Source organism: Chanodichthys erythropterus, chromosome 11 (genome assembly GCF_024489055.1).
Source record: "Chanodichthys erythropterus isolate Z2021 chromosome 11, ASM2448905v1, whole genome shotgun sequence".
In the NCBI taxonomy this organism is placed as follows: Eukaryota; Metazoa; Chordata; class Actinopteri; order Cypriniformes; family Xenocyprididae; genus Chanodichthys; species Chanodichthys erythropterus.
This window is the reverse complement of record NC_090231.1, coordinates 3,609,738-3,681,826: the sequence shown is the minus strand read 5'-3', so window position 1 is coordinate 3,681,826 and position 72,089 is coordinate 3,609,738. Positions and strand designations below refer to the sequence as shown.

The window sequence follows — 72,089 nt, the reverse complement described above, 5'->3', positions numbered from 1 at the left end:
CCTTGGATCACCTGGAACCATGAAACCCTTTAATCCAGTTCTTAATTAGCATAACAGGGGCTCAATTGCTAGGCTGTAAAGTTGCCCTGAGAGAGGGCACCCCTGTCGAATACCTCTTTTCACTGGCAAAGGATAAGTCAAACCATTCCCCATTTTAAGCATAATTGAAGCCCCTTTGTACAACAATTGGATCCATGAAATAAAACAATTCCCGAACCCAAATGATTCCAAGACTCTAAAAATATACTCATGGCCCACCCGGTCAAAAGCTTTCTCCTGATCAATAGACAAAAATCCAACGTCACAATTTTCATTACAAGACACATCAATAACATCGTCTCGGTTACAAAGGTAACCCTCGTTCCCTGAAGGAGGGAACGGAGACGTACGTCGGACAGACCGACGAATAGGAATCTCGCTAGAGAGGCCAATCTACTTCGAGTGTAACTAAAACGAGCCAATGCACATTGGCATGCAATCATATGCATCAGCTGCTCGCCTCGCAGCGCGGGTATATAATGAGCAGCAGGTGCGTTGCATCTTCAGGTTTTCGCTGAGGAGCCGAACCAGATAGGCGGCAGCATCAGCGGGGTACAGCGACTGTGGCGACGGGATGTACGTCTCCGTTCCCTCCCTCAGGGAACGAGGGTTACCTTTGTAACCGAGACGTTCCCATTCAGTCGGTCACGTTCGACGTACGTCGGACAGACCGACGAATAGGAATCCCTACCAAAGCGCCACAGGAGCTGCCCCCTTCCAGCGCTCTGTTGTAAGCCACCTGAACCCCCTTGCCTGAGGATGGTGGGACAGGGCTAACACAGAGAGAGTCGATCACTGCTGTTCCCCAAAACCCATTCAGTGAGACTATTGGATAACGCTGGGAAAGCGTACCCTTCGCTGGGAAAGGATCGCTGCGGAAGCCACATCCTTCCCCGAAGGAGTTATGTAGAGAAGTACATATGGACTAACCCTGTAGGGCTGTGCTACATATGGAAGAGCTGGGGTGACTCCAACCCGATGAAGGGTAGGTTCTCCCAGAGGGAAAGACACGGGCTTCGTTTAGGAGCAACCGTGGAACCAACCATATGGGATCCCCGTAGGGTCACACATATGGAACCCAGCCTAAACCCGGTTCTCAAGGATAGTATAGGCCTGGCGCCAGACGCTCCGCCACGTCGGCTGCCGAAGGGATATCGGAGGACTCGACTCGCCTCTCCGTGCCATGACCTGTGGCGAGAACATGGGAGGAGACCGGCTCGACACGAAGGCTATAGTATCTAGCGAACGTGTTAGGTGTCGCCCAGCCCGCAGCTCTACAAATGTCTGTCAGCGAGGCGCCACGAGCCAGCGCCCAGGAGGATGCGACACCTCTCGTGGAGTGAGCATGCAACCTGAGCGGGCAGGGCACGCCCTGAGCTTTGTAAGCCAGGGCGATGGCATCCACTATCCAGTGGGCCATCCTCTGCTCGGAGACAGCCTTTCCCTTCTGCTGGCCTCCATAACAGACAAGAGCTGGTCTGAGGTCCTGAGGCTTTAGGTTCTGTCTATGTACAGTCACAAAGCGCGGACTGGACAGAGTAAAGCCAGGGCTGGGTCTGCCTCCTCCGAGGGCAGCGCTTGCAGGCTCACCACCTGGTCCCTGAAGGGAGTGGTAGGAACCTTGGGCACATAGCCAGGCCGGGGTCTTAGTACCACATGGCTATCACCCGGCCCGAACTCCAGGCACGATTCGTCAACCGAAAATGACTGCAGGTCCCCTACCCTCTTGATGGAGGCCAATGCCCCCAGCAGCAAAGTCTTCATAGACAGAATCTTTAAGTCTGCTGACAGCAAAGGCTCAAAGGGAGCAATCTGAAGTGCTCTCAGCACCAGAGTGAGGTCTCAAGAGGGTATGGAGAGGGGACGAGAAGGATTTAACCGTCTCGCCCCCCTAAGGAACCTGATGACCAGGTCGTGCTGACCAACAGATTTGCCATCTAAGTGGTCGTGGTAAGCGGATATAGCAGCAGTATGGACTTTGAGGGTGGAGGGGGGACAGCCTACGCTCCAACCCTACTGCAAGAAGGAAAGCACGACTCTGATCGAGCATCTTCGGGTGTCTTCCCGGCGAGAAGAGCACCACTCGACGAACAGGTTCCACTTTGAGGCGTAAGCACGTCTCGTAGACAGTGCACGTGCCGAAGTGATGCTGTTAAGTACCTCAGGGGGTAAGTCACCTAGAACCTCCGCATCCCGTCCAAGGGACCAGACATGGAGTTTCCAGAGGTCTGGACGCGGGTGCCAAAGAGTGCCCCGTCTCTGAGAAAGAAGGTCTTTCCTCAGAGGGATGGGCCAGGGAGGGGCTGTCGCGAGGAGTGAGAGTTCTGGGAACCAGGTCCGGTTGGGCCAGTAAGGCGCAACTAACAAGACCTGCTCCTCGTCCTCCCTGACTTTGCACAGGGTCTGTGCAAGTAGGCTCACTGGGGGAAACGCATATTTGCGCAGGCCCTGGGGCCAGCTGTGAGCCAGTGCATCTGTCCCGAATGTCCCCTCGGTCAGAGAGTAAAACAACTGGCAGAGGGAGGTTTCTGGTGAGGCAAACAGGTCTACCTGAGCCTCTCCGAATTCTCTCCAGATCAGCTGAACCACCTGGGGGTGGAGTCGCCACTCTCCTGGCAGCGCAGCTCGTGATAGCTCGTCGGCCACACGGTTGAGCACACCGGGGACATGAATGGCGCGAAGCGACCTCAGAAGCTTCCGACTCCACAGGAGTTGCGACATGCGACGGGAGCGTAGACCACCTTGACGGTTGATGTACGCAACGGTCGCAGTGTTCGTACGGACCAGTACATGCTTGCCCCGTAGCAGGCCTCTGAGGCGGCTCAGAGCAAGGCGTACTGCCAGCAACTCGAGGCAGTTGATGTGCCAATGCAGATGGGGTCCTGTCCAAACCCCTGACACTGCATGCCCGTTGTACGTGGCACCCCAGCCGGTGGCAGAAGCATCTGTGAACACCACAGCATGCCGGGACACCTGTTCTAGGGGCACTCCTGCCCGAAGAAACAAGGGGTCCGACCACGGACTGAAGGTTCGGCGGCACTCCTGAGTGATTGGCACCCGGAATGTGCCGCGCTGCCACGCCCATCTCGGGACTCGGCCGTGAAGCCAGTGCTGAAGCGGTCTCATATGAAGCAGACCGAGCGGTGTTACAGCCGCAGCAGCCGCCATATGCCCCAGGAGCCTCTGAAAGAACTTCAGTGGGGCCGCTGTCCTGCCATTGAATGTATTCAGGCAGTTCAACACCGACCGAGCACGTTCCTCTGTGAGGCGTGCTATCTGCTCGACCGAATCCAACTCCATACCGAGAAAAGAGTTGGGGCGAGTTTGCTCTTTTCCCAGTTGACCTGAAGCCCCAACTGGCTGAGGTGTCTGAGCACCAAATCCCTGTGTTTGCACAACTGATCCCGGGACTGTGCTAGAATGAGCCAGTCGTCGAGATAGTTGAGAATGCGAACACCCTGTTCTCTCATGGGAACAAGGGCTCCCTCCACGACCTTCGTGAAGACGCGGGGAGACAGGGCCAGCCCGAAGGGTAGGACTCTGTACTGATATGCTCGACCTTCGAACGCGAATTTCAGGAATGGCCTGTGTCGCGGAAGAATTGAAACATGGAAGTACGCGTCCTTCAGGTCAATCGCTGCAAACCAATCTCGGGGACGGATGCACTCGAAAATGCGTTTCTGCGTGAGCATTTTGAATGGTAGCTTGTGGAGGCTCCGATTCAAAACTCGCAGGTCCAAGATCGGTCGTAACCCGCCGCTTTTCTTGGGTACAATGAAGTAGGGGCTGTAGAGGCTGGAGGGACCGGCTCTATCGCGTCCTTTGCCAGTAGGACTGCGATCTCCGCACGCAGGACAGGGGCATCGGCATCTTTCACTGTAGTGAAGAGGACGTCCCTGAACTTGGGGGGGGGGGAAGCCGGGCGAACTGAATCGCAAAGCCGCCCCTGATGGTCCGAAGGAGCCAGCGAGACGGACAGGGGAGCGCTAACCCAGCTCGCAGAGACCGTACAAGCAGGACCAAAGGGACCACCGGTGTACCCGCAGCAGGGCAGCGAGGTGGAACACAGGGACGCGGCGCGGGGGGCTCTCTTTGTGAGGCGGCCCGAAGCGGCGTCACAGTGTGCTAGGCAACACTTACCTGGCTCCACGGATGGACAGAGGGAGCAGTCGAGGCTTTGGCTGCCCGCTGCTCGCTGCTGTCCGCTGGCGACAGAAGGGGGGATGAGAGTGGTGAGGTTTTTCTCCTCCCACTGCTCTCCAAACCCTCTTCAGACCTGGAAATGGAGGAACTGCTCTTTTAAATTTGGGTACCTCTGCCTCTTGGGTCAGTGGCGGAACAGAAACAAACCCAATAAAGGATTTACCACCTGGCCCTCCTCCAGGGGTGGAAGAGCAGCCCCACCCATCTCTGGGTCGCCCGTCTCAGGGGTGATTCTCACCAACCAGTTAAACAGCTGCAGAGACGGGAGGCGTCATCTCCCCGCAATGGATACAGTAGAGCCTGCTGGGCCGGAGTTTCTTGCAGGGGATGACACCCTTGGCGACGAGCAGACTGAGGGGCGGCCCAAGAGGAACTCAATGGTTTGTCATGGGAAGCTCCCCGATCCGCTACTAACTGAGGAGAACCGCTGGGCTCAATCCTCGACAGTGTCACCGAAAGGCCACGTCGTAAGATGGGAGCATTGAGAAAGCATTTAGCTTGACAACCTCTCACACCTCACAAGGTAAGCCAGGGGGCACTTCTGGACCACGGAGGTGGACATCGTCTGGCTGAGGGCCTGCGCTGTGACTTTGATCACGGTTAGTCAACAAGCGCAGCTCAACCCCAGCACAGAACTACCCTCATGCAAAAAGAGTGCCTTGGCCTCACATGCAGGGTGGGTGTGGTCTGAGTACAGCCACCCCATCCAAGAGGGTAGTGAGAGAGGAAAAACTTATGCAGATTGGCACCTTTGGCATTCCATATTTATGGCACCAATATACCCCCATACTGCCAAGTTTTCCATGCACATCTGGAAGACCCAGGAAAGCATGGCTGTAAACTCTGAATCTGAGTCAGCATAAGCACACACCATTACAGTGGGCAGAGTCACCCTCATTTCCAGAGCATAACAGCACTCTCTCCGATGCTGCAATCGACGTCTGTCCCTCAGCTGGAGCTCTGAATGAAATGCTAGGTTCCCCTATGAAAAGGACCAGCAATCCAATCCAGAAACTGCACAGCTTGCAATGCGCTAGAGAGGGAGGGGCCCTAGGGGGTTGGTTCCCTGAAGGAACCCCTCAACCTCATGTCACCCAAGCCATATCAGCAAAGTAGACCTCTTCTGGTGTACCAGAGAGGGCGCTACAATGGGGATTACGCAAGGGAACCGCGCATCTAGAGCGCCGAGCGAGCGCTGGGTTGCCGTGACAACCCGCGCTGCAGCCCGGCAGCTCGACGGCACACGACACGCAGAGGAGCGAGAGGTTTGCTCTCGTTGATCTCCACGGTCTCCCAGAGTGTCGGGCAGACCTGCGGCTGTGCTTTTACACACAAGCGGCAGCTGGCCAACAACAGAGGGGACTCAAGCTTCCCGGAGAAAGAAGAGTCACGACCGGCGTGTCGACGTGATCATGTTCTCATATGAAAACATGAACACCCACGAACATCATTTCAGCACGCGCCCAGACATGCGAAACGGTGATCGTGGCCGTCAGTGAGGACAGGAACGATCGCATCCAGAAACACAAGTAGGATGTCGTCTTTAAAAAGACGCGAATCTACTTGTGTAAGCTCTTTCAGGGACTTTACTCTTTTAGAAGTGCTGAAGCACGCAGGGGAATGGCCACCGCAACACAGACAGGGATTGTGTGCAGCCTGTCATGTGCTTTCTCTCTCTTTGAAGGCGCTCACTCTTACCAGCCGTAAAAACGGCTTTTCAGCACTCAAAAGCGCACCGTACCGGCCGTGAGAACAGCCTTCTGACGCTGTCAAACAGCTATTTGCTCAAAAACGGCAAACGAAACAAAAACAGAAAAAGAGAGGACTTCGACCCTGCTGCTGTGCTGTTCGCCCGCACTCGGAAAAAAAGAGAAGTTCAACCAAAAAGCTTGACTCGTCTTCTAGCAGACACTCGCTTGCAGAGAACAGGAACAAACACCGTTCGGCTCCGAAGCGAAAAGCTGAAGATGCAACGCACCTGCTGCTCATTATATACCCGCGCTGCGAGGCGAGCAGCTGATGCATATGATTGCATGCCAATGTGCATTGGCTCGTTTTAGTTACACTCGAAGTAGATTGGCCTCTCTAGCGAGATTCCTATTCGTCGGTCTGTCCGACGTACGTCGAACATGACCGACTGAATGGGAACTCTTATTAAAAACAGATTGTCCATAATTGAGCGACACGGAATACAATATGTTTGCTCTCCTTTGACCACAATATGTAAATATTTTTTTAACCTATTGGCTAAAACTTTAGCCAATATTTTATAGTCCGAGCACATCAAAGAAATAGGGCGCCATTTTTTTAAAAAATCCTAAGTCTCCATTTTTGGGTAAAAGGGAGATCACCGCCCTCTGACAGCTAGTTGGCAACATTCCCTTTTCAAAACATTCGCAACACACTTCATAAAAATCTTCACCTAAAACAGCCCAAAAAGTCTTATAAAATTCAGCAGGTAAACCATCTATTCCTGGCGCACGCCCTGTGGAGAGTTGCTGAACTGCTTCTGAAAGTTCATTAAAGTTGATCATGGTGTCAAGCTTTATCTTATCCCCAGGTTGCAACTTTGGAAGTCCTTGTAATAATTTTGCCATATTCTCAGAGTTACAGTCAGTATTACCATACAAATCAGCATAAAAGTCCATTGCTATTTTCCTCATTTTTGTTGGGTTCGAAGTTACTGTTCCATTTTCCTTACGCAGATGAAGAATATGCTTTTGTTGTGCAGCTTTCCGCTCCAGGTTAAAAAAGTAAGAAGTGGGAGAGTCCATGTCTTTAATAGAAGAAATTCTTGCTCTAATCAAAGCGCCCTTTGCTCTTTCCTCTAAAATAGATCTTAATTCAAATTTCTTATTCCTTAAATCATTGGATACAAAACATTTACATCCATCACATTTTCCATACCAATAATTTCTTTCTCCAACTGCTCAATTTTCTTTTTAACACACACAGTAGTATTGTAGGAAAAATTTTGACAAAAGACCTTTATCTGTGTTTTCCCCACCTCCCACCATTGTGTCATTTTTTCAAAATTACCTTTATTCAACTTCCACAATTTCCAAAAATCACCAAATTTTTCACAAAAAGACCTATCCTGCAGCAATTTTGTATTAAAATGCCAATAAAACCTGGGGCGGTCTAAAGCAGTAATGTTAAAATCTATGGTTGCAGTATGATGATCCGAAAAACCATTAGGGAAAATATTAGCATTAGAAACTCTATTCATACTTGTTTTACTTATATATATTCTATCTAATCTTGCTCCAGTTACATTAGAGTCTAGTATTTTAACCCATGTATACTGTCTAATTCTCTTATTCATATTCCTCCACACATCCATTAACTCAAACTCTTTAATAATATTCTGAAGAGCATTACTAGACAGTAGATGTGGCTCTTCTCTGTTCCTGTCTAAAAGAAAATTTGTGGTGCAATTCCAATCCCCACCCATAATTATGCAAGAATTATTATCACATTTTCTTAATGCACTCTGCAACTTCCTAAACAATTCCACACGATCTGATCCATTGTTCGGAGCATAAACATTTATGAAACAACATTTTAAATCATTTATTTCTCCAGTAACCATTAAAACTCTACCCTTTTCTATTTCTTCAGTTAACAAAATTTTAAAGTTCAAATTCTTTGAAAAAAGAATGGCTACTCCAGCACTCAAATTTGACCCGTGACTGAAGACGCTCTCCCCCTCCCACCATCTACACCACTCTACTTCATTTTTACAATCTGTATGTGTTTCTTGCAAAAAAGAAACATTTACATTCTTAATATTTATTAATTCAGCTACCAAAGCTCTCTTGCTCTTGTCTCTCCCTCCGTTAATATTTAAAGTGACTACCCTTATCATCTCCATAGAAAATATAAAGAGATAGAAAAGAGAAACAGAAAGAAATAAAGAGTGTAGTAAAGTCATCCAGTGTGATGTATAAACCATTGATTCAATTATTTAAATTTACGTTTTATAGGTGTTTTATCCCTTCGCAGTTTTGCAAGAAACTTTTTTAAACGAAATCTCTTTCTCTGACTGAGTTCGTCTTCTCCAACCTTCCTCTGCCAATGACGAACAGAAGTCTCAAACCTCTTCAGATCAGAAAAGTAATTCCGCACATCAACAGATTTTCCAAAGGTTTCATCCAAGAATTTATTTATTTCATCTAGTGAGTAAACCTGCTCACAACTTTTTTGCGAAACATCTGACACGTCTGAAAAATCAGACAACCCACCACCATTATCATCATCATCGTCATCATCATCATCCACTTCCTCATCAACCATTACTGATTACACCTTCTTAATCAAAGATACTATCCTTCCTCTTTCCAAAACTTCACCTTTCAAACCGATTGGGTCATCATCCGTCTGGCCTGTATTCACTGAGTCTGAACTCTCCACAGTATCACTCTGCTCAGACCCCTGTACCACACTACTTCTCTCAACAGTCGCATCAGTTACAACATTAACTTTCTTCATTTTTCCCCGTTTTGTCTTACTACCAGAAGCTTCCTCTGTATCTTTTCCATTATTAGGGAACAAATCTTTTATTATCATTCCTTCCTTCAAATTTGAATCCACATTCTGATCATCATTATTCACTGCTACTACTTCATTTGGTACATTACTCTTTTGCACTTCATTTTCCTTCGTTTTGTCTAAAGTATGACTAGGGCCTGCTTCGTTCTCAGATTCAACTCTATGAGGACAAGACAGCCGTACATGTCCAATACGCAATCATAACACCTCATCTCTCCCGTGCTTGTGTACATCATGTACGAGTTGCCCTCGAAAACACATCGAAAGGAAATATTCAGCGTTGGTTCATTTAAAAACATGTACACCTGTCGCCTAAACGACAACACATGTTTTAAAGCGGCATTTTTACAACCAAGTGAAATCGTTCTAATTCAACTGGCAAGTTTTCCAAATCGAGAAAGCTCTCGCTCAATGTCGGCGTCCGGAATAAAAGTCGGAACGTTAGAAACAGTCACCTTCGTCGTGACTGAAACTAAAGGTTGAACAGGAACAAATGAGCCACTTACCGAAATCCCACTCTCGATCAAACCATGGACCAGATTTTCTTCTTTCAAAAATATCACTACTGCCTTGTTCATCCTAGATGCCGAGACGATATTCTCATGGCCCACACGTTCTGCCACGTCCAGTAAAACATCTTCTACAGGCACACCTGCCTGAGTCACACACCTAATCCCATGCCGGAGCGACAGGCCTGACGCCTGCACACTCATGTGAGTGTGAGACGCCATCCCTACCTCCGACACGCCACAACTCTCACGGAAAACAAACTCAGTTTTTTTTTTTTTTTTTTTTCGTTTAAATAATTGAATAAATTAAAACAAAAAGCAAGAAACGGTGAAAGTTTAAGAAAAATTCCTCTCACCTAGATCACCCTCCCATGCATTCCCTTCCCAATTCCCAGCATGCACCAGAGAGAGAGAGAGAGAGAGAGAGAGAGAGAGAGAGAGAGATTTTGATTTTTAAAACATCTTTATTACAATAAAAAAACCCAATCAAAAAAAAAAAAAAAAACTAATTAAATCAAGCATCAATCACAAAAAAAATCCTTTTAAATAAGAAAAAAAACAATTCATCATTAACAACATCACACAAAATACCTTTACAGCACCAAATTAATTCAAACTTTACAAGGTCATCCATAGCTTTATAATAATTGAAATCTATCAAGATTCTTGATTTCACAGAGTTACTAAAAACTGCTACTAGACTATTACACACACCTTTATCCACTTTCTCCTTTCTTGTAATATAAATTGCCATTTTTGCATGACCTATTATAAAATTAAACACCTGACATTGATACTTGCGGTTCTGGGAATATTTAAAACCACAAATGAACTTCTTCATTGAAAAATGCTCATTAAAACATTTAAAAATATTATTTAAAACAATAAATAAAGTTTTCAACCTTGAACAATGCATAAATGCATGAAAAATAGTTTCCCTTTTTAAACAAAAAGGACAATTCTGATCAATGTCAGGATTAATAACAGAAACAAAAGCATTCACAGCAATAGCCCCATATAACAATCTCCATTGCAAGTCCCCAATTCTCTTAGACAATGGTGACTTATACAATACTCTCCACTCTGGTTTTTCATTATCTTCTAATTGAAGTACCTTACGCCATGGTGTGTCAATTCTTTTATCCAAAGCTTTCTTATTAAAAACTTTGACACAAATTTTATAACACTCTTTTCCAGATGCACACACTATACCTACACTCAAAAAAATGATCCTTTAAACCTACTTAATTTTATTATGGACAGTGGTTCCACACAAGCAAATTGTTTTTTATTAACATTAGTAGAATTTTTTTAATCTATGTAAAATTCTTGTGTTGTGACAACACAACTGAATGAGGACAAATCTATTTAAAATAGTAATGTCAAATCAAATCAATGCAATTGCTTCCCTGTAACTTAAACTTGTTAAGTTTAGTGGACATGCTTTAGTTTATTTAAAACCAGCCAAATATGTTTCATTCAACCAACAAAAGGAGATTTGTTTCAAATAACTCAATTAAATTATGGACAGTGGTTCCATCCAATTAGGTTTTGTTACTTTAACTCAGTGATTTCTATTTAAAGTAACTCCCTTCAAAGCAGCATTTATTTGTGTGTGATTACCTTGTAGAGACAAAAAAAAGACAAGATATGTAACAAGTTATCAAACTGTATTTGTCAGTTGCAATAAACTGTTTTAAACAGCCTATTCAGTCATTACATTCAAGAATCTTTAAACTTGTGCAAATGCTTTTAACAGTCTGATGTAAAAGTAATTTTAGATAATGTTAGAATCAAAAGACTTCTGCAAACTCAGAAAGTGAAAATTAACCTAGAAAAAAAAAAACAAAAAACAAAGGATAAATACAATTAAATTTTTTGTATACAAATTTACAAAAAAAAGTGTCCAGATGGTACTGTGCCCTTCAATGCACTTTATTGGATAACTTGTTGCCATCAACTTTTGCAGTGCTTTGAAAGTATACCTGAATCCAGGAGGGTAGCTCAAATTCAGTCCATATTTTACTCTCATCAACATGGCTGTATATGGCATATGGGACACTGCTAAGGTCTGAAGAACCTTTTGCCCCTCTAACACCACTCCAACATCTGCTAGGCTCTCTTCTATATCTGCACCTTCCAGTCTTATGAAATAAATCCCCATCAAAGTCTTCTGAATCACCTCCTGTCCTGTCCTAGTGTGGATATTAAAAAAAAAAAAAAAACAGTACTCTTAAATTCCTGTGTATTAACTTTAACAAAGCATTTAGCATCCTTGAAAATAAACAACATTTTAAAAAGCACATATACTCACCATATACAGATCAGACTGCTAGGGCCTTCTTTCATGTAGACACAGAGAGATTTGATTGTGCACTCTCTCTTCAGTTCAATGTCACCATTCTAAAGATGCAAACAACAACAACAACAACATTACCCAAATATAGCCTTTACCCTTTAAAATGAAAATAATTCACCTTTCCATAGGATTACCCTGCCATTGCTCCCATCATACTCAACCACTTTCAGTTATCCATCCTCCTCATGCTTTACATCAGGGGTGTGAAAGCTTGCTCTTAGAGGGACTGTTCTGCGGAGTTTAGCTCGACCCAAATTAAATGCACCTGAACCATCAATGTTTTTTTGAATTTTCAAATAAGAACAAAGTGTTAAACTTTCAGCTTGCGCTGGGGTAAGTTAGAGCTAAACTCTGCAGAACATTGTCCATTAACAATAGTGTTATACATGTAACATCTGTCAGTTACTTTGCATTTATTGTATTTATCATGGTAATAAACAATCTTATATCTGTTTTTTTATGCATGCTCATGACCATAACCCCAGTGAGAGAATATTGTTTTAAAGGGTTAGTTCACCCTAAAATTACATTTCTGTCATTTGTTACTCACCCTCATGTCGTACCACACCAGTAAGATCTTCGTTCATCTTCTGAACACAAATTAAGATATTTTTGCTGATATCCCAGGGTATCTGATCTACTCAAAGGCAGCAACGTCATTGCACCTTTTGACGTCCAAAAAGGTAGTTAAAAATATGGTTAAAGTAGTCCATGTGACTGCAGTGGTTCAACTTTAATGTTATGAAGCGATAAGAATACTTTTTGTGGTCAAAAACAAAACAAACATTATGACTTTATTCAACAATTGGAACTGTCATCCTTGTTTACATCCGAATGCCAACTTAGTATAGGCTGAAGCTGAACACGTGCATTTGATGCTGACACAGGAGTCAGCCAATAACGAGCTGTTATTCGGACGTAAACAAGTCAGTCAGCAGTGAGTTCACTACGTATGACAACAGTTTAAATTGTTGAATAAAGTCATTATTTTTGTTTTTGTGCAAAATAGTATTCCCGTCACTTCATACCATTAAGGTTAAACCACTGCAGTCACGTTGACTATTTTAACCATGTTTTTAACTATATTTCTGAACGTCAAAAGGTGTAATGACGTTGCTGCCTATGAGTAGATCAGATACCCTCAGATTTCATCAAAAATATCCTAATTTGTGTTCTGAAGATGAATGAAGGTCTTACCGGTGTGGAACGACATGAGGGAGAGTAATGACAGAAATTAAATTTTGGGGTAAACTAACGCTTTAATTTAAGGTTTTGTTGAGTGTAGTTTTTCATACCAGTGTAGTGGGCACCAAGAGATGTTTAATTTTTTGTCCAAGGACGACTCCTCAATTTGCAAACATCCGTTTTCCAGAGTATCCATCCAGCTTGACAACGAATGTTGACACCAATGGGATAAATTTAAAACAAAGACGTTATGAAGAGCAGGTTTAGCAGTTTTATTGTGCCAAGCCATGGGTTCTAACTAACTACTTTTATTAAAACCTAAAAAGACAAATACAGTGCTTCACTTACCTTAGCCAAAACGCCATTTTCTCCTTCAATAAATCTCCTTCCTTTATTTCACCAAAGACAGTGACGAACTCCAAAAACCATGATGAAAAACTGTCATAAAAAAGTAATATCAGATAAAATGTCAAAATGTATGCATCTGCAAGGTGAACGTGGCATTATTTGTACAATTTTACTGGGACTTACATAGCTTAGAAACTACACTGGGAGGTTTTAGGAGCTAAAACGCTTTACCCCATTTTCACAGACTAAAATGCATATTTTAGCTGTTTTAACTGAAAGCAAATTGTACTGATACATCTTAAAATATGTGGATGTCATTGTTTTATCTAAAGATGCACACCAGTAATGTTTTTTCTAGTTTACGTTTATAAAAGCTACAATGCCCTAATTGAAATAATGCCTAATCCTGGTTTAGCCTAAGCCCTGTCTGTGAAACCAGGCCTTAATATACCAAGACTGTGATAATCAAAGACCAAACTCTGAAACACAATTCCAATAAAAGCAGATGAGCCCAAAATATCAACGCAATGCGTTTAGTTACACGATAAGCGTTTTCCTCCCATGTTTTACATGCTTAACATAGCTATTAATACCGAAACAGCAATCTAAAAATATCAAATTCTGATGATAGCCTAAACCACATGTTATTCGTGCAGTTTAACCTAAAATATGAACGACGTTTAACGTTACGTTAACTAAACGCGTTGCATTCATATGCTGGATTCATCTGCATTTAGTTTATTAATAAGGTGCGTACTGAGTTTTAACTTTTAATATCACTGTCTTAGTGCATGAAGCCACGTAAAACTTTTTCAAGTTAAGCGTTTTACACTACAGATTAGTGTAACAAGTACAAGTACTTATGTTACAAATAAACACGCATCTTTCAATCGCATGGAATCATCCATTAATGGCACAATAAACGTTAAACAATAAAGTTTAACACAATATTCAATATCAATATATTAAAAACATCCCAGCGCAGACTTTGCGAAACACTAACAGAAATTAAAGCCTTTAGATTAACTTTTTATTTTCTTACCTCACTGACTGACGTCTGACGCCATTCACCTTGCCACCTCCTTCGCGCCGTCTTCATCAAATACGTTGGAAGTCGTCACATCCGGTTTTTTGAATCGCGAACTTAAACACTTTACATTAGTTTAACGACTGATAATTAAGTATAGTGGAGATTGGCACAGTTTCAGTTAATGAAACGCAATACAATAGTGTTTTGGTGGGAAAAGAAATGTATGTGTGTTATTTTAACAAAACAGATTAGGGTAAAACCAACAGTGCTGCAAAACCATTTTTTTGAGTGTATAACAATCAATTCTTTGACTTCTAAAAAAGTGCCTTCACAATCACCCATACAGGGAGTTAGATACAAGTTGGGAAAAGGATCACTACAATCTGGGTTAATGGACCCCAAAGAATAATCCGTTAACAATTTCAATTAATTTTCAGAAAGGGTTGACCTCCATTTATCAAGTACTCTGGCAACCAAACGGGTAGATCTCACCCCCAGCTGTTCAGTCATTGATTGCACATCATTAAAATCACTTCCTGCTATATGTTGTACATGTCCAATAGTTGTAATTCCAGAGTTGAGAAGATTCTCTTCAATCACAGAGTATCCCAGTTCTTTGGACAGATCCAAACGTGAGCCAAAAATTAATGGCTCTTGCAGCAACCAAAACAAAGAATTAGCAGTCCTTTTCTTTTGTACTTCAAACAAAGCCCAGACTTTGAACAGATTTCGATAAAAAACAGGAAACATGGAGATTTTTAGCTTTTGAGGATCCATCCAGAACAAAACTTTATCCAGACCTAATCCTTCAAACTCTCTCAATAAAGAGAAAGCTACAATCTTCCAGTTTGCATCCTCCAAGCCTTTTAAAAGTCTTTGTATGAACTGAATTCGGAAAGCTGCTATTCGACTCTGCAAATATACCAGTCCATGTCCTCCTTCATCTTTAGAAAGGTACAGTACATGTTTTGGCACCCAATGCAGCTTATCCCAGAAAAAAATCTATTAAAATTGACTGAATCTTAACCACAAAATCTGCTGGGGGGTCTACACAAATCACACGATGCCAGGGAGTGGAGGCCACTAAATTATTAATAATCAAAATTCGCCCCTTATAGGAAGTATTTTTGGAAGTAGAAACTTCCACTTATCTAGGCGCCCTTTTACCTTCTCAATAACATCTTCAAAATTTTTCTTAACAACATTCTCATTACCCAAAAAAACTCCCAAGTATGTAAAACCATCCCTGGTCCATTTTAGATCAGCTGGAAGAATGGGTTCACCACCCAACCAACTTCCAACAATTATGGCTTCACTCTTTTGCCAATTTACCTTTGCTGAGGAAACACGTTTAAAATCTTCCAATAATTGCAACAACATGTTCGCATCATTTTGACCTTTAATTAAAACCACCACGTCATCAGCGTGAGCCGATAATTTAACAATATTGGTGGAATTTGGAATGTTCACACCTGACATCTCAGCTCTTAACTTATTTAAAAGAGGTTCTATAGCTAAAGTATAAAGCATGCCAGACAAAGCACAGCCTTGCCTAACCCCTCTTAAAACCTTAAAAGGAGAGCATAAGTCACCATTTATTTTCAACATACTCTCAACGTCACAATACAAAGCTTTAATCATTGATATAAAATTAGAACTAAAACCAAAAGCTTCAAAAACATTCCACAAATAACTGTGCTCGACTCTATCGAAAGCTTTTTCTTGATCGACTGAAATTAAACCAAAATCTGAAAAAATCTTGCCATTATCCAAAATATCTCTAATAAAAGAAATATTCTCAAAGATTTTCCTGCCAGGTACACAATATGTCTGATCTGAATGAATAATTTTATCTAACACATCTCCTAATCTATTAGCCAAGGCTTTTGAAAGTATTTTATAGTCGTTACATAAACTCACAGGCCTCCAATTCATAATCTCATTTAAATCTCCCTTTTCGGGAGTAAGGTAATGACAGCTCTACGACAGCTTTTTGGCAACTGTCCATCAATTAAACTCTGATTACAAACTTCTAGTAGGTCTGGACCTACCTCTGCCTAGAAGACTTTATAAAAGTCTATAGAAATACCATCAATTCCAGGTGTCTTTCCGTTTTCCATACTTTTAAGAGTTATCTCCAACTCCTCCATCGTCAATGCTTTGTCAATTTTAATATTAGCCTCTTCAGATACCTGCGGCAAATTTTCAAGAAAAACATTATTCAAGTCTTGAGTACCCCGCAACTCACTCTTATAATTCCTCATAAAACTTTACCGCTCTCTTCCGAATCTCTAAAGGATTGAGTAAAAGGACTCCCGTTTCTGAGCGCAGAGCATGAATAAATCTATTTTGCCCATTCTTTTTCTCCAGATTAAAAAAGAATGTTGAAGGTGCGTCCATAGATTCAATACTCTGAAATCTTGATCTAATAATAGCACCCTGTGTAGTTAAATCTAGCAATTCAGTCAAAGAAGCTTTCTTTTTTTAAAAGACTCTAAATGAGTCCCATTTTTCGTCAACTCAAAAAGATCTTGGAGCTTAACTAGATCTTTTTCTAGCTTTCTTATTGACCACAATTTATCTCGTGTGACGTTGAGAGTATACTGTTGACACAGCTATTTAATTTGAACTTTCACAAACTCCCACCACCGCTGTAAAGTTTGAAAAGAAGACTTCATAGATCGTGCATTGGCCCAAAAAAACTTAAAAACATCATAAAAATGCTTATCACATAACAATGTATTATTAAAATACCAATAGGCGCTTTTCGGTTTTATACAATCAACAAACATCTCACATTTTACCAAACTATGATCAGAAAAACCGACTGGACATATTAAACAATCTTTAAAAAAATTTAATTGATGCTTGAAACCATAAAATCTGTCTAATCTTGCCAACGATAGTTGATTTTCATATGCATGTGTCCATGTACATTGTCGTTGTGTATCATGAAAATTTCTCAATATATCGATAATATCATGGGATTTCATTAACTGAACTAACCTTTTTCGTGACTGCATATGTGGCTCAACATGATTTCTGTCTAAAACATTTTCAGTACAATTAAAATCTCCCCCAATAACAAAGAACTCTCTGGATCACAGTCACTTAACACTTTGCACAGAGTGATTAAAAAAAGCATTCTTTCAATTACAGCATTGGGAACATAAACACAAATTAAAACAAAAGAAAAATTGTTTTCATAAGTTGCTTTAACTTTTAAAAGCCTACCTTTAATTATTTCCTCAACTACATAAGATGCAGGTATAAAACTTTTTGTAAACAAAATAGCAACCCCACCGCTCATCGAGGTAGAATGACTTAAAACTGATAAACCATTAAACTCGATCGCCCAATCTGAAACATTTGTTAAATCACTATGGGTTTCTTGTATGAATAAAACATCAATCTTCTTTTGTGCCATTATCTCAAACAATTGTGCCCTTTTCCTACTTTCTCTTGCTCCATTAATATTTAAGGAAGCAAAATTTACTACACCCATTAGTATGAAAAGAAACATCCCACCATAACAAAGAAAATAAACATGGTGTAGAAAAACAACCCTTAACTATTTTGACTGTTTTCATTAAGTTCTGATTGAGCATTTAGTCTGGTAAGAATCTTTTTTAAACGATAAACTTCTTGATCAGTGAAATGGTTCTCACTCCTGAAAGTTTTTGACTTCTCAATGAATTGCAATATATCAGGAAAAAAACTCTTCAATTTTGACTCTCCTTGCATTTTTTGTTACTTTCAAAAAATGTTTGATGTCTTCTACACTATATACTCGACTACAAAAACCGCTCTGAGGTAAACTACCTGTAAGGCTACATTCAGAGACTTCACTGTCATTTTCTGTTTCAGTATGGCTAACTTCTTGAACATCAGTTCGTTTAATCTGTTTACTTATATGTCATTTCTTTGATTTTCTTTTTTGGGGTGCTTTAAACGAATAATCCTCCAATTCAAACACAGAACCCTCAACATCCACATTCATATTCATCGCGTTTAGTTTACCAGATTCAGCATTGTTGTCTTCTTCCGATTCAATAATTCGAGATATTGTTTGTTGACCATTCTCTACTAGATTTTCCACACATCCGCACATGCGCACACACACACACAGAGAGAGAGAGAGAGAGAGAGGGCCAGAGAGTGCCCAAGAAAAGAAGAGCATAAAAAAGAGACCAGAGTACCAGAGATCCCTTCCTTGACCATGTGACTTAAACCCAAATGTGAGACATTCAAACTGACCAATCAGAAGATTAAAACTTCCCCCACTGTACTAAAGGTGTGACCATTTGTAGACCCCCGATGTTCACACATCTTGGCCTACAGGCCTTGATCACTATCAGCACCTTTGTGCCTTCCAAATGGCCCTTGTAGCAAGAGAGAGGGGGTTGAAACAGTAAAGCAAATGTCTTTGTTCATTTTAAAATATCTTTAGATATTTTCAATTCTTACACTAATACAGGATTTTATTAATCCCTTCAATATTGAAATAGCATCAGTTGATCCCTCATCATTCAATTTACTTTTTCTTGACAACCATAAAGCCATCTTTGCTTGCCCAAATAAGAAGTTTAATAAAACATGACTCCTCATTTTACTTCTGCTGTACTTTGGCCCAAAAATTAACCTTGCAGGTATAAATATTTCCCTCAAGGTTTGACACCATTCTTCCATTTTATAAAATAATGGCTGTAATTTTACACAATAAAAAAAAAATAAATGGAAGCCAGTTTCTTGTACTCCACAAAAAGGATAGCCCTCCTCAACCTGTGGATCGGAACTAGTAAGACATATGCAAAATCAATTTAAGACAAACTCAGTAAGGTTAAGATTAACAATTAGCAACAGCCTTTAGCATGAGGTGTCCCACTAATCACAGCATGATCACATCTTCATTCTACTATAAACTTATATGTTCCTTTATATCTTATGAATTGAGTAACTGTAAGTAAAAATAAAAGTAGATCTGAATAACTACATTTAGTACATGACCAATTAAACTAAAAGCCCCTCAAAAAGTTGAAGTAACTCAAATCATTCGAAGAAAGCAATTTAACAAATGGCATAAAAGTGATCCACTAAAAGTGCATACATGTGTAACTAAGAGACTATCATTGCACTATTGCTTTTCAAATTAAGCATGCAGCTTATAGTCTTGACCCATCCCTGACTTAACCACTGGCTCTGCTTTCACCAAAACTATAACTACAGAAAACCCCATAAATCAAAACAATAACAGATCCCTCCTATAATATTTGTGTGTGATAAATACACAAAAATACACAAAATAATTGTCCTTTACTCTCCTTGTACAATCTGTAGCAAAGAATGCTAGGAAAAAGATTTCTGTTTGTACGATTAATTGTGTCCTGCTTGTGTTGAAATGTCGAAAAGTTGTTGTTAAAAATGAAGAATATTGAGTATATTCTGAGTATATGTCACAGATCCCTTGTCTCCAGAACTCCAATTCCCATGATCCTCCTGTTCTCCACACCTGCACTCACTTCCCTCGTCATCTCCCCATCATCACTCATCATCATCACCTGGACTTCCTCGTTTGCACTCCCTTTATATATGGACTCACTCCCTTCACTCCTTGTCTGTTCTTATATGTTATTCAATGTGTTAATGTTGTTTCTCTTCGCTGTATCATTAAATACCCATTTTGCTGTGGAAGGCCGTGAATGTTTCATCTTTACAACACCAACCGTAACAGAAGAACAGACCCAACCGCTGGACTTCCACAATTCAAGAGATGGGTATCTACCTGATCCCCGAGTGTCAAGGGTCTCTCCAGGCGGACGAAAGACTTTGCCATTTGCGGCAGGGTGGCAGGCCGTTGGAGAGGTATGTGGAGGAGTGTTTGGAGGTTTCCAATTTGGTGAGCTGGACTGATGCCTGTATTAACGTTTCTGATGGGACTGGACCGGGACGTAATTCATTATAACGAACCAGCCTCTAATTTTTCCTTAGTCGATTCTCTAAATTTAATTCTCTCCTTAAATGGTTCTAACTTTGAAGTCAGTAAAATTCAAAGGAACCAGAGTCCCAGTCCAGTGCCATCACCAACATATCAGGCATAGCCAGCTCACCTCACCCCAGAATCCTGCACATACCGCTTCAATGGTCCTGGCCGCCAGTTGCCACCGCCGAGCCTTCTGCTCCAGCCACCGCCCCCGAGCAATCCGCTCCAGCCTTTCATGGGCCGCCAGAGGATGCTGGCTGGTTGATAGACTTTATTACAGAGCCCGTCGCTCCAGCCCTCAACAAGCCCTCATCTCCAGTCTCAGCCGTCGAGCCCGCCTATCCAGTCTCAGCCGCCGGGCCAGCCGCTCCACGCGCCGCCAAGCTAGCGCCATGCTCCTCCACCCACATTTCCACGATATTTCTGGGACCCATCAAGATGATCCGAAACCTCCCCAAGTATTTTTTTTTTTTTTTTTGGGGGGGGGCAAGTACCTGTGGGTGGGGGACATGTGGGAGACACACATGTGGGTGGGGCTTTGCCATGGCCGCCCAAGGCTCCTGACCTGCCATGGCTGCCCGCTGCACCTAACCTGCCATGGCTGCCCGCTGCACCTGACCCACCATGGCTCATGGACCCGCCCTGGAGACCTCCACTCCTACCCATGCCTCTCCCTGCACCGGCATGAGGTCTCCAGGGCGCCCACCTCCCCCCTCACTCCCTTCACTCCTTGTCTGTTCATATGTTATTCAATGTGTTAATGTTGTTTCTCTTCGCTCTATCATTAAATACCCATTTTGCTGTGGAAGGCCGTGAATGTTTCATCTTTACAACACCAACCGTAACAGTATATTGAAACTAATCAATATAATTATTATGCCCTTTTAAATATGTTGATTGAAATATAATAAAAATATTAAGCATGTCTTAAACATAATTTGTTTGTGCAATGCAAAAGAATATGTGTACATTTTGAACAACTTAATGTTGGGTCATGCAATGTGAACCAATCACTCTTTTACAATCACTTTTTTGTTACACATCACTGCTTGTTTGCAATGAAGGTAAAACTAATGGAAGGGGAGCAATGCAACAAAATAATGCCTTGATACTTGATACAGAGCTTCATTAATTATAATTTGCAAGAGCACATTGTTCTAGTATCCAGTTCATCTGATGGTCTGCACATAGGGGACTTAATAACTCAAAAGAATCAATATTTGCTCATATTAAATCTACAAATCTATCATTCATGTAACACTTTTATAAGATGTGAGACAGTAGGCCATCTAAATGTTCCCAAAGTTATCTGTCAAAGTTTGTATCAGTTGTTTGTAGGTGAATATCCATTTCATCCAGCTCTGTTACACTATTGGTTATTAGAGCTGGGACAATACATTGATTCTGTACTCATGGTGCAATGATTATGGATCGATTCTGAGCTTAGTTTTAACAGCAGATGGCAATATAGGCTAGTTTTAACTATACATTCAAATGTTCACAAAGAAGAGTCAGTTAAGTCATGAAAGTGGTTAAATACTTGCACCTCGGCTCAGAATGCTTTTAAGATGCGAGATTAATGTAAACACACTTCAACTGTTTTAAACTTTATGAATGATTATTTATGGTTTAAGTGGTGTGTGTAAAGGAACTGGAAGCAAGCAAAGTACGGGTGTTTCTAAAGCACGCAGTGTCATCTGCTGTTTAAATCTAAGCTCCGTTTTGATTCGAGACAGAATGGAGATACTTTGAAAATATTAAAATCACTCCAGATTCTTATCGCAAATCGAGAATCAACGTATTGTCCCAGCCCTATTGGTTATTCTGAGCAAATCGCTACAGATGATGGAGTGAGAGTGCGGTCTGAACAAATGCAAATCGATTCAGACTGTATTGCAAACGCGTCTGGCCAATTTACAGGAGAGAAAGAACCGACTTACAAGAATGGATATTTAATTAATGATTGGTATCACTGATTCAGTCTATGTTAATATAATTAAACTGTAAGGAAATTGTTTCAGTATGAGCGGCCATGGTATGCATGGTCCGTACAGCTGCAGGTGCCACTGTGTGAGATGCCACTGTGTGTGAATGATCTATAAAATGTGACCCTGGAGCACAAAACCAGTCAGGAGTGCCATAGGTGTATTTGTAGCAATAGCCAACAATACATTTTTATGTCAAAATCTTTTATGCCAAAAATCATTAGGATATTAAGTAAAGATCATGAAGTTCCATAAAGATATTTTGTAAATTTATTATCGTAAACATATCAAAAATATATATATTTTTATGAGTGGATATGCATTGAAAAGGACATATGGACAACTTTAAAGGTGATTTTCTCAATATTTTGATTTTTTTGCACCCCCAGATTCCAGATTTACAAATAGTTGTATCTCAGCCAAATATTGTCCTATCCTAACAAACCATACATCAACCAAAACCATACATTATTTATAATCTATAAAATCTTAATTTAAAAAAGACCCTTACGACTGGTTTTGTGGTCCAGAGACACAAATATAAATGAAAATATGGAATTTACAACAGCAATTTGTTGCATTTAATTCATTTCAAGAAATTCTACTGAAGCTTCTTATAAACATTAGAAGGGAGTTCTTCTGCCTTTCTAACAACCTTTTTTGCATTCTCATAATTAACTTTAGCTGATATCTTAATGGCATCAAGCACAGAATCAGCTTCTTCTGCTGCTTTGTATCCAGTGATTCCTCCGCCAACAGCTCCTGCAAGAGCTGCAGCTCTAATATGACACCTGCAGCGATTCCTGTACCAGCTGCTGCTCCGATGCCGGCTCCTGCTGCAACTCCTGCCTCCACTGTTACTGTTCCTGCAGCTGCTGCTCCTGTTACTATCCCTGCCTCCACCGCTACTGTTCCTGCTCCTGCTGTTGCTACTGCTGTTGCTGCCACTGCTGCTTTACCTGCTAATTTGCTTACAGCATTTGCAGTTGTAGCCAGAGCTTTGAATGATTCTTTCAATTTAGCCACTCTCAGTAATGTCAGGACAGATCCCACTGCGACACCGATGCCCATAAAAGCACCAATCAGTGTCCCTGTTGTCACTCCTGCACACCTAATGAGATATTTTTTTATAAACAATCTTCATCACTGTCTCTCGCTTCACTTCTGGAGACAAATTAATTGTGTCCATAGTATTCATCTCCTCTTGAATGTCTTCATCTACATTTGACATTAGCTCATTGGTGTAGCAGCCATTCTTTTTCACCATCTTGTCGATGGTCTCCATCAGTTTTCTCATGTGGACCATGTTGCTCCTGTACCCTGAGTGACAGTCATTCCAGTGTTTATTGTCAATGACATTTATCTACAAGCTCCTGTAGTTTTGGACTATTCTTCACATATTTTTCAATAGTTTGACCATCTAGTTTTTCACCATGAGTGAATAAAACCACTGCATGTTTAAAGGTATTCTCTCCACAATATTCAACAATTTTATCCAGAATCTCTATTTCTTGTCTTGTGTACTTTTCAACTTTTAGGCTACGTTTACACATGGGCGGCTATTTTCATAAACGGACATTTCAGCCTCTCCGGTTTCAAAAATAACATCGTGCACACATGTCAGTTTTCAGAAAAGTTTTCATTTACACGTACCCGTGTATGTATGACGTCAAGAGTGTAACGAGCAGTTCAAGCCCACGTAAGCCAAAAAATCCCGCATTCCTCTTGAAGTGATTCGAAGTTGTTGCAAAATTGCTGATTTCCGAGCACTCATTCGTCTCTGCTCCTCAACATAATGGAGCAGCTGTATTTGCAAATGCAAATGCAAACACACGAGCAGAGTTTGCACCAACATAAATGCGACTGCTACTCTAAACGCTTCCAAATGTCTCAGTTTTTCAAAATAACCATGTACGTGTAAACGGGGCCTTAGAACGATGACTTGGGCATCAACAGCTGGAGCACATTCAATAATGGATCCAATGATCTGAGATTTGATGACTTTCTCATCAAGACGTGTGTCAAAGATTCCAGGTGTGTCAATAACTGTGACTGATCTTCCATCAACCACCGCAAATCCTGTTTCACTATCAGCTGTTACAGATTCAGGTGAAGATTCAGTTGTGAATCTTTTTTTTATTGAGAATAGTATTTCCACTGCTGCTTTTTCCATCTCCTGTTTTTCCAAGGAGAATAATTTTTCTTGCAGGTTTAGACTCTATTTGAAAAAGACACTCTGGTGAGTGAATAGTATTTTGAATACTGATTAAAATAAATAAATAAATAAATAAATAAATACTATAGCATGTTAACACATATTAAACATATTTGATTGTAGTCTTATTTTATTAACACTGTTCATACCTCTCATTATGCGTGTACATTGCTGAGCTGAATATCTGCAATGTCAGAAATAATATTCAAGACATTATTGATATATTATTGCCATTATTGTTACATTGATTTCTTGATTTATGTCATTGAATGATCGTCAATAAAAACAAACATACAAAAAGCTATACAAATAAACTGATTTGTGAATCATTTGAAACTGAAGTCTGAATTATCTTTTACGTTTTGGTTTAGTTTTGAAGAGATTGTTTGACTTTCATCTTTAAGGATTGAGGTTTGTACAACTGGAAATGTTATATCAACTGAGAAATTAAATTGAACAAGTTAATTGTTTCTCTAAATTACCAATAAAATTACTTGACCAATGATCAATTTACAAAAAAGAAGCAATATCTATAGCCTATTTGTCATTTTATGTTTTATCAACAATATCAATATCTACACAGTCACTTAAAGTGCACCACCAGCTGGACGGGGCGCCAATGAGCACCCCAATGCCCCAGTTAGCACATGAATCTAAAATGCAGTGTTAAGTATATTTAAGCTAATATTAACCCAGCAAAGTTTTTTTTTTTTTTTTTTTTTTTTTTATGTTAGCAGTAAGAAGTAATCACAAATATAAATATTTAGGTAACACTTTACAATAACAGTACATGAATAACCATGAACTAATACCTAAATTAATAGTTACTTCAACATCCCTTCAATAGGGATTCATGCATGAAAACAGCAGCCTTAACTATGCGTTAATACATGTTTGTTAATTAATGCATTAATTAACATTTAGGGGTAAACTAAATAAATCAGCCTCCATAAGAGTAAACAAGAAGTACTCTGAATTTGAATTAAACGTGATTTAATACTGTCATAATTTACACTGTAGTATCATAATCTGCCATCTGCAGCTTTGTGACAAATAATTGCAATGGCACATGATTATTTAGCCATTAATTACATAGATCTGTCTAATCAAATGTGGAAAATAGACTAACTACCACTAATAAATTTAATTTGATCTAAACTGTTTTCTGATTTTTACAGTTCATTTATATTTAGTCATAGCTAAATAGTCATAGTTTATTCCCGGAACTAAAGTATGTAGGGTTTGTTTCTGGCGGGACACTCATTAGTGGCGCACGCTAGGTGTTCTCTTGGCGCGTTTGTTGTGTTGCTGCCATTTTAAACTAATAAATGTTGACTGCTTTGGTAAGCCGAATTAATAATTAAAGACATATTTACATGTATGTTTTATTGGGGTTTTCAGGAGGTTATGTGCAGTTATTAACTGTATTTGTATTTTTGTCATTTAAATGTATATGCTTTGATTAGCATTAGCTTGTTACAATGTGCCTTATGTGTGTCTTTACAGGTATGTTTATGGCTTGCTTTCAAGTCCATATATGTTTAATTATATAAATAAAAGTAAAATACAAATACTTTTTATTTTAGTTTTTTTTTTTTTTTTTTTTTGTACCGGGGTGTAAAGGAATAAGGATGGCACTCTATAGTGTTAATTCATATATTAGTTAATGATGTGTGATATGTGCATCATGTCATGACTTTACTTGAGGGGGCACAATCATAATTAACTCATTATTAGCTAAGCATATACTAACATCAACTAATGGTTTGTTAATGTATACTTATGTCATGACTTTACTTGAGGGGGCACAATCATAATTAATTCACTGTTAACTACTTACCAAATTCAGCTCATGATTATCATTAACTTACTATCAAACACACATGTACTAACACAACTATATAAGTATTCAGCCCAGTTAAGTGATGTTGTGTGACTTTTCAAAAAGTCAGAGAATGGAGGTACAGTATGATCACGGCCTGCGTCTGGATGGAGAGTGAACTTCTGAATCTGATCCCAGCAAACGCTCCCTGACCTTAGTTCATGTTTCCTGTTTGGTTATTTTTTTGGGAACCGATTCCTCAGGAACTGATGTAAGTAACAGTAGTTTAGTTTGATAGGAAAGAATATCACAAAACAGATTAAGACTTTTTAAGATAAATAGTGTATTTAGTATTTTATATGTTTGATAAGGAGGATAAGTGAAAATAATGGCAAACTAATCATGTGCCTTTCAGTGATGTTTATAATGAAGCTGCTGATGTCAGTAGTTTAAATTGACAATAATAAATTGTTTAAATTTATTTCAAAGTCCAAATATGTATTATTCCTTCTTATAGAGACTGTTTGATTTAGTTTACCCTAAATGTTAATTAATGCATTAATTAACAAACATGTATTAATGCATAGTTAAGGCTGCTGTTTTCATGCATGAATCCCTATGACTCCTGTCGTAGTTAAGGATCACTCTTCATTAGTTCGTATCTTAACTAATCTTGAGTTCATGTTGAAGTAACTATTAACTCAGGTATTAGTTCATGGTTATTCATGTACTGTTATTGTAAAGTGTTACATGTAGTGTTACCTGTATCTTGCTCTCTTATTGGCTCTAGGTCAGCGTGATGTAATTTTCAGTCAGAACACATTTCACACGGCAGGATTTTGAATCACAGACAGGTCCAGATATTTAGCATGCCAAATATCTCATGGCCGTTGGCGACACATCGTCGATTCTCTCAGATCGCATCACATTCAGGCATTTGTCGGCAATTCCGCAAAATCTGTCAGTGAGTGAAAATCAGGGCTAAAACCGTGCAGTGTGTGAACTCGACATAACAGTTGTGTACTAAGATTTTTGAAAATACTCTTTACATGTGAAAATCGTACCAAAGTGAATAAAAAACAAGTCCGGCCCAGGTGAGAAAAAGTAACATAACACATTACTATTTTTATCGCAATTAGTTACTCCTTAAGGGAGTAATGGAGTTTTCTAAGGAAGTAGATGAGAGCACTTTTGAAACAAGCACAAGCTGCTGTGCAGGTCCATTGAACAGTAGAGATGGAGGAATTGCTTGTAGAAGAGTTGCAACAACACGACTGCTTGTATAACGTGTCTTAGAACATGTCAAACAACCATGTGGACAAAGAGATAAGCTGGTGAGAAAACGCCTTGGTTTTGCACATTCTGGGTTAGTGTTGAAAGCTGTTAGCGCACTAGCTAACAAATGTAAACATGGTGTTGAACCTGTTGAAACGTCAATGATGATTTTCTATGATATGTTTACATCTGCTTCCCATTAACTTCTAACCTCTTAGTAGACATGTCTGCAAATTTTCTGATGCTTTTGCCTGCTGTTCACTAGACCCAGTTCTGGCTTTCTGTGAAGGAAAAAAAAGATTGACATTTTATTAAAATACAGAATAAAAGAAGCAACAAAAGGAGGGGGGATCTTTCTCTCATACTTTTATGCCTGAGGCTGTAGGCTATTATACTGTGCATATGTGTGTGTGTGTGTGTGTGTGTGTGTGTGTGTGTGTGTGTGTGTTTGCTTCTCTCCTCCCCATTTCCAAAAATCCTGGAAAGTGGATGTATAAATGTATAGACTTTGTAGGAACAATTAAAACATTAAGAGCCAAAATGTATATCTACATGTTTCAAATTCCAAAATGACAACATGTGCATGACAGGTTTGGTCAAATTAAATCTTCCTAAATAATATACATTAGGTTTATTTATATAATATTATGAACTGAACACCTGTTATTCTAAAGAATGAGGGAACTCTAAAGAGTGACTGGTGTAAGTAACACATTACGGTTTCATTAACATTAGTTAACTACTTTAGTTAACATGAACAATACTTCTACAGCATTTATTATAGTTCATGTTATTTTCAACATTTACTAATACATTATTAAAAAATAAATAACATGAATTACTGTATTTTATCAAGTAACATTAACAAAGATTAAATGTACTCAAAAATTAAATGTATTCATTGTTCCCTTTTGTGGGAACATCGACGCTACGTCCAATGACGCAATGGGAACCCTCTGCATTTTGTGTTCGCGAAGCACCTCTGTATCCAACCAATGAGAAGACGTGACGTCAGAGGCGGGTGACGTCACGGACCAGGAAACTATAAAGCATACCCGGAACAAAGAACGCTAGCTTCTGTTGTCTTCAGCAAGCGCTATCGGTATCCTGTTTGTCTTATTTATTGTTGTCTGTCCAGTTATATTACACTGTGATCTCTTTGTCTGAGGACAAGAGTTCTTCAAGCACAACATAAAGACATATATATATATATATATATATATATATATATATATATATATATATATATATATATAATGGCAGAAAAAAAGCAGCAATTCACTAAGTGGGTTCATCCCTGTCCTCGCTTCATCACGGACGGGGATACACACGAGATGTATGTCAGATGCCTGGGAGTTGAGCACGCACAGGCAGCTCTCGAGGGAGCTGTCTGTGTGCACTGCGAAAGGCTCTCTCTCAGAGTGCTGCGTTCACGCCGGGCACTCTTCGAGGAGGACGCCGCGGCGAGTGTTCCCCGCCGGTCCGGTTCCGCCGCTGCTGAGGCTCGGCGCGGTCTGCACTCGTGGGGTTCACAAATGGATCTGGCAGAGGGGGGAGAGACGGGCCCAGCCCTATCGCTCCCCTTACCTGCTGGACCCAGTGTCTCTCCTCTGGCGGTAGAAGCACGCGCTGTGGTTTCTTCCCCCCGGAGGGAGACACGGACACTCAATCAATCTTCCTCCGAGGAGGTTGATGTGGAGGGTGTCGAAGGGGATGAGGAACCACCATCCTCATCCCCAGCTTATGAGGAGCTGTTGGAGGTAGTGACCAGGGTAGTTGAAAAGCTAAACATTGACTGGCCCGCGGAAAAACATGAAAAAAGACCTAAAAGCAAGTTGGATGAAAGATTCCTTCCCGCACGGTCACTACCCCAGCGTCGGGGTCTGCCATTCTTTCCCGACCTCCACACCGAGGTGTCGAGGTCGTGGAGAAGACCTGTACAATATTGTGTCTTCAGCCCCCAAACGTCATTGTATAGCAACATCATGGGGCTAAAGCACTACGGCTATGGGGCGATGCCTCGGGTAGAAGAGACGTTTGCGAGCTATCTCTCGCCCGAGTCCCTCAGGACCCCGACGTTGCCCACCAAGCCCTTAAAGATAACATCTAATTTGGTGGGCAATGCTTACTTGGCGGTGGGTCAGGCGGCGGCGGGTCTGCACACAATGTCAATCTTGCAGGCATACCAAGCTGATCTGCTGGGGCTAGGGGGCTAGCTGAGGCTCCCTTTGAGCCAATAGAAGAAGTATCAGACAAATTCCTGACACTAAAAACTGTCCTTCTGTTGGCAATTTCATCCCTAAAAAGGATTGGTGATTTACAAGCGCTGTCAGTCGCTCCATCATGTTTAGAATTTGTGCCTGGTATGATTAAGGCTTTCTTACACACCAGACCGGGTTATGTCCCAAAGATGCCATCGAGGGTCCCAGGTCCCATCATACTCGAGGCGTTCTGCCCGCCTCCATTTACAAACATGGATCAGGAAAAGAAAAATCTGCTTTGCCCTGTGAGGGCATTGGATGCTTACGTCCACAGAGCTGCCCTGTGGAGAAAACAGATCAATTATTTGTATGTTATGGGTCTCCTAAGAAAGGGGGCCCAGCATCTAAGCAGAGGATGAGCAAGTGGGTGGTTAAGGCCATCTCACTCGCATCCAAAGCAGTGGGACACCCATGTCCCTTAACTATTCGAGCTCATTCCACTAAAGGTATGGCTGCTTCTAAGGCTCTTTTATAAGGAGTTTCCTTAGACAATATTTGTGGTGCGGCTGGATGGTCATCCCAGCACACCTTCATCAGATTTTACAATCTCAACTTGAATGTCACTCCAGGTGCTATAGTTTTACAAGATAACAGCCAGGCACTTGGTGACACAGCGTAGTTGGGACAGCGTTCCCGTTGCGTCATTGGACGTAGCGTTGATGTTCCCACAAAAGGGAACGTCTCGGGTTACGAGTGTAACCCTTGTTCCCCGTGTAAGGGAACGAGATGCTACGTCGCGTTGCCGTACCTCCTTAATGCCTGGAGCGCTCTTGCTTCAGACAATACTCAGAAGCTAGCGTTCTTTGTTCCGGGTATGCTTTATAGTTTCCTGGTCCGTGACGTCACCCGCCTCTGACGTCACGTCTTCTCATTGGTTGGATACAGAGGTGCTTCACGAACACAAAATGCAGAGGGTTCCCATTGCGTCATTGGACGTAGCGTCTCGTTCCCTTACTCAGGGAACAAGGGTTACACTCTGAAACTGATTTCAGTTTTTGTCTGACACCAAAAAAAAGTACAATCTAGAATTTTAAAGGTATATCATATTGTGTGATAAAACTACAATTGATCCATTTATCTAAAAAACAAAAACAAAAAATAAAAACATTACATTTGTCAATGCAAACATTTATTTATTTGCTCATTTGTTTGTTTGTTTGTCAGCATAGTTTCACTGACACACTTTGAAAACAAACAAACACACAGAGTTGATTGTGGCCATATCTTAGATTACCTGCTTTTTTAAAGTTGCTTCCTAAACTTTGCAAACATGAACATTAGCATAAGATTTCATTGAACTGGAATATACATATAGTTTTCTTCCCAGTTTCTTTCTGCGAAGCTGCTGCTGCCAGTTCCTCTACTACATGTTTTTGAGCATTTTATGATTGTCAAAGATATACTGGACCCACTTTATATTAAGTGGCCTTAACTACTCTGTACTTACATTTAAATTAATAATTTGATACAATGCACTTATTGTGTACATACATGTTTTTACATTGTAATTATATTTTAAAAACACCTGCATGTAATTACATCTGTAATTAATTTCTGTACTTACATTTATAATTACACTGTTGACTCGTCCCTTACACCTTACCCATACCACCAAAGCCTTCCCTAACCTTACCCGTATCCCACCTCAATAGCAGCAAAAGTGTTTTGCAATTCAATATGAACCCAATAAGTACATTGTACTTAGTTTTTGATGTAAGCACATAGTAGTTAAAGGTCCCGTTCTTCGTGATCCCATGTTTCAAACTTTAGTTAGTGTGTAATGTTGTTGTTAGAGTATGAATAAAATCTGTAAAATTTTAAAGCTCAAAGTTCAATGCCAAGCGAGATATTTTATTTAACAGAAGTCGCCTACATCGAATGGCCGGTTTGGACTACATCCCTCTACTTCCTTCTTTAATGACGTCACTAAAACAGTTTTTTGACTAACCTCCACCCACAGGAATACACAAAAAAGGGGGCGTGGTCTTGTTGCGCTCCCACGGAGAAGAGCAAGAGTTGCGTTTGTAGAGTGTGTTTGTCGCCATGTCGTCGAAACGGTGTTATTTTCATCCCGCAGACCAATCACCTTTGTTTGGCCTTCCCAGGGACGCTGTACTTAGAGATCAATGGTTACAATTTATGTTTCACTCGGTTCCTGAAAATTATAATTGTGGTATCCTTACTGCAATAGTTAATGTTGGACTGCAGTGCACATAATGGCCACAAGAGGGGACTATGTTTATGTATATGACTGTTTTCCGTATGAGGTACTCTTCTGAGTGAGTGCTAACGTTGTACATTTTCTGTCGCTGCTTGTGGAGCAGTTTTTTTTAGATCTTCATCAATTGGAATGCCTGTGATCACTCCCTGTTTCATTCTTCTCTCACCCAAAATCCTCCTTTCATTCACTGTTTTCTTGCAAACATTGTACATTTTTTAGAGCTTTTTTTCTTCTTTTTTTTTCTTCTCTGTTTAACATATTACTAACAGGCTTTCATCTCTCAATATCTTAGCCATATCCACCTCTCCTAACTATTTCTTCAATTCTTTAGACAAACTATTAGACTTAAGCCCTATTCGGACAGGATTAGTTTTACATGGGGAGACGGGGGTAAAGTAATTATTACCAGAGCTTCTCAGTGATTTTAGTCCTGTCCAAATGTGCCATTTCAGTAATCATTACAGACAATGTCAGTAAAGATTACAGCGACTTTTACCTTCTGTAAAAAAGTCCGGAAAAATTACCTCAGGTAATACTAATCCCATTTCTAATAGACCCGCTGTAAATATGTACGGTAAAATTCCATCATTTCCTGTTTAAAAGTAGTTTTCTGCGCATTTTTCAAACATGGAAGCACTTGAATAAACATTAATTTGTGTTGTAGGTGGTGGGACAAGACTGTGGCAAACCTCAAGTATTTTCCATACCATTCAGAGTAAAAAGAAGATCGAATCAATTGTCAGAGGCACAAAACTAATGTGCATATTACCATCATAATACAATCAGAATTTAATTAATAAATCGTTTGACCGGGCCTAACTGTAAACTCCATATTGTCTTCATTAACTACCCCAGAAATCATCTCAAACCAGTTTACGTCAACCACCATAGACTGCAAAAAACGATGCAAATGGACTCCCGGTACTCCTTCGTCAACCGACAACACCCGGTTTCCCAACCGTCTGTACCTGAGCCTCTCAACAGTGTTCTCTACTAATAGCGAATCTACCTCAAGAACTGAGCTATGTTACTGATTCATTCATGAGAGCAGTGCTGACAACATGTTTCTGTGCAATATGATATGCAAAAATCATGACAATATGTAATTTATCATATTGTTTACTATATGTATTTGCTTAGTTAGTGTTATTGTGGATTTTGTTTCTTTTGCTGTTGCAGGCTGTAATGACCTTTTGAAATAACTGGAATCATTTGGTGAAGTGGTATGGACATGTCGTGCAGTCAAGTCAAGCCAGCAGCTACATCACTCTGTAGCCCAAGACATGAAGCTAAGCAGGGCTGGTCCTGGTTAGTACCTGGATGGGAGACCTCCTGGGAAAAGTAGGTTGCTGCTTGAATAGGTATCAGTGAGGCCAGCAGGGGGCGCTCAACCTGTGGTCTGTGTGGGTCGTAACACCCCAATATAGTGATGGGGACACTATACTGTCAAAAAGCACCATCCTTCGGATGAGACGATAAACCGAGGTCCTGACTCTCTGTAGTCGTTAAAATCCCAGGATGTCCTTGCCAAATTTGCCCATTGGCCTATGTCCATCATGTCTTCCTAATCATCCATTTATACTGATTGGCTTCATCACTCTGTCTCCTCTCCACCAATAAGCTGGTGTGTGGCAGGCATTCTGGAACAATATGGCTGCCGTTGCATCATCTAGGTGTATGCTGCAAATTGGTGGTGGTTGAGGAGATTCCCCCTTCCATAGGTAAAGCGCTTTGAGTACCAAGAAAAGCACTATATAAATGTAAGGAATTATTATTATTATTATTATTATTAATAAGACTTGCCTAGAACTACTTAGGCTGTGCGTTTCCCTGAAAATAACTGCACACCTTAGAACGTTCATCAACCAATCAGATTTGAGCATTCAAAAGCCTTGAAGTATATTCCATAAAGGTTATGTTTAGCACAAAATGATTCCAGATATTTTATACCCAGTCTTTACTCATTTAATAAACAATATTTCATTTAGCTGAGGAACATAATGTTGGTGCTCATTGGTTCACATTCATGGACTCATTTCCAATCTTAAGACATCATTAATACATGAACCTCATTATAATAAACTAGCCACAATGGCATAGAGAAATCCATAAAATACAAATAAAGTATTAAAAAACTCGCCATACTCTTCAGTTGATGTATATGATGCCCATACATTTCTGAAGATAGTAAATAACAGATAAAGACATTTTGTAAAGTCAGAATTTGTTAAGAGCAATTCTGGCCATTGAGGCTCTTAAAATGGATCAAACACACCCACAGGAATCACACTGATGAATTAACAGAAATTGAACCACCTGCAGGAAAACAGACCCTCAAAAGAACAATTTACACTTCAATAACTGTTTACTGAAGAAAATATTTTGGTAACACTTTATATTAAGTGGCATTAACTACTATGTACTTACATCAAAAACTAAGTACAATGTACTTATTGGGTTCATATTGAATTGCAAAACACTTTTGCTGCTTTTGAGGTGGATACGGGTAAGGTTAGGGAAAGCTTTTGTGGTATGGGTAGGTGTAAGGGATGGGTCAACAGTGTAATTATAAATGTAATTACAGAAAATAATTACAGATGTAATTACATGCAGGTGTTTTTAAAATATAAGTACAATGTAAAACATGTATGTGCACAATAACTGCATTGTATCAAATGATTAATTTAAATGTAAGTACATAGTAGTTAAGGCCACTTAATATAAAGTGGGTCCAATATTTTTAACTATTTAAGCAAACATATAATCTAAAGATGTCTGCCTTTTTACCCTCTGGCAGTGGTGGGAGAAACAAAGCCTTCTGAAACAAGTTGCTTGTAAAATTATTCACAGTTTTGAAGCACTCAAAAAGTCATGCTGGTGATGTCTGCTGTTCAGAATGGTGTAATTGCAATGAAAACACACACACAAAAAACTATTTAATACAATTAACAAATCGTCTAATACAATTCAATACCTAGTGTCTGTACATGTTATTTTACTAAATTTTATGACTTGTTTTGTTTATAGAGAGATTGGTTAATCAGGTCAATAAGAGGATATTAATTACTCTTCCTTTTTATTATACAAATGTCATTACAAATGTCGACAAATTTCTGAAACTGATCTGAGATCAGGTAAAAACCACACAAGACACTGGTTCATGCACAGAGATCGTAGTGGTGAACCACTGAAATTTTGAAACATTTCAAAATAGTTATGATGTAATGAAGCCTGTTAAACAAAATCACATGACTTTGGCAGTTTGATACCCTCTCCAAATCACTGGTTTGATGAAAGATTCTCAAATGTTTTAAAGCTTCACAAGTTGTTGCAAAAGTGCCCATCACTACCTTCAGATAAAACTGCCTGCCGAGGTTGTAATTATGTGTAAAAATATTACTTTATAAACCAATCTATGAATGGAAATGAAGTTAAAGAAAGTGAACACAAGCATTTTATTATCTTATATGAAAGATGTTTCTATCCTTTCACTCATATCTGCTGCAGATGAAGTTGAGTTTCTCAGTCTCAGGAAAGCTGATCCACCGCTGATCTCCTCCACACTGAACTGCTCCAGATGTCTCTGCAGACTCACAGTTATCTGAATCGTCATTCTTCTGATGACACACAGTCTCTCCACGCACCCAGAACCAGATGCACAAAATGCGGGAGTGACGTAAACCCAACCACACCGCCTCAGTAGACGCCTGTTGAACCACATTCATCGCACGACGCTGAATCTCTTCTGAATGAACCGAGACCAGATCCACATGATTCTGTCTGCAGTATCTCAGAGCTTCAGACCATGTCACATTCTCTTTGATCAGAATCAGTTTATCTGTACACAAAACAAACCACAAGAAGAAACTAGAGAGAGACTGATCAAAAACAACATGCAGAACAAACACTGTGGAGGAATTTGTCATGTCAGACATGTAGTGTGAACTTTAAGATATCTGGAGGTGATGGATGGATTGTGTGTGTTTGTGAGGATCTGCTCACCTTCATGACACACAAAAGGAAATTGGTTGTTGCAAGAGATGTCATTCCAATGTTTCAGAGTGCTCGGTTCAATCACAACACAGTTTTCATTTCCTAAAAAATTATTTGGTTCAGGAGAATCCCAGTATCTAAATGAGGAGTCACTCTGATCCGACCACTGCCATGAGTCTCTGAACAGACCGATCCAGACATCACCAGATATGTGACTATCATTGATGAACTTCTGAAGCTGTTGACTCTCATTCTGGTTCCTCACACTGACCAGATCAATGTGATTCTGTCTGCAGTGACTCTGAGCTTCTCTCCAGTTCTTCGTCTGATTGACAAAGACGAGTCCTGTGTTTGCTTTAATAACAACAAATGGAAACAGATTCATGAATCAGTTTGTTCATTATTCTCACACTGTTTTATGGTTTGATGTGAACAGGAGCAGCAGTGGAAACATCAGAAACACGTGTCATTCAAAGACTGTTTCTACAGCTGATGATACATAATAAGTAACATTTATGAACAATTATGAACAAGTAACAATTCTGATCATGATGATTTTAAAACACTTTCTATTTCATTATTTAAAAATTAAAATAAAGTCCATTATGTTTGCTTATGTCTCTCTGAGTTGAATGAGATAAATGTTAAACAGAGAAAGATGTGATATAGAAACATTTCCTTGAACTGTACACTATTTACTATATATGAGTTAATATGTTGCATAGTATCTTGATGATGAAATTGAGAAATTGACTCAACATCAAAAATGTGACAGATATTTACATTCTATTCTATATTCATTATCATATGTTCTATTTGTTTAGTATTGCATTTACATTTAGTATGTAGTGCATCTATAAATGAATGGTGGTTGTAATAATTTTAAAAGCACAATCATCTTTCATTACTGACATTATTATTGACTCATAAGCACAATGGTAACCACAAAATTTAAAAAAAAAACAATACAGAAACTCCTTTGTATGTCCACCATAAACTCTAACATGTCTTTCCCTTTGTTCTCATACAAGAGTTTTGTTCATGAATGTTATGTTAAGGGATTTTTTTTTTTTTTTAGGCCAATATCTGTTTGTTTCTATGCAGAAACTTACTTGAAACTGAAAGTGTGACAGTGTTTCCCTATATGGTTATCTTTTATAAATTAATGTTTATTGTAATTGTCTTGAGCTTCACTTACTGTTGTTAGATGAATTGCAGATGAAAGTCTGGCTGTAACTACATGACCAATCATGCCATTGTCCATTTCTCATCACAGCACACTCATCTGTGCCATCAGGTTGAGCAGGTCCCCAGTTCAGATAGAGCGCAGGATCACCTGAAGACCACTGCCATTTATCAACACTCGTCTTCTGCAGCCCAATCCAGATACGCTGAACATCATTCACACTCTTCTTCAGCTCGTTCATGTCATTCATGTTGTCAACAGTGGCCAGATCTGTGTATTTCTCTCTGCAGTATCTCTGAGCTTCAGTCCAGTTCTTCTGAACGTTTATAAAGTAATACTGACGCTGAACACATTCAGATACGGAGCAGAGAGCTGTGAAAGAGAGGGTTTGATTTAATGCTTTTCATAACAGAGTCAAACCTGATGAAACTATAAACCATCAATAAAACAACAAACACACTCACCAATGAGAAGAAGAATGAAATATAGAGTTTGCTCCATTTCTGAGGAAGAAATTATAGAAAGATTAGTTTCTTGCCAATCTTTTGTATGTCTTTGTTTTAACAACTTAAGGAAATCAGTTTCACTGTATAAAATTGCGTATATATACATATTAGGGGTGACCCTGAATAGTCGGCGATTCAATGCTTTGATAGGAGGAGCCTGATTCGACTACCAATCTCACAGTCGAATCTTTGCAGAGGTGTTATGGGGTGCTCAATATCTGATTTTACATAGACCTTCTGGTTCTCTCCCAATAAGTTATTATACAGCCTATTATGATAATGCCATAAATAAAAATTTGAAAAGAAACTTTTAATAAATATTTTTAATATGCGTGAATAGCCTTAATCCAACCACCTCTATGATAGAGTTAAGTTTCACTTTCCATGAACCGTGACCGTCAGAGGAGCAGGGATTAAATCTTTAACAATGTCTGGGATAAGAAAATCCAAAGTGTGGAATTGGATGCACTTTGAAATGGTAAAAGATCCCCAAAAACATTATGTCCTACCTCATGTCCTACCACTCAACAACGACAAACACTGTGGGATGCTTCTGGCCAACGTTCTGGTCAACACTATTTGAAAAGACTCAAACGGACACAGGCAGATCACGTGAAAGACTGGATTTTCATCGAGAGATCAGGTAGGGTACAAGTGCTTTCAAAACATTTCAGCCGGTTATAATTTGATTTTTGGATGCTGTGAATGTTCAGCTAAAAAGACTGCCACTCCAGTTTAGCATTCGACTCTGCAGTTAAAAAAACAAAGTTGACAATTCTGGCTATACTTTCGTTATTTTAAAGGTCCCATGACATGCTGCTATTTGGATGCTTTTATATAGGCCAAAGAGGTCCCTAGTACTGTATCTGAAGTCTCTTTCCCGAAATTCAGCCTTGGTGCAGAATTTCAGCCACTACGAGCCAGTCCCACAATGAGCTTTACTTAGGATGTGACATTTCTGGGTCTGTAGCTTTAAATGCTAATGAGGAGGAGAGAGACGGGGCAAGGTGGAGGGTGGGTGTGGCCTTAACCAGTTTGCGGCCATGGTACCATGTGCTAATGTTGACAGTGGATGTATCACAATGGCTCGTAGACACGCAGTCATTCAAGCATTTCAGTTTGACCCAGAATCTGATCCGGATGGAGAAGCACCGGATGAAGAAGTCTCTGAATGGTTAGTTTAAAAATTTGTGTCATGATACTGTACTTTAGTTGGTTTGTTTATGTGTCCTGTTACAGTTATTATCATCTAGCTAATGCTAGCCTACATTGTTGGCTTTTCATGTTGCTCCTATGTGTTGCTCTGATTTGCTATCGTATATATTATATATATAGTTATCAGCTAAAGACAATAACCAGCACCACTATATTAGTCAGACCTCTGCCATTATTACAAATACCTTTTTGGATATGTGCCATTGTGGAGAATGTACTACCATGCCAACATCATTTATTTGTTTACATGGTAACACTTTACAATAAGGTTGTATTAGTTAACATTAGTTAATGCATTAGTTAACGTTAACTAACCATGAACAACACCTCTGTTCAGCATTAGTTAATGTTTGTTAACGTTAACTAACGCATGTATTAATGCATCTATTCATGTTAACAGCGCAAGTAGTTAACATTAACTAATGCATTAGTTAATCATTGTTAACATTAAATCATGCATATATTAATGAATCTATTCATATTAACAGCGCAAATAGTTAACATTAGTTAATGCATTAGATAACATGAACTAATCATGAACAATGAACATGAACAATGAACAAAACTTGAAATCCATTATAACATCTATAAAGATAACCTTTATGCTTTCAATATGGAGCTTAGGAAAGCTAGACAGACCTTCTTCTCAAAAATTTAAAAACAGAAGCTTAAACAACACCCGCACTCTTTTTGCTACTGTAAAGAGACTAACAAACCCAAAAAGTCAAATTCCCAGTGAAATGCAGTTTGCTTCTTTCTTCTCTGAGAAAATTAATAATATCAGAAAGGCGATCAGCACATCCTTGAGCTGCACTGGGGTAAAACAGATCAGATCACAACATCAGAAAGTAGCTATTATGTCTGTTTTCGAAGCAATTGATGGTAAAGTTTTGGAAGGAACAGTACACCATCTTAAAACATCAACCTGCGCCCTAGACATCTTTTTTCAAAAGTGTGTTTAACTGTTTAGAAGCAGATCTCCTAGAAGTGGTAAACACCTCACTTCTCTCTGGGACTTTTCCAAAATCCCTGAAAACTGCAGTTGTCAAGCCCCTCCTGAAAAAGAGCAATCTGGATAACACCATATTGAGCAACTACAGGCCAATCTCAAATCTTCCTTTCATAGGCAAGATCATTGAAAAAGTTGTTTTCAATCAGCTGAACAAGCTGAATGGATAGCTTGAATGGATAAGATTGAATGGATATTTTGACAACTTTCAATCTGGTTTCCGACCGCATCACAGCACAGAGACAGCGCTCATAAAGATAATAAATGATATTCGCCTAAACACAGATGCAGGTAAATTATCAGTGCTGGTTCTACTCAACCTCAGTGCTGCGTTTGAAACTGTCGATCACAACATTCTTCTTGACAGACTGGAAAACTGGGTTGGGCTTTCTGGGATGGTCCTTAAATGGTTCAGGTCATACTTAGAAGGGAGAGGTTATTATGTGAGTATCGGTGATGATGGACCCGAGATGGTCAATATTCATATCCATGCATTTTTATTAATATTTATTTTAATAATTTATGGCTTATGATTGATCAGTTTCACTTTTGATTTCCTAGATTTATGTACTTCTATTTTACATATTAATTCTTATCATATTTTCAAGTATTTACTTGTTATTGTACCCTTATGGTTATTTTTTTATATATATATTTAAGAGTATGTATGTTATGTTCAATTGTTCTTCAAGTGTGACAGGTCACGCTGACACGTTTGTGGTTAGACATTGGACGCCTGCAGAATTAACCATTTGAATTTGAAATCTGATTAAAATATGGCTGTTATTATTTCTGATGACATTTAAAAGGGTAAGATTTGCAAAATTCCCAAAGGGGGTCAAAACAACTCTTATACCTATTTTTGACACTGGGTAAAACCATTTAACCTTTTCTTTTAACAAAAACATCCATTTGTGTGGGATGTAAATTTCCCTATATGCTCATGGTATAAAGCTGACCAGGTCATTGATAATTCATCTTTCTTCCCTCCTTTGCTCTCCTTGGCTTCTACTCCTTGTCTCTTATCTGCAAATGTCTTAATTATTGCTCTTTTTGATCTTCATCTATTAGATACAATACTCTGGATTTTACAATACTCTAAATTGTATTATTATTAACTATTGACTACTCCTTTATGATGGTCATTTTACCTTTTGGTTTTATTAAGTATTTTCATTATCGATTAAAGTTTGCATGTGAGGCTAAATTTAATTGTAATGAATAAATAGTTCCCATTCAGTCGGTCACGTTCGACGTACGTCGGACAGACCAACGAATAGGAATCTCGCTAGAGAGGCCAATCTACTTCGAGTGTAACTAAACGAGCCAATGCACATTGGCATGCAATCATATGCATCAGCTGTTTACCTCGCAGCGCGGGTATATAATGAGCAGCAGGTGCGTTGCATCTTCAGCTTTTCGCTTCTGAGCCAAACCTTCCATGAAGACAGCTACTGAAAGCGAGTGTGGTGAACGAGTCTCTCTTCAAGACGTCTCTTTGTTGCGAGGTGCAGGCGGACAGCGCAGCAGCGGGGCCGATTCTCCTTTTGTTTTTGTTTTTGCCTTTTGTTTGATTGAGCAAAGCTGTAATCAGCGTGAAGGCCGTTCTCACGGCTGGTGAAACGGTGCGCCTAGAGCGCTAAAAAGCTGTTGTTACAGCTGGTAAGAGGAGCGCCTTCAAGGAGAGTGCACACGACAGGCTGCACATTCCCTGTCTGTGCTGCAGCGGCTATTCCCCTGCGTGCTTCAGCACCTAAAAGAGTCAGTCCTTGAAAGAGCTAACACGAGTAGTTCGCGTCTTTTTAAAGATGTCGTTCTACTTGTGTGTTTCTGGATGCGGTCGTTACCTGGCGCCTCGGGATGGTCACCAGCGCTGTATCGCGTGCTTTGGCTTAAGGCACGCTGAGGCAGCGTTTGTGGATGAGTCATGTACCCATTGTGGGATGATGACCATCGCGGAGTTGCGGTCGAGACTCCACTTTCTGCAAAGGGGTGGAGTCCCGGTCCCGACGCCTCGCTCCAATCCTCCTCAGAGGATTGCTGTGAGCGGCGGGGCTGGTGACTTGAGGATAACGGTGAGCGCGCTTCCTTCGGGGAACCAACCCCCTAGGAACCCTCCCCCCTCGTGCGCTCCACAGCCAGTAGAGCTGCCCGCGGAACGTGGTGGACCACCCCAGAGGTGTGTACCATCCGTTTCCTTCGGAGCTCCCCCAGACGACCGGATGTCGATCGCTGCATCGGAGGGTGAGCCTGATACTTCTGGGGAGGATGAGTCGGCGCAGTTGCCTCCTTCGGGGGTGACAACTGTGCCCGACACGGACCCGGAAATGATGGCTATGCTTTCCCGGGCCGCCAACAGGGTCGGGCTCGTGTGGAATCCTCCACCGTGTCCCGAACCCTCGAGGTTGGATGACTAGTATCTCGGGGTGGCCAGGGCTGGTTCTCAGCCCCCCACCCCAGTGCCCTTCTTCCCGGAGGTGCATGAGGAGCTCACAGGCACGTGGACGGCACCTTTTACTGCCCGAAACCGTGTCGGTGGGTCCTCCTCCCTCACCACCCTTGATGGCGGGGCAGCGAAGGGTTACACGCGCATACCCCCTGTGGAACGGGCCGTTGCTATGCAACTGTGCCCTAACTCCACCTGGCGGGGGGAGCCGTCTCTCCCTTCCCGGGCCTGTAAGTACTCGTTGGATCTTACCGGCAAGGCTTATCAGGCCTGTGGGGAAGCTGCCTCTGCCTTACACGCTATGGCGTTGTTGCAGGTCCATCAGGCCAAGGCACTGAGGGACCTGCACGAGGGTGGTCATGATCGAAGGTTACGGCGCGGTCAGTGGGTCGTGCGATGTCCACTATGGTGGTCCAGGAACGCCATCTCTGGCTGTGTCTTGCGGACATGAGGGATACCGACAAGGTCAGGTTTCTTAATTCCCCCGTGTCCCAGACCGGCCTTTTCGGCGACGCGGTCGAGAACTTTGCCCAACAGTTCTCGGCTGTACAAAGGCAGTCTGAGGCCATCAGTCACATCCTGCCGAGGCGGTCAGCTGCTGCACCTCCACCGCCGGCGGCACCTCAGACTACCCGTCGCCGAGGGCGCCCCCCTGCAGCCGCCCCCGCTCCCGCGCCCCAGCAGCAGCAGCCTCACACAGAGAGCCTCCCGGGCCGCGTCCCTGCGTTCCACCTCGCTGCCCCGCGGCGGGTACGCCGGTGGTCCCCTTGGTGCCGCTGGTGCGGTCTCTGGGAGCCTGGCTAGCGCTCCCCAGTCCGTCTCGCTGGCTCCTCCGGACCATCAGGCTCGGCTATGCGATTCAGTTCGCCAGGCGTCCCCCCAAGTTCAGGGGCGTCCTCTTCACTTCAGTGAAAGATGTCGATGCCCCTGTTCTGCGTGCGGAGATCGCAGTCCTACTGGCGAAGGACGCGATAGAGCCGGTCCCTCCAGCCGATTTGAGGTCAGGGTTCTACAGCTCCTACTTCATTGTACCCAAGAAAAGCGGCGGGTTACGAGCCTTCACAAGCTACCGTTCAAAATGCTTACGCAGAAACGCATTTTCGAGTGCATCCGTCCCCAAGATTGGTTTGCAGCGATCGACCTGAAGGACGCGTACTTTCATGTTTCGATTCTTCCGCGACACAGGCCATTCCTGAGATTCGCGTTCGAAGGTCGAGCATATCAGTACAGAGTCTTACCCTTCGGGCTGGCCCTGTCTCCCCGCGTCTTCACGAAAGTCGTGGAGGGAGCCCTTGTTCCCATGAGAGAACAGTGTGTTCACATTCTCAACTACCTGGACGACTGGCTCATTCTAGCACAGTCTCGGGATCAGTTGTGCGAACACAGGGACTTAGTGCTCAGGCACCTCAGCCAGTTGGGGCTTCAGGTCAACTGGGAGAAGAGCAAACTCGCCCCAGTGCAGAGGATCTCTTTTCTCGGTATGGAGTTGGATTCGGTCGAACGGGTAGCACGCCTCACAGAGGAACGTGCTCGGTCGGTGTTGAACTGCCTGAATACGTTCAATGGCAGGACAGCGGTCCCACTGAAGTTTTTTCAGAGGCTCCTGGGGCATATGGCGGCTGCAGCGGCTGTAACACCGCTCGGTCTGCTTCATATGAGACCACTTCAGCACTGGCTTCACGGCCGAGTCCCGAGATGGGCGTGGCAACGCGGCACGTTCCGGGTGCCAATCACTCAGGAGTGCCGCCGTACCTTCAGCCCGTGGTCGGACCCCTTGTTTCTTCGGGCAGGAGTGCCCCTAGAACAGGTGTCCCAGCATGCTGTGGTGTTCACAGATGCTTCTGCCACCGGCTGGGGTGCCACGTACAACGGGCATGCAGTGTCAGGGGTTTGGACGGGACCCCATTTGCATTGGCACATCAATTGCCTCGAGTTGCTGGCAGTACGCTTTGCGCTGAGCCGCCTCAAAGGCCTGCTTCGCGACAAGCATGTACTGGTCCGTACGGACAACACTGCGACCGTTGCGTACATCAACCGCCAAGGTGGTCTACGCTCCCGTCGCATGTCGCAACTCCTCCTGTGGAGTCGGAAGCATCTGAGGTCGCTTCGCGCCATTCATGTCCCCGGTGTGCTCAACCGTGTGGCCGACGAGCTATCACGAGCTGCGCTGCCCGGAGAGTGGCGACTCCACCCCCAGGTGGTTCAGCTGATCTGGAGAGAGTTCGGAGAGGCTCAGGTAGACCTGTTTGCCTCACCAGAAACCTCCCACTGCCAGTTGTTTTACTCTCTGACCGAGGGAACACTCGGGACAGATGCACTGGCTCACAGCTGGCCCCGGGGCCGGCGCAAATATGCGTTTCCCCCAGTGAGCCTACTTGCACAGACCCTGTGCAAAGTCAGGGAGGACGAGGAGCAGGTCTTGTTAGTTGCGCCTTACTGGCCCAACCGGACCTGGTTCCCAGAACTCTCACTCCTCGCGACAGCCCCTCCCTGGCCCATCCCTCTGAGGAAGGACCTCCTCTCTCAGAGACGGGGCACTCTTTGGCACCCGCGTCCAGACCTCTGGAAACTCCATGTCTGGTCCCTGGACGGGACGCGGAGGTTCTAGGTGACTTACCCCCTGAGGTACTTAACACCATCACTTCAGCACGTGCACTGTCTACGAGACGTGCTTACGCCTCGAAGTGGAACCTGTTCGTCAAGTGGTGTTCTTCTCGTCGAGAAGACCCCCGAAGATGCTCGATCGGAGTCGTGCTTTCCTTCTTGCAGCAAGGGTTGGAGCGTAGGCTGTCCCCCTCCACCCTCAAAGTCCATACTGCTGCCATATCCGCTTACCACGACCACATAGATGGCAAATCTGTTGGTCAGCACGACCTGGTCATCAGGTTCCTTAGGGGGGCGAGACGGTTAAATCCTCCTCGTCCCCCTTCCAAACCCTCTTGGGACCTTACTCTGGTGCTCAGAGCACTCCAGATTGCTCCCTTTGAGCCTTTGCTGTCAGCAGACTTAAAGATTCTCTCTATGAAGACTTTGCTGCTGGTGGCATTGGCCTCCATCAAGAGGGTAGGGGACCTGCAGTCATTTTCGGTCGACGAATCGTGCCTAGAGTTCGGGCCGGGTGACAGCCACGTGGTACTGAGACCCCGGCCTGGCTACGTGCCCAAGGTTCCTACCACTCCCTTCAGGGACCAGGTAGTGAGCCTGCAAGCGCTGCCCTCGGAGGAGGCAGACCCAGCCCTGGCTTTGCTCTGTCCAGTTCGCGCCTTGCGACTGTACATAGACAGAACTCGAAGCTTCAGGACTTCAGACCAGCTCTTTGTCTGTTACGGAGGCCAGCAGAAGGGAAAGGCTGTCTCCAAGCAGAGGATGGCCCACTGGATAGTGGATGCCATCGCCCTGGCTTACCAAGCTCAGGGCGTGCCCTGCCCGCTCAGGTTGCATGCCCACTCCACGAGAGGTGTGGCATCCTCCTGGGCGCTGGCTCGTGGCGCCTCGCTAACAGACATTTGTAGAGCTGCGGGCTGGGCGACAGCTAACACGTTCGCTAGATACTATAGCCTTCGTGTCGAGCCGGTCTCCTCCCGTGTTCTCGCCTCAGGTCAGAGGCACGGAGAGGCCCCGGCTTAGTGTCGGCTTGCTGTGCTACATGCGCATTCTATTCTCCAGAGAGTCCCTACGGGCAGACCCTGTTGAGTCCTCCGGTTACCCTTCGGCAGCCGACGTGGCGGAGCGTCTGGCGCCAGGCCTATACTCCGTTGTATCCTTGAGAACCGGATTTAGGCTGGGTTCCATAAGTGTGACCCTACGGGGATCCCATATGGCTTTTTCCACGGCTGCTCCTAAACGAAGCCCGTGTCTTTCCCTCTGGGAGAACCCATCTCTCATCGAGTGGAGTCACCCCAGTTCTTCCATATGTTGTACAACCTACAAGGTTAGTCCATATGTACTTATCCATATAACTCCTTCGGGGAAGGATATGGCTTCCGCAGCGTTCCTTATCGCATGTAAGGCTACGCTTTCCCAGCGTTATCCAATTGTCGCACTGAGTGGGTTTTGGGAACAACAGTGATCGACCCTCTCTGCGTGAGCCTGGTCCCACCGTCCTTAGGCAAGTGGGTTCAGGTGGCTCACGACAGAGCGCTGGAAGAGGGCAGCTCCTGTGGCGCTTTGGTAGGGATTCCTATTCGTCGGTCTGTCCGACGTACGTCGAACGTGACCGACTGAATGGGAACGTCTCGGTTACATAGGTAACCTTCGTTCCCTGAAGGAGGGAACGGAGACGTACGTCCCGTCGCCACAGGCGTTGTCCTGCTGATGCTGCCGCCTGCTCGGTTCGGCTCCTCAGCGAAAACCTGAAGATGCAACGCACCTGCTGCTCATTATATACCCGCGCTGTGAGGTAAGCAGCTGATGCATATGATTGCATGCCAATGTGCATTGGCTCGTTTAGTTACACTCGAAGTAGATTGGCCTCTCTAGCGAGATTCCTATTCGTTGGTCTGTCCGACGTACCTATACGTTTCTTATCAACTTTATCTACTGCCTGGATCTCATTTTCTCAAGTTTCTGCATCAGTGACCATAAGTCTGAGTGGACATCCATGACATGTGGAGTCCCTCAAGGTTCAATACTTGCACCCCTCCTGTTCAACCTATATATGCTGCCACTGAGCCAAATAATGAGCTTATTCGCCAAAAACACACTCTATGGCGTAAAGCAAAGACTTCTAATAATATCTCTGACTGGCAATCATACAGGGCTATGCGAAATAAATGTACTCAGTCTATTAGACAGGCAAAATCAAGTTATTTCAAGCACCGTTTGACTGTTAACGGCTCTGATCCTCTCAAATTCTGGAATACCATCAGAACAATGGAAAATGAAAACATCTCTTCCCATTTGCCCACTGTAATTAAACATGATGGTGTTGCTATCACAGACAAATCCAAAATGGTTAATCAGTTTAACCGACATTTTGTTAATGCTGGTTGTGCCTACGAGAAAAGTTCCAGTATTTCTACATGTTCTTCTGCCAATTTGGCACCTGTTAGGGATTCACCTGTTTCAGGTTCCTACTCCTTTTCCTTTCAGTCAATACAAGAGATTGAAGTACCCAAGGAACTGCTTAATCTGGATACTCACAAATCTGCTGGATTGGATGAATTAGAATCATTATTTTAAAGATATCATCTTATATTATTGCAGGTGATAACTCAGATTTCAACTGCTATAGACCTATTTCCATTTTGCCTTGTCTCTCTAAAGTATTAGAGAAGTTGGTCAATAAGCAGCTCACGCACCATTTGGAGACTCATAATGTTTTTAATCAGTTTCAGATGGCTTCAGATCCGGTCATAGTTGTATTAATGCTACACTTAAGGTTGTCAATGACATCATATGTGCCATTGAAACAAGGAATATTGTGTAGCTGCATTCGTTGACCTGGCAAAGGCTGTTGACTCTGTGGACCATGAATTATTGCTGGATAAACTACGAGGTATTGGACTCTCCAAGAGCTGTCTAGCTTGGTTCAAGAGTTACTGCACTGGTCGCTCAAAATCAGTAAAGGTGGAGGGGTTTGGGTCAGATCCCCTGCCTCTATTTAAAGGGGTCCCACAAGGAAGCATACTGGGGCCTTTACTTTTTAATATTTATTTATGTTAATTATTTATGTTAATTATTAATGTTTTTAATAGAAATTTACCAAACGTTGAACATCTGCCTAAAATTCTCTCATTGGATGGTTCTGAAATTGATTATGTTGATTGCTACAAATGTCTTGGTATCTGGCTTGACAGCAAGTTTGAAACACATTTGAAACGCACATAAATGTACTGCTCAGCAAGGTTAAGTCTCACATTGGTTTTCTTTATCGTAATAAATCTTCTTTTACACATTCTTCTAAACAGCTCTTGGTTAAAAAGACAGTACTTCCGATTTTGGATTATGGTGATATAGTTTACAGGTCTGCTTCAAAAACTTTCCTTCATAAATTGGATGTTATTTATCATGTTGCAATTCACTTTGTGACTGGAGCCTCATTTAACACTCACCATTGCCATCTGTATTCTTTACTGAATTGGTCTTCTCTACATTCGTGCAGACAAATTCATTGGCTTTTGTTTATTTATAAAACTCTTATAGGTAAAACTGCATTATACTTACAGTCCCTTTTAACTGCTCATAATACAAGTCGTAATCTGCACTCTAGCAGTTTCCTTACTCTCTGTATACCCAAAGTCCGCACGTCCTTTGGTCATTGTTCTTTTCAGTTTTCTGCTGCATACGATTGGAATCATCTGCAGCAGACTCTAAAGCTTAGCTCATTCATATCGCTTCCTCATATCTTCCTTTAAAAATTCAGTTCAGTCAATAATTCAGCATCATTGTACTTGTTTTTAGTTTATTGTTAGCTTTTATGTCACTGTGTAGTTGTGTTACCTGTATTTTTATGTTTTTGTATTGTACTGGTTTTTTATGCTGCCTCTTGGCCAGGTCGTCATTGTAAATGAGAACTGGTTCCAATTGACTCACCTGGTTAAATAAAGGTTAATACTACTACTACTACTACTACTACTACTACTACTAATAATAATAATAATGAGAAAGAACCAAATTACATATGACAGCTATGCAGATGACACCCAGATTTACCTAGCCCTATCACCTAACGACTACAGCCCCATTTTACTCCCTTTGCCAATGCATTGATGAAATTAAAAACTGTATGTGACTAAACTTTCTTCAGTTAAACAAAGACAAAATTGAAGTCATTGCGTTTGGAAACAAAGGTGAAGTTCTCAAAGTGAACATGTACCTTCACTCTAGGGTTCAAACAATTAAAAATCAAGTCAGGAATCTTGGTGTGATTTTGGAGTCAGACCTGAGTTTCAGTAGCCATGTAAAGACAATAACTAAATCAGCATATTATCATCTAAAAAATATTGCAAGAATTAGATGCTTTGTCTCCAGTCAAGACCTAGAGAAACTTGTTCATGCTTTCATCACCAGCAGGGTGGATTATTGTAATGGGCTCCTCACTGGCCTACCCAAAAAGACCATAAGACAGCTGCAGCTTGTAAAAAATGCTGCTGCCAGGATTCTGAGCAGAACCAGAAAATATGAACACATCGCACCAGTCCTCAGGTCCTTGCACTGGCTTCCAGTTGCATTTAGAATTGATTTTAAAGTACTGTTACTTGTTTATAAATCACTCTATGGCCTAGGACCTCAATACATTGCAGATATGCTCATAGAATATAAACCTACCAGATCACTCAGATCATCAGAATCAAGTCACTAATGCCCAGGGTTCACTCGAAGCAAGGAGAGTCTGCTTTTAGCTGTTACGCCAGCCGCAGCTGGAACCAGCTTCCAGAAGAGATCAGGTGTGCTCCAACAGTAGCCACATTCAAATCCAGACTCAAAACACATCTTTTTATCTATGCATTTGCTGATTGAGCACTGTCCAAACTGTTTGCATTTTTATATATATATATATACATATTATCTTTTTATTCTTTTAATTCCTTTCCTGTTTTTATTTCATTTTTTATGTATTTTATATCTTTTATGTATCATCTTGTTATTCCTGACTTTTAATGCATCTTAAATATTGCTATCTGGTTTAAAGAGCTGGGAGAATTAGGAAGAAAGTTAAAATTTGGTAAATTTGGATAAGGGGACAAACCATGGGGAAATTTGAGCTGTCGTGCATGGTTAAGATATCTCTGGATTACAGTCAGGACACTTTCCAAAGGGGGAAATTTCCAAAGGGGAAATTTGAACTGTGTTGCATAGATACGATATCTCCTGAAGGGGGATTGGGGCTGTGTGGCACAGTTTGAGGTGTCTTGGCAAAAGGGGAGATTGAAACTTTGTTTATCAGTTCGAAGTACCTTAACAGGTAGAGCTAGACAGCGGTCCTGTTGTGTGAGAAGATCCAGTTAGAGCCGCTCTGATGGATAGATCCATTTAGATCCACTCTGACGGACAACAACAACAAAAAACTCCCTGAAACTTCCTAGCTCTTCCATCCAGATAACAAAATTCTCTGTTTTTACTGTTATTTCTGTTTCTTGTGTTCTATTTTTATTATTATTCTTTATGTAAAGCACTTTGAATTACCATTGTGTATAAAATGTGCTATACAAAAATAAAATTGCCTTGCCAATTGCCTTGCCAATGAGTTATACGCAGCGTCGACAGTTCCCACGAAAGGGAATGTCTCAGGTTACAGAAGTAACCCTGGTTCCCTGAGTAGGGAACAAGATGCTGCGTCTCCTGCCGTACCCCCTGCATACTTGCGAGTGCTTGCTTCAGACTTGTTCCAAAAGCTAGCGATCTCTGCATCCGAGCATGCTTTATAGTTTCCTGGTCCGTGATGTCACCCGCCTGACGTCTCGCTACGCGATTGGTTAGATACATGAGTGCTTCAATGACGTTATCCCGCACAAGGTTCCCAATGCGTTATACGCAGTGTCTCATTCCCTACTCAGGGAACCAGGGTTACATCTGTAACCTGAGACGTTTTGCCATCTGGAAATCTGTGACTTGAGTGATTTTTTTTGCAAACAGAAGACATTTCCCATAAAACTACAAACACTGAAATTCACTAAACATAAATGTGCACTGTAATATAATCTCAGTAATAGTAATAAATTATCTCAGTAATAGACTTTTTACTAACATTTTGTATATATTTTTTACATATTACAAAAATGACAAATTATTTTACGCACCTTTGATGGTTTCTTTGCTAGCAGAAGTTCTGGCAGTGATATTCATGATATTTCACAGTGAAACATGTCACTTATATACTCTGCTGGCACTGGGGGAAGTCACACATACATGGAAGATTGGTTAAAGATAAGTATAGGATTAGAAAATGCCATCTTTCTCTTCCTTGTCTGCCTTTTGGAATGAAGCCACACTTGTGAAACCAGCTGAAGAATGACAGATAAGGCAAGCACAACATTGATAGATTCTTCTTTAACTCAACAAACATACATGTATATAATAATAAATAAAATAAAATAAAATAAAAATTTGTCTTTGCTAGCCTTTCTGTCTGAGTCAAATGTGGTTCTGTACACTGTCATGTTGTTCAGTCTTTTTTTTATCAGCAGAAGTCATCATATGTTCAGATCATATGTTCAGATCATATGTTATCCTGACATTAAATAAAATAAAAATAAATAAACAGGGAGGCCTTATTTAGGTCTTAAATAAAGTCCGAATGTCAGAAAATAAAGTACACAAGAACTTTTTAACAACAAGACATTGACAACATTCTGGTATGTTGTGTAATGTTAAAAAACAACATTTGATGTTATCTCTCCTCCTGTGTATTTGTGACATCAGTGACCAACAATGTGTTTTTTTTATCAAATCAACAACAGATCTTTGAGCTTGGGATGAGTTAACACAGTTTGGTTCTCCTGGTTCTTTTGTTTTTTCCCCATTTTCACAGGATTGTAAATGCAGTGCAATTTTTTATTCATTCACATTTATTAATTTTCAGCATTTAGTAATTTATTTGTAATAAACACTCTAAGTGAACTATTAAACAAGTTATTTACTTGTTATTTATTTGTTAAATAACGATATTTAAAACATACATGCAGAATGTGACGTCAGATTGTCACTGTTGCAGTGTGCGTGGAAAGAATCCGTCTGTTCTTCTCCTGAGCGCACGTCCACCTTCAGTGTTGTGTAAGGTTTTTTTTCTGCTAAATGTTTTTATTTCCTGTCGCTGTGCAGGATCTTTTATTGTATATGACAGTGTAAACATCTTAATAACCATTTTATTTAAAGACTTAATCTATGTTAAGTGAAATTCACTTGTTTCATTTAGCAAATTTGACATTTGAGTTTAACAGTAAATTACAGTTTTATAATATGGTTTAAAGAAAGTACATTTGTCTTTATAAAGTCGATACTGATATCCTAAAATATCCTTACACCCTGTTTTATTATTTTTATTATTTTTTATTATTTTCTAACCATAGGTGTGGAAGCCATCACTGAAAAAAAAAAAAAAAAAAAAAAAAAAAAATTATTGTCACTTTTTATGCCAAAATTCTGACTTTTGTTTTCTCAGAATATAAACTCGCAATGACGAGTTAAGTCAGAATTGCAAGATATAGTCGCAATTGCATGTTATAAAGTTGGAATTGAGTGATATATACTTTATATCTCGCATTTCTGACTTTATAACAAGCAATTGTGACTTTATATCTATACTGACACTTGAATGCATTCTAGTGCATTATGGCAAATTAATGGGACTGATCAAAAATGATTCTGGTTTAAAAAGCACAGGATTAAAACGCGATTTTAAACACTGAAATTCAAAATCTGGAAGTTGCATTAAAACTGACGTTGAATAGTAAAGATTAAATGTTTTACATGTGGGAAACAGGGCCATGTGAGACAATCATGTCCTTTGACTATGGAGGCTGAAAAGGAGAACGAGAGTAACTCCGTAGTGGAGCTGGTGAATGCTGCTGTAGATATTAACAGTGCAGAAAGTACTGATAATGTACAGCAGGATGAAACCACTGTTTTACTTAACATGGAGAGTGCACTAATATGATTGCACAAGATTGTTCTATTGAAGAGACAGAAGTACACATGTACATGGAAGTGTGACAGTTGATGAGGAGCTCTTTGTTGCTGGGGTAGTTAAAGAGTCAAAATGCACAGAAAAGCAAAGTGAACTCGAAAACTTGCAGCTACAAAGAAGCAGCCTGTTACAGGGTGATATAGATCTGTTGTCACAGAGAGCTGATGACTTATCTGAGAATGACTCTGAATGTTAATGTCCAGATACTGGAGAAGGGCATGATGTAAATTCACAAATTATGTGGGGACAAGGGCAATATGGTTATCATGTGAATAATAAATGGGTCAAACCTTTAAACTGTTATCCTTGACATTTGATAGATGTTTAAAAATGGGTTCCCAGGTGGCCTTGAAGCCAGCAATGTTAACAGAGAGGTTGTGTCTGAGTCTCTCCAAATGCAAAGTGGCAGAGAGTCAGACAGCCAAGATTTAAAAAGTGGTTTTAATGACTTTTTCCATAGACAAAGGATGATTTTTTTTTTTTTTTTAATGACCACCATTCCATGTTGGACAGCTTTTTGAATTTGATGGCTGGTGCTGGAAATTTCATTTTTTTAAAAACTCAAACAGTTTCAGACAGAACTAAAAGAGATGTCGCAGAGAGCCCTCGGCAGGCTCACATTTGTTACAGGTAGAGGAGATTGAGGGTTAGAATTTGATAAGCTTAATCCTAGTATGGTCTCTTGAGTTAATAGAACCTTGTACAGTCTTGTTTGCACATGGTCTTACCTGTCTGCTTACCTAGGACTCCTTTGTAGATACTTACCTGTCTCTGGCATGTCCCCAAGTCTCCTCGTTGTCTCGTGTGAGTTCCTCTATGTCTGCCCAAGCTCCAGTCTGTCATCCGTCAACGATTCCTGCAAGATAAAAGAGAAGTATCAGTCCAGTATCCATATCTGCCATCTATCTAACCTGCCATCACTTACCTGCACTCTCATCCACTGGTTGTTCAATAAATGCTGTTACCTGCATTCCTGTGTTTCTGTCCCCTTCTGTACTGTAACAGCCTTATTTAGGCCTTAAATAAAGTCTGAATGTCAGAAAATTAAGTACACAAGAGTTTTTTTAACAACAAGATATTGACAACATTATTGTATGCTGTGTAATGTCAAAAAACAACATTTGATGTTATCTCTCCTCCTGTGTATTTGTGACATCAGTGACCAACAATGTGTTTTTGTATCAAACCAACAACAGATCTTTGAACTTTGGATGAGTTCACATAGTTTGGTTCTTTTGGTTTTTTTCCCCATTTTCACAGGATTGTAAATGCAATGCAATTGTTTGTTCATTCACATTTATTAATTTTCAGCATTTAATAATTTATTTGTAATAAACACTCTAAGTGGGCTTTTAAACAAGTTATTTATTTATTATTTATTTGACAAATTATGATTTTTAAAACATACATGCAGAATGTGATGTCATATTGTCACCGTTGCAGTGCGCGTAGAAAGAATCCGTCCGTTCTGTCATGATTGACTACAGGAAGCAAATGCAAGTAACGTCGTTTATTCAACTACAAGCAGTAACAGAAACACAGTCAATGAAAATGGGCAGGCTTCAGGTGGCGCAGGGACTGAGATGGTCAGCTGGTGAAGTGACGTGGTGACTGAAGAGTGGCGGTGAGATGATTCCAGGTTCCAGACAGTAGACAAGGCACGAAGACAGTAATCCACAGAATGACGACGAACAACTGGGACTCCGGTCAGGAACAGACAAGACAACCACGAACAGGACACCAAACAACGATCTGACAAAGGAGAGATGAACGAGGTGAGTATAAAAGGACTGAGGTGATGAGCAGCAGGTGGGGAGAGTGATGAGTGGCAGCTGGGTCCACTGATCACCCACGTGGCCTGGGCACACCCACAAACACACTCGCACACAAACACAAACACACCCACTGCGGTCATAACACAGAGCACGCGACAAGAAGGAAACAATGCATCTGCGAACCGTGACAGTACCCCTCCTCCTAGGAATGCCTCCTGGCATTCCCCGACTCCCTTACCTGTCGATTGTAATCCTCGATAAGGGTGTGATCCAGAATGTCCCTGGCAGGAACCCAACTCCTCTCCTCCGGACCGTAACCTTCCCAGTCCACCAAGTACTGAAATCCGCGTCCCCTCCGCCTAGAGTCCAGAATACGAGTTACCGAATAAGCTGGCTCCCCATCTACGAGACGCGGCGGTGGGGGAACCGGGGCTGGCGGGTTAATCTCAGAATGAAAAACAGGTTTAATTTTGGAGACATGGAAGACGGAATGAATCCTCCTGTACACTGGAGGAAGTTTAAGGCGGACTGCCACCGGACTAATGATCTTGGTGACAGTGAACAGGCCAATAAATTTAGGAGCAAGCTTCTTAGAAACGGATCGGAGAGGAATGTCCTTGGTAGAAAGCCACACTTTTTGACCGACGACGTAAACCGGAGGCCTTGACTGGTGGCGATCGGCCTTGGCCTTGGTGCGTTCCCTCACTTGGAGGAGAGTCTCTCGGGCTCTCGTCCAAGTTCGGTGGCACCTCTGGACAAAGGCGTGGGCAGAGGGGACCGCGACCTCGGATTCCAGACTGGGAAAAATAGGTGGCTGGTAACCTACACTGCATTCAAACGGAGATAGGCCCGTGGACGACACTGGTAAAGTATTGTGTGCGTACTCCACCATTGAGAGTTGCTGACTCCAAGAGGAAGGATTCTTGGAGACCATACATCGCAACGTTCGCTCCAAATCCTGATTGGCTCTCTCAGTCTGACCATTGCTCTGGGGGTGAAACCCAGATGACAGACTAACAGTCACCCCCAGCAATCTACAGAATTCCTGCCAAAATTTGGAAACGAATTGGGGACCCCTGTCAAAGACCACGTCTACCGGGAGGCCATGAATCCGAAAGACGTGATCAATGACCGTAACCGCTGTCTCCTTGTCTGAGGGTAATTTGGGCAAGGGAATAAAATGAGCTGCCTTCGAGAACCGGTCCACTACGGTTAAAACAACCGTGTTCCCTTGGGAGGGTGGGAGGGCGGTCACAAAATCTAGCGAGATATGGGACCAGGGTCTCGAAGGGACTGACAGCGGTTGAAGTAACCCCTCTGGGGCACGATTGGAAGTCTTACCAACGGCGCAGACTGAGCAAGCCAAGACAAAATCGCGAACGTCACGAGCCATGAGAGGCCACCAGAATCGTTGCTTAACCAAAAACTTAGTTCGACTGACTCCTGGATGACATGCCACGTTGGAACAATGACCCCACTGAATGACCATGGACCGTAATCCCTCCGGCACAAATAATCGGTTTGGTGGGCACTCGGGCGGAGGCGTTACCCCTTCTAGAGCCGACTTGACTCTCGATTCGACCTCCCATGTGAGTGTGGAGATAACTAATCTCTCGGGAAAAATGCACTCGGGAGTAGACGGGCGTTCGGAACAGTCAAAAATACGAGACAAAGAGTCGGGTTTGATGTTTTTGGAACCCGGGCGGTACGAGAGAGTAAAATCAAAACGTCCGAAAAAAAGTGCCCACCGAGCCTGCCTGGAGTTCAATCTTTTGGCAGTTCTGATGTATTCTAGGTTCTTATGATCGGTAAAGGGTACCCCAGAGCCCTCTAACCAGTGGCGCCATTCCTCCAACGCTAACTTGACTGCCAGCAACTCCCGATTACCAATGTCGTAGTTACTTTCGGCGGGAGATAAGCGATGTGAAAAAAACGCGCACGGATGCATCTTATCGTCTGCGGAAGAACGCTGGGACAACACTGCACCTACCCCCACCTCTGATGCGTCGACCTCCACCACAAACTGCCGTGATGGATCAGGGGCAAAGAGAATAGGGGCTGAAACAAAGCGAGCCTTCAGTTTGGCAAACGCAGCTTCCACTGCGTCTGACCACCTGAACGTAGTTTTGGGGGAGGTCAAGGCGATCAGAGGTGAGGCTAGTTGGCTGAAGTTGCGAATGAAACGCCGGTAAAAATTGGCGAACCCCAGAAACCTCTGTAGGGCCTTACGGGAATCTGGATTTGGCCAATCTACCACAGCCTTAACCTTCTCAGGGTCCATGCGTACTCCCTCAGTCGACACAATGTATCCTAGGAAAGGAACAGACTGTGCATGAAAAACGCATTTCTCCGCCTTGACAAAAAGCCCATTCACTAGCAACCTCTGAAGCACTCGTCGAACGTGCTGTACGTGTTCCTGGAGAGATGAGGAAAAAATCAATATGTCGTCCAGGTAGACATATAAGAACTGATCGACCATATCTCTCAGCACGTCATTGACGAGTGCCTGGAAGACCGCTGGGGAGTTGGAAAGCCCGAACGGCATGACCAAATATTCAAAGTGCCCCCTAGGGGTGTTAAAGGCGGTCTTCCATTCATCACCCTCCCTGATGCGGACCAAATGATAAGCATTTCTTAAATCCAATTTCGTGAAGACGGATGCTCCCTGCAACCTCTCGAAGGCTGAAGACATTAACGGCAAAGGATAGGTATTCTTTACCGTAATGTTGTTCAACCCCCGGTAATCAATACAAGGTCGCAGGGAACCATCCTTCTTCCCCACAAAAAAGAACCCCGCCCCCGCTGGAGAAGAGGAATGGCGAATGAACCCGGCTGCTAGTGAATCAGAAATATATTTCTCCATAGCCTCTCTTTCGGGAACCGAAAGTGAATATAACTTGCCCTTAGGCGGAGACTTCCCTGGTACTAGATCTATGGCACAGTCGTAGGGACGATGCGGAGGAAGAGAAGCAGCCCTGGACTTACTGAACACCTCCTTCAGGTCCTGGTACTCAACGGGCACGGTAGACAGATCCACTGCTTCCTCCTGTAAGACAGAACCAGAAACAGACGAACAAGCAGAGACAAGACAAGACTTATGACACTCCTCACTCCAGGCCACAATGCAGTTCTGGACCCAGTCTACCCAGGGGTTGTGTCTGGTGAACCAAGGATGACCAAGGACAACGGGGGTGTGAGGGGAGTCAAAAATAAAAAATTTAATCTGTTCAGAATGGTTGCCAGCGGTGATCAGGGTGATATCTTCAGTGATGTGAGAAATGGTGGGAAGACTCTGTCCATTGAGTGCGTGAACAGCGATTCTGTCGGTGAGTGGTCTGAAGGGAATGTGGAACTTGGTGGCGAAAGATTGGTCCATGAAGTTACCTTCTGCCCCGGAATCCAGAAGTGCGTTGCAGTTGTGAAGGTGATGTGACCATCCCAATCTCACCGGTAGGAGGGTGGATGTGGTTGAGGACTTTCCAGCGGAGATCCCACCCGACAGTAGCCTCAAACTTACTGCCGGGCTTGCCCTTTTAACGGGCAGTTGTAAGCGAAATGTCCCGCCTTGCCACAATATAAACAAAGTCCTTGGGACCTCCGCCTCTCCCGCTCCTCCCGGGAAAGCCGAGCTCGACCTACCTGCATGGGCTCATGATCTTGAATAGGACTGACCGTGTCCCCGCCGCTGGACTTCCGGATTTCCTCACTCCTGTGGACTGGACTTCTCCGCTCGGCCCTGGTCAGCCGAGCATCCACCCGGAGCGCCAGGTCGACGAGACCATTAAACGTGGTGGGGAGGTCCAGCGCGTAGATCTCCCTTTGAACACGGTCAGCCAACCCATGCAGGAACATGTCCCACTGCGCCTCCTCGTTCCAGTGACACTCTGCCGCCAATGTACGAAATTCGATGGAATAATCAGACACCGACTTCTCTCCTTGGCGTAGTTCCGCCAACTGTCTGGCGGCTTCTCTCCCCGCGACTGAGAGGTCGAACACTCTCTTCATTTCTGCGGAGAGTGACTGGAACGAGGTACAGCAGGGGTCTTGGTTCTCCCACACCGCCGTTCCCCAGAGCGACGCCTTCCCCGTCAGAAGCGTCAGTACGAAAGCCACTCTGCTTTGTTCGGTGCTGAAAGTGCGGGGCTGCAGAGCAAAGTGCATGGTACAATGTGTCAGAAAAGCTCTACAAAATCCTGGTTCACCTGAATAAGCTTTGGGTACTGGAAGACGAGGCTCCGAAGCGGCGACGCTCGCTGGTGTGGGTGGGGAAACGGCCGGTGTGGGCGGCGCAGCGGGAACACGAAACAGCTGGACTTGCTGGGTGAGCTCGGATACCTGCGCCACGAGAGCCTGCACGGCTCTTCCCGTCTCGTTGAGATTTCTCTCCTGTGACTCCATTCGACGAATGCTGCTGTTGACGAAATCCTCCAGTGAAGACTGCTGAGTGCTTGCTGCTTCCGCTCCTTGGTCAGATCGTTCTGTCATGATTGACTACAGGAAGCAAATGCAAGTAACGTCGTTTATTCAACTACAAGCAGTAACAGAAACACAGTCAATGAAAATGGGCAGGCTTCAGGTGGCGCAGGGACTGAGATGGTCGGCTGGTGACGTGACGTGGTGACTGAAGAGTGGCGGTGAGATGATTCCAGGTTCCAGACAGTAGACAAGGCACGAAGACAGTAATCCACAGAATGACGACGAACAACTGGGACTCCGGTCAGGAACAGACAAGACAACCACGAACAGGTCACCAAACAACGATCTGACAAAGGAGAGATGAACGAGGTGAGTATAAAAGGACTGAGGTGATGAGCAGCAGGTGGGGAGAGTGATGAGTGGCAGCTGGGTCCACTGATCACCCACGTGGCCTGGGCACACCCACAAACACACTCGCACACAAACACAAACACACCCACTGCGGTCATAACACAGAGCACGCGACAAGAAGGAAACAATGCATCTGCGAACCGTGACACGTTCTTCTCCTGAGTGCAAGTCCACCTTCGGTGTTGTGTAAGGTTTTTTTCTGCTCATTTTTTTTTTTTTTCCTGTCACTGTACAGGATCTTTTATTGTATATGACAGTGTAAACATCTCAATAACCATTTTATTTAAAGACTTAATCTATGTTAAGTGAAATTCACTCGTTTCGTTTAGCAAATTTGACATTTGGGTCTAACAGTAAATTATTGTTTTATAATGTGGTTTAAATAAAGTACATTTCGTCAGTTATCTAAATACCTAAATCCTTTACTCAAGAATCTTTCAGATATAAGGTAGATATGTTGAGCTGACTAGTGAAGACAGCCATAAAACGGGAAATCAAATTAGGGGCATCATGAGAGGCAGAAAGAAATGTATATATTTAATTTTCATCTGTGAGTACTTCAAAGTGTGAGACAGACATGCGAACATAATTTCTCAGCTGTGGGTATCTAAAAAACTGTGATGGTGGAAGATCAAATTTCTCTTTGAGCTGGGAAAATGTGTGTGTATAAGTGATGGCTTAAAGGCGTGATTGCAAGCAATAGGGCTTGACAGAGCAGTAGATGGCAACTTAAACGCTTTTTCCAGACCTGACACCATATTTTAAAAGAGTTGCAAAGTATGAAGTTTGTGCTGGCCACTGTTATGAGTGGCGCAGGCGCCGCAAAAAAAGCAGACAGGAAAGAGAGTGGTTTGTTCAATGGCAAGCCAAGATGGAATGTCACCTGCAGGCCCTGCAAGATGAGATTGTTTCCAATATGATAAGGCTCTGCAGTTTGCAGCCCAATAATAATGCTGGAAATTTGGCAGGCCTAATCTGCCTAGTGACCTTAGTTTACATTCATGTAGTTTAGAAATACGGTGTGCTTTAATTTAATTTCACATGTTGGTCTTAATTCAGTCTTTATAATGCTAATGCTTGAACTTCAAATAATTTTAACTTAAACTGACTGGGTTTCTAGAGCAAAAAGGTTTTGTGAAAAAAAAGTGGAAGACACAAAGTGTGTATAATAAACTGTTAAAAGGATTTGATGAACACTGGTCTAGTGATAGTATTTTATTCTGTGTTGTCATCATTCAGGTTTTCAACTAATTTCAGCTTTAATGTACGTTTAACAAAACAGCTGTTATTTCCATAGAAACTAGTAGACTGCTGAGTTTCTTTCACCACAAAATGGCGGAAACGCAGGGCTGCTGCTGGGCGCCAGTGTTGCAATGGAACTTTCTACTGAGTTTCGCTTCTTGTCAGTGTATATTCTTTGCAACAAGTTAAATGCATAAACAACCTACATGAGCATGTTCAACCTGAAATGATCAGAACTGGATAGGTGATCCAGGTGATATGTGAAAAAAAAATTACATTTTCATAAAAGCATGAAATTTGGTACACTTGTTAAATTTGGGGCCCTGAACATTTTCAGAAATCGATTTTCAAAAAACACCTTGTGGTGTTGCCATGGCAACCATTTTACTTTCTGCCATAACAAAATTATATATTTTGTATCTTCTGAACTAAACATGTTAATACAGAAAAGTATCACGGGATTACAATGATAAAACATCATACACTTTTTGGCTGAATAGGTAATGGTGAATTCAGTGACATGAGGAATAAATCACAGTGTCTGAGAACCTAGGCTAGACTTTATAATATGTGACTCTGTTGACTCTGGACCACAAAAGCAGTCATAAGGGTCCATAAAAAAAAAAAAAAAAAAAAAAAAAAAAAAATGTAAGCTGAATAAATAATCTTTCCATTAATGTATGGTTAGTTAGGATAGGACAATATTTGGCCGAGATTCAAATATTTTAATATCTAGAAGGGTACAAAAAGATCTAAATAGAAAATTGCCTTTAAAGTTGTCCAAATGAAGTCCTTAGTAATGCATATTCTCTCACAAAAATACATTTTTGATATATTTGCGGTAGGAAATTTACAAAATATCTTCACAGAACATGATCTTCACTTAATATCTTAATGATTTTTGGCATAAAAGAAAAATCTATAATTTTGACCCATACAGTGTACTGTTGGCTATTACAACAAATATACCAGTGCAACTTCTGACTGGTTTTGTGGTACAGGGTCACATATCATGTCTGTTTCATGCATGTTGTGTAGAGTTTCAAAAGTTTAATCCTTTGTTCATTAACTCCGAAAATACAATGACTGTGGAATATTCAATATGACCTTAGCAAAATAGCTTAAAAAGAATGTCAAACACAAAGATTTACTTAATCTACACTGCTTAAAAACATAGGGGAACACTGTGCTGGAACAAGTTTGATGTTACAGATTTCATATTTTGTTTAATTTGATAGCACATTTAATTGTTTAATGTCTGCAATTCCTTAATGTTATCCATGATGGCACTTATTTTCCTGTTTACCTCATTTATGGTTTAGAGCTCCATCTAGTGGCAAGTTTTATATGATGCTGTAGTTGTTGGTAATTCCTGGACATTATTATTGAAATATGTTTATTTTTTTATTTGTATATTAACTCCATACCCAAGACCTGTGGGCAAACAAACTTCTTGTCTTCAGAGTCATGTGAGGGAAGGGAGTTTATCTGGCTGTCAAAACACTAAAAACATGTTGAGGACAGTACAAACACTTAAATCACACATTGGATCTCAATGAATGAAATATTCAATTTGAAAATATTTATTCATATACATTCTGTAATTTGTTAATAACAAAAATGTGACAACAGTCAGTGGAAACCAAAATCATCAACACACTGAGGGCTGGGTTCAAAAATCACATCAAAAGTCAATGTAAAAAACAGGCTGATCCATCTTGCATGAAGTTCATTACAGGAACTCATAAAGAAAGTCAGTAGTGTATAGGATGGGCAATGAATCAAATTTCTAATCGTGCTTACAATTATGGATGCTGCAATTGCATAATTGTTCAAAAGTGTAATTACAAAAAACAAAACAACAACAAAAAAGTCCACTTAAAGCGGAACTCAGTAAGATTTGCGAAGCTCCCCCTACAGTTTCCTTCAGTGAATCACACTGTCATAAATACTCCAAGCGCAGCTCTGGGGCCTGATGTATAAACGTTGCGTACGCACAAAATGGGCATAGAAATATGCGTACGCATTTTTCCACGCACATATCGGGATTTATAAAAAATAAACTTGGTGTAAATAAGTGCGCACCGTAAGGATGCTCTTGACCGTGCGTACGCACTCTTTTAGAAGAGTATGTGTTTTGGCGACACCAACTGGCCCAAATAGCAATAACTATTTAAAATGAAAAAACGTCTAAATTATCCTATTACATCACCCAATAAATCAAATTGCATCAACCTGAATTATCATTATCAGCATTCTTAACCAGGTGCAAATACTTTGAATTTACCAATTTTTTTTTTAATGAATGGGCTATAAAAAGGTATGTGCATATATGACATATCGTCATAATGGATGCTCCCACTCAGGGGAGACAAAAGTGATATGAATTGAGATAGTAGATGTGCTACTTTCGATCACTTTTCCAGTGACACGCTGTTTTAATGACAGCGAGGAGCGCTGGGAGCACAATAATTCCTCTTTAAACTAAACTGCAGATGTTATGACAAAATATTTTTTCGAGAATGATGATCAGTAATGTACACTTAACTTAGATATTATGGAAGACACTGCTGGATTCGGTGGTCGAACGGTCCGTTGTCCAGTTTGAATAGGTCCAATAATATCTTACTGTACAACCACAGCTGCAGGAGGTGTTCGTGTGAAGGATCTTCAAATAATTACCATTTGAAGGATATAATTTGAGTAAAACGGTAAGATTTGCATGTTTTTTTTTTTTAAATACTTTGTCAGTGACGCGCCGTTTCAGACAATTGTATTTACACTGCAATAAATAAGTGGCTATAAATAATAGCCTATAAACTTTGTAAAAGATATGTTCACCTTATCAGCAAAACTGCATAAATTTGCATAAATACTATCTGGCCAGTGGAAATGAATGAATCATCTCTATTCTAAAACCTTTTTCTGAAGTATTTTATACAATTTTGTTTTATGGATATTTTGATATATTTATTCTAAAACAAAGAGGATATTGGATTATCTTTATCAACATAATGTGTGGCACAAATTGCATTTATAGTCCATATCTAATATTTTCCAATGTCTTGTACCTTTGACGGTGTCAACCGTGGATGTCACGTGGATGAGAACGTGTATGGAAATGATATGCAGATGAGGTTATGCATAGTAAAACTAGGCGTCGTAAGCTCCATATATGGTGATGTTGGGGAGGAGACGGGGTGGAGATGCACGTACACACAATCTTCCGCTGACTGGGATTTATAAAGGGATTTGTGCGCAGGATCTGGCGTACGCATGGTTTTATAAATCAGATTTTTTTTGTGCGTACGCAGAATCTAGCTTTTGCGCGTATGTACACTTTTAGGATGAAATCTACGCAAAGTTTTATAAATAAAGCCCCTGGACTACAACGACTACAACGCTCACCAGCACAGTAGTTTTGCAAATACAGTGTTTTGACTCTTATTTTTTATCATTAGAAAGAATGATCTTTTCATTACTGTTTAACATAAAGGGATATAAAAAAGGGGATATACTTGATTTCTTGTCTGTGTGCAAAGTTTTATCATAGTAATAAACGTGTAATAAAGTAATATAGTAATAAAGCAACACATTTGTAAACTGCAAATCCTACAGGGATGATTGTAAACCCTCTGAAGGATTGTGAGGAGAAATATCAAATAAAATATTTCACATGACTTCTACAGAAATCAAATAAATTCAGCAGAGATGTGAGTATTCTTAAATGAAAACTGTACAAGAAACAAAATCCTGAAACTGTTCACGAATGAATTGCGGATCATTGTCCGTAACAAGGGTATCAGGACAACCCCATCTAGTGAACATGCTGCTCAATCTCAATGCCACTGTCTTTCCTGACATATCTAGAAGATAGGCAATGTCGATGAATCTAGAAAAATAGTCAACCACTACAAGGTAGTTTCTTTTGTTGACTTCACAAATGTCAGCTGCAATTTTCACTTGACAATCCCCATGTGACCATCATGAAGTTTCTTCTTGATCTCAGCTCTCATGACACTTGGAATAACGATCCTGTCACTATAAATCAGAAGATCATGACACACAGACAACATATCTTTCACAGCAAAGTAAGGCCTGATGTGCCATCCCTGTCTAACGTACTTCATCACCACCTGCAACTCAGAATCAGTCTTTGTGCTTTCTATGACCTCGTTCAGCATGACATTGGCCAGGTAGCTCTAGTGGACTCCTCCAGGGCCGTAATGTCATCTGTACGCTCCACTGAATCCAGATGTGGTATCGAAGATGAATGTCTAGAAAAAGTATCAGCAATAACCAGTGATTTCCCTGGTACATATTCAGCCTTGGCATTGAACCTCATCAGTTGAATCAAGAGTCGATGGCATCTCAGAGGAACCATGTCAATTTCCTTGCTGTTGATGAGAATCAATGACTTATGGTCTGTGTGAATTACAAAATTGTCCAGACCATACAAGTACTTGGAAAATCTTCCACAAGCCCATACCACACTGAAACATTCCTTTTCAATCTGTACGTGTTTTGTTTTGGTGTTGGTTAAGGTACGTGAACAGTAAGCTAGAGGTCTCAAACATCCATCATGCTGCTGAAAGAGAACTCCTCCTAGTCCTTTTTCCCATGGCTTTCAATATCCTGTGACTCATACTGGCCTAAATTGTTTTTGTAACTAGCTGTTCTCTTTTTTTATTCTTTTTACTTTTATTGTTTCTCTAGTGCTTAAATTTTGTCGTCATTGTCGACTTCTTTTGCCTTGTAAAGCACTTTGGTCAACACCAGTTGTTTTTAAATGTGCTATATAAATAAACTTGTATTGTATTGTATAGTCCATAACTGCTAGCGTCCACACTTACAATGGTTGGTTTGCTCACATCAAAAAAAGAAAGAACTAGTGCTTCAGTCATGAGCTGTTTAACTCTTTTGAGCGCTTGCTCCTCTGCATGACTCCAAGTCCAGACTGTGTCGCTTTTAGGAGATCATTAAATGGAAGGGTTATCTCAGCCAAACCAGGTAGGTATCGACCTAGATAATGAACCATTCCCAAGATCCTCTTTACTTCTGTCACATTCTGTGGAGGTTGAATATTCATAATGGCCACAACCTTTTCTTATCTGAGCTGACTCCACGAGCATCAATGATATGGCTAAGAAACTGTATCTGTGTTTGTCTCAACAGACATTTGTCATCAATGAGTTTCAATCTTGCATCAGAAAGTGTCCTCAAGACCCTCCGTAGACGACAATCGTGAACCTCTGTGGCGTTTCCCCATAGATCAGGGGTATTGAATTAAAATTCTAAGAGGTCCAGTTAGAAAAAAATCAGCAACCAAAGGTCCGCAACATCACAATGACTAACTTGTGTTATCATTCAGTGCCACAGCCTAGTAGTTGTATGAAAATATGTAAGTAGCCTAGTCAAGAGACGACTGTCAAATAAAATGAAAGTACAAATTGAATAATATTTTAACAATATTTATTGTCATTTTATATATTGAGCTGTAGGGAAATAATAAGTACTCTAATAATAAATGATCAATTTAAATAAAATAAAGGCTGCATTTAAAAATAAATTAAAAATAAATAAAACACAACAGAGAGCTTTTGAAAAATGTGCATCTCAAAATAAAGTGCTTAATTTTAGAAAAAGGAAATAAAAAGTATAGCTTGAGTTTCCCTTTTACTTTTTAGTTAACTTCCTTTCACATCTTAAGTTTAAACACATTTTAAAATAAACAATCTCAACACGTCAACAATTGAACAGCTTTAACACCTCCTTTTCTCTTTCTTTCCCTTCTATATCCCACTTCCACACTTTCTCTTGCTTAGTGAGAAAAGTGAGCCCTTGGTTGTCCTGCCAGGATTTTAAATCTGGGCTGGAATGGTGTCAGGGCCATTCTCAAACACATGTGTAGGTGCTCATTGGTGAGCCTGGATCGATATTTGCTTTTAATAATGTTCATTGTGGAGAAAGCTGCCTCACAGTTGTATGTGGAGCCAAACATGGTTAAGATGTACAAGGCTACTTTCCTCAGACCTGGGAAAGCGGTCTCTGGGACCATTTGAAGCCAGAAAGTGGTAGGATCAGTTTTTCCAAAATTCTCTTTCAAGGCAACATCTGCTTGTAGATCGATCAGTTGCATCTGGAGAGGCCCAGCATTTTACCACTTGAAGAGCAGTGTGACTTCCTTTGAGAACTCCCTGACATCTGTGATGAGGAATGGGTTCTGAATGAAGAGGGTGAGCTGCTGTCCAAGGCTGAAACTGTCAAAACGCATGCTGAAGTTTACAATCAGCTTGTCAAGAAAGTCAACAAAAGAAGACACATCTCTCTCACCCTGAACCTGTTCCTTCACAGTTGGAAAGTGTGCACAGTCTGCCAGCAGGTCTTCCCTAAACAACACAAGTTTCCTCTGAAAAGAGCGGACAGCTGTCATCAGATCACAAACTGAATTGTCCTTGCCCTGTAGCTTTAAATTCAGTTCATTCAGGTGTGAAGTGATGTCAACCAAAAAAGCCACAATATCCATCTTCTTGTCATCCTCCAAAAATATAGAAAATGTTGTTGCCTTCTGGTTTTTCAGCTGTGCCAAGAAAGCTGCGATTTCCCCTCGGATGGACCAAAAGCGCTCCAACACCCTACCTTTGCTGAGCCATCTTACATTGTTGTGTAGCAGAAGGTCATCAGCATTTGCATCAACTTCTCTGAGAAATTCTCTGAGCATGCGATGCTGATGGAAAGAGGAAGCTCTGAGAAAGTTTATCATTCTCATCATTGTGTTCATCACCTCAGCATACTCGTCTGACAGGGTTGAGCACAGGACTGACTGGTGAATTATGCAATGGTAAGAGATGAGTTGAGGATTGTCATCTTTCATTCTTGCCACAGCTCCTCTTTCTCTCCCTACCATGGCAGGGGCTCCATCTGTGGTTATTGAAACCACTTGCTTCAGCTCTATTGCCCTCTTCTTTAACATCTCCTTTATGGCCAGGTAGATGTCCTCTCCTCTCGTACTGGTCTGAAGGGGTGTGACACCCAACAGGTCTTCACAGAACTCTTCCTTGTCCTTGTTGAAGAACCTCACAAACAGCTGAGCATTGTCAGACACATCAGTGGACTCATCTACAGCTAACCCTATGCATGGAGCCTTGTGAATCGCTTCATCCAGCTGAGCTAGCACATCATGGGTTAATATTTCTGTTTTCTTTGTTGCTGATGATGCTGACATAGGTATTTGCTTGATTTTTACACACATGTCGTCTTTTTGTTTCCCCTCAAATAAGGTTTCAGCTACCGCACTCATGCACTCCTTGACAACCCCTCCATCAGTAAATGTTTTTTTATGTTTGCCCAAAATCCAAGCAACTTTAAGGGAACATTCATTAGCACGTTGTTGGGCAGTGAATGAATGTGTTAGGATTCTGCTGGATCGATCATATTGGGCTTTTAGATCGTTTATTTTCTGTGAACTCAGTGCGGATTTAAGTGGGTATGTTTGATCAAAAGATTTGTGCTTTGTCTCATAGTGGCGTTTCACATTGCCGCTTTTAATAATCGCGACAGTCTCTGAACATATGAGACATACCGGTTTTGAACTGCCCGTGGGAAGAATGAACATGTAAGAATCCGTCCATTCTTGATTAAAAGCTCTGTTTTCGTTGTCCACTTTTCTGTTTTTAGAGCACGCCATGTGAAACGTTGTCTCTCATTCGCCTCGTCTCGTCGTCTCTCCCTGTGTGTGTGTGTGTGTGTGTGTCTCTCTCGCTGTCTGACTCGAGTAGTATCACATGACATGATTTACAACGCATGCTATTGGTCTGTGAGTTTCCTGGGCCGCACTAAACCAGTACCATAGATGCTAGAAAAGCTGCGCAGGTTAAAATAGAAACGCTCCGACAAAAGTCAATAATTTATGGGTTATTGGTCCGGGTCCGGATAGAACGGCGGCTGGGTCCGGATCCGGACCGCGGTCCGCCTATTAGTGACCTCTGCCATAGATGATTATGTCATCCATGTACGCTGCTGTACCTTCATGGTCTCTTAAGAGGTTATTCATCTCTCTTTGGAATATATCCAGCGCACTTGAGATTCCAAAAGGAAGTCTATGAAATACCTCCCAAATGGTGTTTTAAATGTCATGAATTTAGCACTCTCTCTCTCTCCATTGGAATTTGCAAAATCCACTTGCTGCATCTCAAGAGGGTGTGACACCTTCACCCTTTATGATCACCTGATCAAATTCTCTTCATTTACTCTTTTACTGACAAATGCTGATTGTCAAGATGAAGTTGTAGGTCTACTAGAAGCTTCTAAGGAACCCCAAGCTTGTGCCAGGCTTTGGCCTAGACCTTCCATTCACCAAAGATCCTCTGACTCCTGTTTCTGTTTCATTAAGACAATATCAGCAAAGATTCAACGGGAGCCTCCACAAATTGCATCAGGACAGTTTTAGTTCAAATGGGCGAGGCATGCAAGTATTAGACTTAGTCTCATTATTCGATACATTGAGTACCTGTTATGACAGAGACACCGGAGACAGGAATAAAAGCAGTTAAGATGTTTATTTGGCAATCAGCAGAGCAAAACGGGTGATGAATGAGGTGGTGGAAGATCTCAGAGGTGGAATGAGTGATAATACTGTCCTTGTTGAAGTTGCAGATGAATGAAGATGGAGACGCTGGAGAAGGCTGATGGAAACACTCACACACACTGGCAGGTAGACACACGAGGAGACTGGAGACAATGGAGACGAAGGAGATGATGAGGCTGGGTAAGTATCGCTTAGGGAGTCCTTGAGGTAAGTTTACAACTGGTGTAACACAAACGAGACCGGACAGTGAGTGTGTGTGAGTGTGGGGTTTAAGTGCTGGTGTTGATGACTGATGTGATGAGCTTCAGGTGGCGGTGATTAGTATGCTGGTGATTGGGTGCGCGGGTACTGAAGTGAGGTGGAACCTGACGTGTCTGTGACAGTACCTTACCCCTTTTAAAGAAGGGCCTGTTAAAACTAAACTGATGGTTTGCTCAAGGCTGTTGATCTGCTGAATTTAAAACAATGCTGTAACTTTGTGCTTCCTGTACTCTGCTTTAGCTTTCTCTTTCCCTTGGTAAACTGTATGCATGTATGTGTGTGAATGAATGTTAGTGTAGTTAAGTGTTTAGTTTAGTTAATAAAGTCTTGTTCATGTCACACTGGAACAATACAGCTTTAACATATTAATATGACATGTCCAAAATTTCTGTTTACGATCAGTAGTATGCACAACATAATCTGTCACTCAATTTTTTAGATACCACATATGGACCAGCAAAATGAGCAGACAGAGCAGAACCCAGAACTGGCAAAAGTTCCAAGACTTCATCTCCAGGTTTGATTACAAGTAGGGATGTCCCGATAACGTTTTTTTTGCCCTCGAGTCCGAGTCCGAGTCATTTGATTTTGAGTATCTGCCGATACCGAGTCCCGATCCGATACTTAATAGCCTACATAAAAAAGAATAAAGAAGAACGAAAAAACAGATCCAGGAACAGTGCTTTTCGGGTTTTTCAGGTATCTAACAGTTTTCAAATAGTAATCAAATATAAAATATCACTGCATATTATCTTTACTGTATAAAATAAATAAAGATTAATCATTATTGAAGTTACAAAAACTATTCAGTCAAGAGCAGTGAGTGATTTCTTTGTTATTTGTTGTTTGATTTAACATTAAATACAGGCAGCAGGAATAGTTGTTTTCCCTTTAAGACATGCACGATCCAGTACATATACTGTTCCACATGCGCTGTCTTTCTCGACTAATATACGTTCACTTAAGACATAACCGACTATGTTTGCTAGGATACTCACTAGGACGGGCATGTTGATATAATTTTTGTATGAATTTGTCCGCTGAAGCGCAAGACTTGAAAGAGAACTCAGTATTTGCGCGCTGACTGGAATAAGCGTGTGCGCGCTTCGGATGAGCGCACACAAATCTTCTCACAGCGCGCGCGAGTTCTCTTTCGCGTCTTGTTCTTTAAGGTTTAAATCAGCAAGGCTTAAATGAGTTTTGTCTGTTAAACACAGACAGCAACGTGTGCTGTTCAGGTCTCACCTGCGCTCGCGCGCTATCAACACCCGGGTGACTGGACATTACAGCAGACGGCACTCGCAGTTAACAGTTTACAAAGAGTGACTGTTTTGTCCACGCTTTCTGATTATCGTTGTTGTAACGTTTTGTGCATCCATCGACTTAAACATACATTATCTGAACTCTGTCTGTTTTCCCCGTTGCTATTTTAAACAAACCATATTAACCAATAGATGCGTCGTCATTCGAGATGGACCGCAGTGCAAGTGCGGTCCGTAAGTGCCAGTGGAGAACCTAATACATATATATCCGAGTCCTGATCGGGAGGTAATGTCCGATTCCGATCGAGTCTGAAACCACATGATCGGGCCCGATTTCCGATCACGTGATCGGATCGGGACATCCCTAATTACAAGAGTGACAGACTTTATATGGAAGTGTTTTTTCGTGTTCTTTTGCGCTCCAGCTAAAGATTCTTTCGCGAACGTACATGCATTATGTAGGCACTCCCTGAATTGGCTAACATAATCCAGTATATTTTCCTTGGGTGCTACATCCTCACCCAGCATTCCCTCTTTTAAAGCACTTTATGCCCAAACACTACATCTGCGGGACTAAATCCAAGGGATTCTTGAACAGTTTCACGAATGCCAAATAAAACTAACGGGACCCCTTCATCCCACTCTCTACCGGAGCTTGGGCAGTATTTGCGCAGCATCGATTTCAGCATTTGGTGAAACCGCTCAATTGCCCCTTGACTTTTGGGATGATATGCGCTAGAAACTCGTTATACCCAAAGATTTTAACACCTGTCTGAACAGTTTGGAGAGAAAATTAGTTCCTTGATCCATCTGTACATTTTTTGGCAGTCCAAATGTGGAAAAGAATTTGACCAGTGACTTTACAATAGCTGCAGAAGTAATTTTTCTCAACAATATTGCTTCAGGGAATTGGGTTGCAGAGCACATGATTGTTAACAAAAACTGATTTCCTGATATTGTCTTTGGCAAAGGGCCGACGCAGTCCAAAATAACATGCTCGAAAGGCTCACCAATCACAGGAATGGGGACCAATAGAGCAGGTGGAATCTTTTGATTTGGCTTTCCCGTTACCTGACATATATGACAGGGGCGACAGTAGTGACAGGCCAAATGAAATGCTTTTTTTGTAATTCCTAGATGACCTGACAGATAATGATCGTGAGCCAAATT

At 41.7% G+C, this 72,089-nt stretch overlaps 2 protein-coding genes, 1 long non-coding RNA gene and 1 pseudogene across 3 annotated transcripts; all 4 read right to left on the bottom strand.

Annotated features, from left to right (window-relative positions):
• Positions 1-11,615: 11,615 nt before the first annotated feature.
• Positions 11,616-14,283, bottom strand: LOC137030000 (uncharacterized). Its single transcript, XR_010896371.1, has 4 exons — positions 14,237-14,283; positions 13,195-13,284; positions 12,957-13,046; positions 11,616-11,705 (listed from the first exon to the last, which is right to left on the bottom strand). It is a non-coding gene; the product is annotated as an uncharacterized lncRNA (long non-coding RNA).
• An 8,497-nt stretch (positions 14,284-22,780) lies between these two features.
• On the bottom strand, positions 22,781-23,742 carry LOC137030687 (uncharacterized; annotated as a pseudogene).
• Positions 23,743-35,471: 11,729 nt separating this feature from the next.
• Positions 35,472-51,100, bottom strand: LOC137030885 (C-type mannose receptor 2-like). The gene is made up of 5 exons (XM_067401391.1): positions 51,080-51,100; positions 37,627-37,665; positions 37,175-37,534; positions 35,986-36,321; positions 35,472-35,821 (listed from the first exon to the last, which is right to left on the bottom strand). Exons 2-5 carry the CDS (start codon positions 37,661-37,663, stop codon positions 35,472-35,474), a joined length of 1,083 nt encoding a protein of 360 aa, XP_067257492.1. The 5' UTR covers positions 37,664-37,665; positions 51,080-51,100.
• Positions 51,101-66,966: 15,866 nt separating this feature from the next.
• Positions 66,967-68,496, bottom strand: LOC137030230 (general transcription factor II-I repeat domain-containing protein 2B-like). Its single transcript, XM_067400418.1, has one exon. It carries the CDS (start codon positions 68,494-68,496, stop codon positions 66,967-66,969), a length of 1,530 nt encoding a protein of 509 aa, XP_067256519.1.
• Positions 68,497-72,089: the final 3,593 nt, after the last annotated feature.

What these genes read in the sequence shown, in the direction of transcription:
- LOC137030885 (XM_067401391.1), bottom strand. Translation starts at nt 37,663, where the DNA reads ATGGAGCAAACTCTATATTTCATTCTTCTTCTCATTG. An exon ending in CTGCAATTCATCTAACAACA is followed by an intron (nt 36,322 to 37,174) that starts GTAAGTGAAGCT and finishes AAGCAAACACAG; the next exon opens with GACTCGTCTTTGTCAATCAG. An exon ending in TCCTTTTGTGTGTCATGAAG is followed by an intron (nt 35,822 to 35,985) that starts GTGAGCAGATCC and finishes TTTTGTGTACAG; the next exon opens with ATAAACTGATTCTGATCAAA.
- LOC137030230 (XM_067400418.1), bottom strand. Translation starts at nt 68,496, where the DNA reads ATGGCGTGCTCTAAAAACAGAAAAGTGGACAACGAAAACAGAGCTTTT.